This window comes from Homarus americanus, unplaced genomic scaffold, assembly GCF_018991925.1.
Source record: "Homarus americanus isolate GMGI-L3 unplaced genomic scaffold, GMGI_Hamer_2.0 scaffold38238, whole genome shotgun sequence".
Classification (NCBI taxonomy): Eukaryota; Metazoa; Arthropoda; class Malacostraca; order Decapoda; family Nephropidae; genus Homarus; species Homarus americanus.
In genome coordinates, this window is record NW_024734360.1 from 231,149 (window position 1) to 303,237 (window position 72,089).

General features: G+C 41.1%; 1 protein-coding gene across 1 annotated transcript; it reads right to left on the reverse strand.

Moving 5' to 3' along the window:
• Positions 1–19,223: 19,223 nt before the first annotated feature.
• Positions 19,224–46,337, reverse strand: LOC121870208. The gene is made up of 2 exons (XM_042371979.1): positions 45,635–46,337; positions 19,224–22,175 (listed from the first exon to the last, which is right to left on the reverse strand). The coding sequence occupies exons 1-2, from the start codon at positions 45,719–45,721 to the stop codon at positions 19,224–19,226; spliced, it is 3,039 nt and encodes a 1,012-aa protein (XP_042227913.1). The 5' UTR covers positions 45,722–46,337.
• Positions 46,338–72,089: the final 25,752 nt, after the last annotated feature.

Below are 72,089 nucleotides of genomic sequence, written 5' to 3' on the forward strand. Positions count from 1 at the left end.
GACATACGGATATATCCACACAGTAAGTATATACCTTAATAGTATATAAACCAAGATGAATATATCCTTACAGAGCTGACTTAAAACACGAACAATAAACCCTTAAAAAATCATCCTTAAAACACGAACAATAAACCCTTAAAAAAATCATACCTAAAACACGAACAATAAACCCTTAAAAAATCATCCTTAAAACACGAACAATAAACCCTTAAAAAAAATCATACCTAAAACACGAACAATATAAACTTTTAAAGGCATAATAAGGACTCGGACGGTATATACACTCACCAATGAAGCTCTGGTTATACCTTGTCTGTCAGCATATACACACAAACATACCTGGAACAGAGAAAATATATCCATTAGTATTATAGTGAGTTCTATCTGATTGGGGGAACACGTGCTCACTGCTATTCTCTACAACCAATCAAAAGACATCTCTAAATGAAAGTGTTTATTGAGCTGGTTTTGATTGGATGATGATGATGATGTTGTTTTTCTCTACCAAATAGAACCAATGAAAACACCCGTATTTTAGTGAACTGCTCTGATAGGATGATGAAGTGCCTTACCCACAAAGACAACCAATCAAAACGCTTTACCAAATTAATGATTAAGTGAACCAATGAAAGTGACAGAGAAATCTAGGGAAAAGTTTGTTGTTTTTTTCCCTAGAGAAAGAAAGAAAGAAAGAAAGAAAGAAAGAAAGAGAGCCTATTTTCAACCAAATGTAACCTATCAATCTTAATTTAATTTAAATTAGGTTTGCATTCTACGCACTGTTACCAACTCGACCCATTGCTTGCGTAGGTGTATAGTTGCGTCGATTCTTGGGTGCGTATATGCATGGGTGGTGTGTATGTACAGTCCGTAAGCATGTGCGTAAGTGAATAGGTGGGTGCATGGGTGCGTACGTCCATTAGTGCATAGGTGGAAGGATAGGTATAGATGCGTACATGCGTGGGGTTCATTGATGCGTAAGTGTGAGGGTGCGTAATAGAACAGCACCTCCAAGACAATATCGAGATGAACCAAACTGTGTTGCCACGCTTTTATTTTATGTCTCATTTTTCTTACTATTTCCTCTTAACTCTCTCGACTAACTTTCTCAATTTTCTTTATTTATATTCTGTATTATTTATTTTATTTCTATTAGTTTTCTTCATTGTACTTATTCTCGTTATCTTCTTTCATTATTGACATTCTTATTCATTTTCTTGTATCATTGTATTTCCTCTATAGCTACTGTATACTTTTCTTCATCTTTCATTTATTCATTATCAATTTATTATTTATCTTTACATTTTCTTACTTGTAGAATTCGTCCATCAGCATTTAAACCTCTCTCTCTCTCTCTCTCTCTCCTACGCCCGAGGAAGTAAGGTAATGCACCAATAACAAATTTTCACACGCTCATTATTTACTGTCATGGTCACAATCATCCCTCTCTTGCTCTCTTCCGTTTTCTGTAATTGTCCATAAACAAAAAAAAATATATCCATCGTTTATTAATTAATTACATCAATAAATAAACAGAACAGTATTATTCATTATTTTATTACTGCCATAATAAGTTTTTTCGACTAATAAAACGTTGATAATATAATAGAAGAAGAATTATGAGCATTTATTTTCACACAATATATTATCTTCGTTTTCTAATTAATTTAATAACGATGACCTAAAACAACTTTAAATATGTGACAAATTACCAGAAAGTTAATCTATTTGTAATTATTCATTATATTTTTGATGCGTTCGAATGCACTTCAACGTCATTATTTTCGCCCAACAATGAATGTTCATATTTCTAATTCTTAAGGGATTTCACGATCTAATTTTATTTTCCAAAACCTTGTGATATATTATCATTTATCTTATATTCTTCAAACTCTAAGGAATAGTTCACAAGAGGAAAAAAGACAACAAAATTAAACAGAAAATGAAATTGCCAAAAGGAGATATCTCATGAATTCCTGCGGTCAATTTCCCGTCAATATAAGTGGCCGAGTCAGCTGTTCCTTCCACAATGACTCTCCAGAGTAACAAATGTCATACAAGGAATCACAGTAACTTACACGAGATCAGTGAGATAGAACCATTATTTTACCCCTAAGATAAAACGTCCGTAGACACATACAATCCAGCTAACAAGTTAACGGGGAAATAATAACAACCAATATTTCCATATGTCCGTAGTCCCTCTGATCATGGCATGTCCCCCCCAAACCGAAAAATAAAATACTATCGCCTTTTATCGTTTCTCCCTCTCTACATCATCGCGTGGGTGTTATTTCTTATCATAAAGTTTCATCTGGATAACTATTGCGGACACTGACATTGAGAGAGTGAGAGATCCATAATGGGGTCGGCGGCCGTGGTGACAACAGCAACATAAACCAGTGCCCAAGGGGGGAGGGGGTGGGAGATCTGGGGGCGTGGATGATGGCTCTTATGATGCTTAGCGGCAGGAATTTGTTATGACGTATCTGGGACATGCTAAGGACTAATTTGAATTTACTATATCGTATTATTTTTTGTTATTTAATAATTTTGAACGTGCTATAAAATATTTTAAACGTGGCTATTGTAATTTAATTTATGCGCGCACACACACACACACACACAATTAACATCAGAGAACACTATCTAATGGTAAAAAAAAAAGAGCTTTCCCGTAACGAGTAGGTGTAAGGAAAAGTAAAAGTACTCCATGGGTAAACAAAAGTTCCCACGCCAAATCACAGTTACCCATCGTTATCACCAGACCCATTTTCTCTCATCGGGAAATCCACCGTTTTCTTTGATCGTGAGACAAACTGATTCTCTATTTACAAGTATCCAAGATTTAATCCCCCCTGTATAACCAATTAAACTACAACTTAACGACAGCACCCGATTAAATGACGTCGATATTACACTGAGACATTACATTACAGGCGAAAAATTACAGTTCCGACATGTTGTATTCCGTGACGCAGGTTGGGTCTTGTTTACAAATGTGAAGATAATTCGATCGGGTATAATTTACTGTTGTCGACTTAGGCACAGTGAGAAATTAACTATTAGCATCTAAGTAATTGACACATGTTTTAAGTAGAATATTAAGTGACTTATTTGTGGTTTATTGTTACTTATAAGAGAATGGGAAAGTTGTGTCAGCTGGCCAGACCAACTCATAGCTTCTCCACACCTCCCTCTTCCCTCACTCATCCTCTTCTTCCCCTCCACCTCGTTTCTCTTCCCCTTTACTTTATCTTCCGTCTCGTCTTCTCTCTCTTTTCCTCCTCCTCTTATTTTTCTCTCTTTTCCTCTTCCGTCTTTTCTTTCCCTCTTCTTCTTTTCCCCTCTTTCTTCCCCTTCCTTTTCTTCCCTCTCTCCCTGTTTTCTCTTCCTTCTTCTCTTATCCCCCCATTCTCCTTTCACTTCCTCCCTACTCCTCCTTCCACACCTGCCCCTCCCCTCTCCCCGTCAACGATTAGTGAAACGGGGACGGGGTGGGAGGGACGGGAGGGGGGGGTGTGACGGGGGGTTGAGCATGACAGAAGATAATATCAGTAAATATTCAATAAACTTAAATAAACTTACAATAAAGACACACAGTAGTCAAAGGAATGTTAAAAGATCCAATCGTTTCCTCTCAAGTCTCGGTGTAATTTCGTCGCCATCTTAAAATAACCAGTTTCTCACATTCACACATCTCCCTCTGAGGACTATGATTTAACCCTTTGATGTCATGGCTGGGTGTGGTTGTGGGTGGCTGGGTGTGGTTGTGGGTGGTTGGGTGGCGGTGAAAACAACCCTACATAAGGACCCTGACTCGACTGAACCCGTCTAGTAGAAGAGAGTTACCAGGAGAAACTCTCTGCTACCTACCACCTGTTACCTAATGCCTATTACTACCTTGCTGCCTACCACCTGCTACCTACTACCTATAGCTACCTACTACAAACTACCTATTGCTACCTACTACTACTAAGGTGCCATCTGCCAGTGTCCGTTTTCTATAGTTAAAATATATATATAGATAATAAATATGGCGGACGGACAAACTGGCGTAGAATCTGGCGTTGAGAGAGAGAGAGAGAGAGAGAGAGAGAGAGAGAGAGAGAGAGAGAGAGAGAGAGAGAGAGAGAGAGAGAGGTAACAAATACATGTTGGATCTCGGTACTAACCTCATTAATTCCGAGTCATATCGTTATCGCTCAAGGGGAAGGTCGAGAATGAGTTAGCGCTTAAGGAGAAGGTGATGGTGCATAAGAGCATTGTTCATTCATTCAGTGTTACATAGTAGTGTTGTTCATTCTTTCAGTGTTATAGTGTTGTTCACTCTTTCAGTGTTATATAGTAGTGGTGTTCATTCTTTCAGTGTTATATTATAGTGTTGCTCATTCTTTCAGTGTTATAGTGTTGTTCATTCTTTCAGTGTTATATAGTAGTGGTGTTCATTCTTTCAGTGTTATATTATAGTGTTGTTCATTCTTTCAGTGTTATATTATAGTGTTGTTCATTCTTTCAGTGTTATATTATAGTGGTGTTCATTCTTTCAGTGTTATATAGTAGTGTTGTTCATTATTTCAGTGTTATATAGTAGTGTTGTTCATTCTTTCAGTGTTATATAGTAGTGTTGTTCATTCTTCAGTGTTATATAGTAGTGTTGTTCATTCTTTCAGTGTTATATAGTAGTGTTGTTCATTATTTCAGTGTTATATAGTAGTGGTGTCTATTCTTTCAGTGTTATAGTGTTGTTCATTCTTTTTTTCAGTGTTATAGTATTGTAGTGTTGTTCATTCTTTTTTCAGTGTTATATGTAGTGTTGATTGTTCACTGTTATAATATAATATTATTGTTTGGTAAAATTCTCTTGCATCTGTACTTACATTTCGATGTCTACCTGTATTCTTACGTATGCATAGTACCTGAGTACACTCTTACCCGTTGGTACCTGAAGTGAACTGCTACTACTGAATTGATCAAATAAGTCATTAGGGTCGTTAAGTCCACGGTAAAAAAATGGACACTGACCTTATTGCACCAATTCTCAGTGTAAGAGGATAATAGATAGTACTATTCTCTCTCTCTGCCATTCATGGGAACGTAATGTACTCATGAATGCAATCGTGGTTTTGACTTGCATACACACACACACACACACACACACACACACACACACACACACACACACACACACACACACACACACACACACACACACACACTGGTTCAAGTATACATCTGACTGACACTTAAGTACATAACTAGTACACACTGTCATGTACACACTTTACTGTACATAACCAAGTATAGACTTACATGAAAAATTTAAAATGTACATAAACAAAGCTCAATGACGCCATGTACACTCTTGGAAATAGTACACATAAGGAGTAAACTCGAACGTTAACGCCCTCGCGTACACAGGTAGCACATACACTGATGTACTACCCTGAGAAGTACACGACGGAAGTACAAATTATATATAATGGCCACCAGAAGTCACAGACTGGCTAGGGTAAAAAGTCCATCAAGCCAGAATTCTTCCCCCACCGACTTTCACCCACGTAGGTGGATGGTGGTGAGGAATTTGGGGGAAAAACTACGGTGGAGGGGAATAAAAGGGGCTATAAATACTGTCAGGTACTGTTGTTATTACTGTAAGATGCTGTTAACCCCTTCACTACCGGGACGCCAAGGGGTTAACACTGTCACATGCCGGTGTCATCACTGTCACATATTATTAGTCAGGTATTGTCATCACTATCAGATGCTGCTATCTATCACATGTTGTTATCACTGCCAGATGCTGTTATCACTATCAGATGCTGCTATCTATCACATGTTGTTATCACTGCCAGATGCTGTTATCACTATCAGATGCTGCTATCTATCACATGTTGTTATCACTGCCAGATGCTGTTATCACTATCAGATGCTGCTATCTATCACATGTTGTTATCACTGCCAGATGCTGTTATCACTATCAGATGCTGCTATCTATCACATGTTGTTATCACTGCCAGATGCTGTCAGTACTATAAGTTACAAAAAGTTGCAGCAGACACGAGTCACTGTCAGACTGGTTTAAGTGTGTCGGGGGAGAGGGCGGGGGAGATCAACCTAGTTCAGCATGAGTATTTCTCAGTGTTGCTGTTAGCTGGACCGGTTCCTTCAGAGTCCTTGCCAGAGTACGAACTGATGTTGTTATTGCTGTTGTTGTTTTCGTTGTTATTATTTTTGCTGTTGTTTTTATTGTTATTATTGTTGTTGTTGTTATTTTTATTGTTGTTATTGTTAGTATTATCATTATTTTAACAGGCCAAACGCACATTAACAGCAAATAAAACAGATAAACTTCCTTTCACATATCTAATACTGCTTTTAGGGGGGAAATTGTTGGTAACTGTGAGAGGTGCTTTGATGTGTCCAGTGCTCACAACACTTGAAGGTCTTTCCTGTGTTATAACCTGACAACACCTGAATACTTGTTTCCTATGTTACAACTTCACAACCCAATATAACTCTTTTGCGTATTACAACCTCACAACACCTGAATACTTGCTTCCTATGTTACAACTTCACAACCCAATATAACTCTTTTGCGTATTACAACCTCACAACAGTATAAAATATGTTTCTTTTGTTACAACTTCAGTCTAACAGTAACTGTTTCTTATGTATAAACCTCACAACAGGAGCAAAATATGTTTCCTATGTTACAACTTCACAACCCAATATAACTCTTTTGCGTATTACAACCTCACAACACCTGAATACTTGCTTCCTATGTTACAACTTCACAACCCAATATAACTCTTTTGCGTATTACAACCTCACAACAGTATAAAATATGTTTGTTACAACCTCACAACACAAGACACCTTACCATCAACAACACTACAACTTAAAACACTAAATCTACAACCTTCCAATCACAAGACACAGCCCTTATTTTTTTCCTCAACAACTGAACACTTTTATAAAATGATTTCGTAACAATGGACGTGTGTGTGTGTGTGTGTGTGTGTGTGTGTGTGTGTCTCAGCACCACTCCAACACACTTCAGTAAAACGAATAAAAATACAGGAAAAAGTTTATGAAAGCTTAATAGTGGAATCTAACTCCTGGGGCCGAGTTATAGAAGGGGAACACCTACAGTAGAACACATCTGGATGATCACTGAGAGGGTGTGGATGACGGTGGATGATGGGAGAGTGTGTGTTTACGATTGGCTGCTGTGGCTATGTTATGGAAGCAGAATATCACAGCACAACACATTTATCACAGCAATGAGAGAGAGTGTTTACTATTGGCTGCTGTGGCTATGTTATGGAAGCAGAATATCACAGCACAACACATTTATCACAGCAATGAGAGAGAGTGTTTACTATTGGCTGCTGTGGCTATGTTATGGAAGCAGAATATCACAGCACAACACATTTTTCACAGCAGTCAAGAGAGAGAGAGAGAGTGTTTTACTATTGGCTGCTGTGGCTATGTTATGGAAGCAGAATATCACAGCACAACAACACATTTATCACAAACAATGAGAGGGAGGTTACTATTGGCTGCTGTGGCTGCAGTGTTATGTGCTAAGAATATCACAGCACAACACATTTATCTACAGCAATGAGAGAGTGGTTTACTATTATTGCTGTATATGTTATGGAAGCAGAATATCACAGCACAACACATTTATCACAGCAATGAGAAAGAGAGTGTTTACGATTGGCTGCTGTGGCTATGTTATGGAAGCAGAATATCACAGCACAACACATTTTTCACAGCAGTCAAGAGAGAGAGAGTGTTTACTATTGGCTGCTGTGGCTATGTTATGGAAGCAGAATATCACAGCACAACACATTTATCACAGCAATGAGAGAGAGTGTTTACTATTGGCTGCTGTGGCTATGTTATGGAAGCAGAATATCACAGCACAACACATTTTTCACAGCAGTCAAGAGAGAGAGAGAGAGTGTGTGTGTGGATGAAGGGAGAGTTTGTGTCTGATTTTGAGTCCAGTCGAGGTGCACCATGCGGGAATCAGCTCGCCTCCAGCCCAGAATTAATAATTTCTCTCATACTCTGCACAGGTTCCTCCCGCCCAGAGTAAGATCAGCTCAAGATATCTTCACCACCACAGGCACGACGTTTGCTCTTTTTTCTTCACTATGACACTAATTTTAGCCACTCCTCCTTCATCATTCTGAGACCACTTTCCATCCTTCCCAAGCACTTCTACTTCATCTTCCCCACATGTTCGCTACTACTACTACTACTACTACTACTACTACTACTACTACTACTACCCCCTGTACCGTTTGCTTTATAAATATGTGTAGGTCTCCACACTACTCCACCCGCCCCCTCTCACCTCTTTACCACGACACAACCACTACCCTCTCTTTACCGTTATCCCTTCCCCTCACCACCCCCTTCCGTCACCACTTCCTTCCCTCTTAGCACCACTTCCCATTCCTTCTTCTTCTTCCTCCTCCTTCTCTTCTATAAATACCTTCCACCTCCCCTAATCCTTCCCTCTTCCTTCCGTCACTAGCCAGATGAAGGAGAAAGTCTACCACTACCTGACCTAACTAGTTCTTCACCTTATTAGGCCCGCCGCGGTATGTCCAGACAGCCAGGGAAGGGCCAACACAGTGCTATACCCCACCTACACCCCCCCCCCCCGGGTTAGCTCCAACAATATGCTAAACCCACGAAGCAAAAGAGGCGAGAATCCCCTTAAAGACAGACTCACCAGACGACCATCTAGAGACTGTCCGTATACTATGCTAGCATGAGATGGTCGGGTATTGTTTTTTTTGTGTTTATTAATTTCGTTTTCATTTTTGCTCATAGGGGACGACGCCGAAGCTTTCTTTTGTGAAAGTTTTATGCAGGAGACGTAGGAGAGAGTGAGGGCTTCAGCTACTGTAGTCTTTATCGGAACTCTCCAATATCCTAAAGCCTAGGTCGTGATTTCCATTACCTTTGACAGGTAGGAACATGAACACTTTCTCTTGTGAAACATAGAAAGTCACAAGTTTCCAAAGATGAAATACTCTTAACACTAATACTACAACTACTACTGTTAAAAATACCTTCGTTAGTACTACGACTACTTCTACTAATAATAATAATTATAATATTAATAATATTAATAATAATAATGATAATAATTTTCATTCATTTACTTTTCCAAGGTATTTAGCCTTACGTAACGTGACCTATCCTAAACTGACTTATCCTAGTCTAACCTAACCTATCCTAACCTAAATTCCACATAGATCACCGTCGTCAATGATTCCCCCGCTTTGATAACCTCTCCGCACGTCTCAGCTGATCAAACAGCCGACGCTACCCGCGTGTTTACCCCAATCAGCTGATCCAGAAACAACAACAACACGCCTCTCGCAGTAATGTTGATATTTGGTTCTGTATTGATGGTTCACAAAAGGACTTGTGAAAGCTCTCCATCATTATTTTAAAGGTAAACAGAAGCTCTGGCAGTTGTTTACAAATAGTTCAAGATTGATCAAAAGCTCCGACAGGTAATTCAAGGGTAAACATGTGTTCTGCCAGGTGTTTACAGGTATTTTGGGTTTAAACAAAGGTCTTGGCCGGTATTTTACTGATCCACATCAAAAATCCTATCACAATTTTTTTTTTTTATTTAGGGGATAAATAGATGTTTTAACAGATATTTCAGAAAATAATATATGAAATAAATTTTATCGTCAGCAAACTCTGTTAGGTTAGGTTAGAGCCTCGTGGAATAGGTTATATAAGATTAAATTAAAGCCGATTGGGTTAAGTTAAACTGGACTGGGATCAATTATATTAGGTTACTTTAGGTTAGGTTAGGGCCTATTGGATTAACTTGTGTCAAATTAAGCTGGGGTCTATCAGGACTGGGGCCCGCCTGACCTACGATCGCTTTCTCTTTCAACACAGATCGAGGTAGACCGAGGGAGACCAGCACCAGATTAATGGTCTCGGGGTAGTGACCAGCTGTTTACGGTCTCTGTCGGCTGGTCAGGCCCACCCGACCCTTAAAGTCCTTTCTCTTTATTAGTATGCAGGAGTGAGCTGACCAGGGCGGGGGAAAAGCAAAAGTGTGTGTGTGTGTGTGTGAGAGAGAGAGAGAGAGAGAGAGAGAGAGAGAGAGAGAGAGAGAGAGAGAGCAGTTAACTCCTCAAAATTCCAAGAGTTGAACGGGAACTCATAATTCCTCACATCCCAGCGATCATATTCTTCAAAGTTCGTACAATGAACTAATTATTCCTCGTCACTATACATCTTACAAAACACAAACCCAAAAACCCAAACATCACCCAAATGGCACGATACTTACACAAAGACTCTACCTTAACTTACTTACACAAAGACTCTACCTTAACTTACTTATCACAAAGACTCTACCTTAACTTACTTATCACAAAGACTCTACCTTAACTTACTTACACAAAGACTCTACCTTAACTTACTTACACAAAGACTCTACCTTAACTTACTTATCACAAAGACTCTACCTTAACTTACTTATCACAAAGACTCTACCTTAACTTACTTACACAAAGACTCTACCTTAACTTACTTATCACAAAGACTCTACCTTAACTTACTTATCACAAAGACTCTACCTTAACTTATTTATCATTTAACACCAAACCTAAATTAACTTTGAGAATCTTTACTTAAAAAAAATTCTCAACCTTTTAATTTTGTCTCTTAAATGGTGATAAGTGAACGAATTTAGTAAAGTCTCGGTGTTGCATTTTTTCTAAGGTCTGATTGCTAGTATCTGATAAAGAAATAGAATATATAATTAACTAGTGAAGTGTAAACATTCTTTTTATTTATTTTAATTATCTGTCAAACTGGTGATGAAGGGGTTAAGGTGGGTACTCAAGAGGATCAGTCATGGTAATCAAGAGCTTAAGACATGTACTCGGGTGATTGACATTGTAATCAAGGGTTTAAGATATGGTACTCAAAAAGGTAATTCATTGTACTCAAGGGAATGTTTTCCACTTACCCACACAACCCAAACCATCTATCTATCCACACACCTCCTACCATCCATCTACCCACACACCTATTACCATCCACCTACCCACACACCTCCTACCATCCACCTACCCACACACCTCCTACCATCCACCTACCCACACACCTACTACCATCCACCTACCCACACATCTACTACCATCCACCCACCCACACACCTCCCCACCATCCACCACCCACCCACACACCACCACCATCCACCCACCCACACCCCACTATCCACCCACCCACACACCTCCCCACCATCCACCCACCCACACACCCCAACATCCACCTACCCACACACCTCCACCATCCACCTACACCACACCTCCTGCCATCCATCTATTTGCACACACCACAGGTCAATTTTTGCCTGTGGATTCCATTATTTTTTCATATTCCCGTAACACAACAAGTTTTCTCCCCCTCAAGTCCCCCCCCCTCGCCCACTCCCTCCGTCCCTTTTTCCCTCTGCCCTCCCTCTCAAACTTCACCTGGTCACCTTTTTTTTGTTGGTTTGGCCTGGATTCTTCTACCCCTTCTCTTTACTCTACTCTTCTTTTCTTCTTACTCCTCCTCCTCTTTCTTCTTCCTCCCTTCCTTCTCCTCTTCTTCTTCTTTTAACACCTCGTCCTCTTCTTTTTCTTCTTCTTCCCCCTCCTCTTCTTCTTCCTCCTCCTCCTTATACTTCTTCCCCCTCCTTCTCCTCTTTATTATTCTTATTCCTCCTCCTCCTCCTCCCTCAACCTACCGCACTAAAATTCCAAGGCTTTTCTTCAGCAGTAGACCATATCTGCGAAAATCTGCCTCAGCACCTCAAAAATCTAATGCACTCTGATTCCATTTACAGATAATGGCTCCAATTTTCTGATGCAGGAAAAAGTTTGAATTTTTTCATGGTGTGGAAACTGTTTCTCCTTAACACTTTATTAAGTTAACTAAATATTTCTTATTTTTTTTCACAACAATTTAACTTTCAACAACGACTTCTGCAGTTTCTTGACCACCTGACATGTCGGTTGGGTTGGGTTGGGTTGGGTTGGGTTGGGTTTTACAACTATCCCCGCCAGTCCTGACCTAACTAATGCTGTCTTTTCCTTCAGAGGTGTTGTTATTTTTGTTTTTCACCAAAGGCCAAATTATCTAGTCATACTTGTTCTAACACAATTTTTTTTCAACGATTGGTCGAATTTGTAGCGCGCGCGCGAGCGTGTGTAATAATAATAATAATAATAATAATAATAATAATAATAATAATAATAATAATAATAATAATAATAATAATAATAATAAGTTTATTGAAAAAGTTTTGCAGCCCGAAGGCTGTGTGTGTGTGTGTGTGTGTGTGTATGTGTGTGTGTGTGTGTGTGTGTGTGCATGAAGGCACTATAACGATATAACCATTTAACAAGTACCAGGTAGGTGCCAACAAGCCCTCGACCTGCCCATACACTTACACATCAACCCACGCCTCTACCCAGCCCACGTTCAAGTCCTCCCCGGGGGTCATAACGGAGGGACGGGTTCAACACAGATCAGTCGCCCACGTCCCTGGGAACAGTTCCTCTGGCCACACAGTGTACGGGAGGCGGCCGTGGTCACTACACTTACTGTATACTAATGACCATGTTACCTTTTAACTCCTCGAGTACGACTTCAATTCTTGAGTACGATGTATTAAGTCATCGTACTGAAGGGGTTAAGTCATCGTACTGAAGGGGTTAAGCCATAGTACTGAAGGGGTTATGTCAGTGTACTCAGCCAATAAAGTCGTTGTACTCAAGGTTTTATGTCTTCGTACTCAAGAGGTTAAGAGAAAGTAGAGTATGGTTGGATATGTGTACTTGAGGACACACACACACACACTACACCCTTGACCACCGCAGGGTCAAGACCTATTCAGGCGCTGCTCCAGCTACGCCAATGTCGGCCCATTCCCCAAGTCCCTCCCCCCGACCCATCCTCACCACCGGGAGATATGATAGAAGTATTTAAGTGGGTGAAAGGAATCAATAAAGGGGATATAGATAAAGTTCTTATAATATCCGAGCAGGATAGGACTCGTAGCAACGGATTTAAGTTGGATAAGTTTAGGTTTAGGAGGGAGATAGGAAGGAACTGGTTCACAAATAGGGTGGTGGACGAATGGAACAAGCTTAGCAACTTTGTAGTAAGTGCTGGAACGCTGGAAAGTTTTAAAAGGAGGCTAGATAGATTCATGGATGATAGAGAGTGGTAGTAACTCTCGACAGGAGCTGCCATGCACAGGCCAACCGGCCTATTGCAGACTCCTTATTTTCTTATGTTCTTATGTTCTTATATCTGCATTATCAAAAGTGACAATTTCGTTTCGGAAAGAAGTGGGATCAGTGTTGAACAGTGATGAACAGTGTTTAAGCCAGTGAATTCAGCACTAGACAGTACCAGTGAAAGCCGCGACCCACCAGTGAGATAAGCACCCCTGGGAACTAACCACCGTCTTCTGACAAGGTGCTAATCCGTCCACCCTGGTAACAACAGAGGGCCGGCCAGCTATGCACCTGACTACGGAATAACACAACATCACCGCGCAGTGAGGTACTGTGACACCACCCCACACCACACGGTGTCCCCATGACTATGTGAGGTCCTTCATATCAACACCCGAGAACGAGTCACCACACCACACCACCCAGTGACTATGACCACGTGAGGTCCTTCATATCAACGCCCGAGGATGAGTCACTGCACCACATGAACACCACACGGTGTCCCCATGACTATGTGAGGTCCTTCATATCAACACCCGAGAACGAGTCACTGCAACCACGTGAACACCTCACCACCTGGTGTCTCCATGACTAACCCACGCCCGGGCCATCATCTGTAAACTATAATAATTTGTATGTTCCTTCTTCTTTTTGTAATGAAAGCTTTTGTTAAACGACCCACCCACCCCATGTCTTTGTAAGTAATAAGTCATTTTTTCTGATATATATTTTCAGCCTTCGGGCTGCCGACTTTTTCAATAAACCGTTAATTATTATTATTATTATTCTATTACACACACGTCAGCAGTGCCCAGAGTTAACGTTCAACAGATGTCATTTATGAGACACACCCAATGACAGTTGACGGGGCGCGTACCTACCTGTGCCACTACCACTACTACCATTACTACAATTACCTTACTACTACCATCACCACTATTACTACCTATACCACCATTACTACTTCCATTACCACAATGACCTCACTACTACCATCACCACCGCTGAGTAAAAAGGAAGGGAATAATATAAGGTGATGGGGTAATGAGTAGGTGATGGGAAGGGGTCATGATGGGTGGGTGATGGGGGATGATAGGTGGGTGATGGGGAACGGTAAGTGGGTGATGAGGAATAATGGATGTAATAGAAAAGGGTAATGGTGGTGTAATTTAGAATCTTCTGAATGCTAGATTACGATATATTCCAGTGTGTGTGTGTGTGTGTTCCCTTAAAACCTTTCAAATACATTCTTCATCCTCACGGCCACATCAAAATATTCTTACCAACATCTAAAAAAAATTACCTATTTGACTATCACCATTAAAAATTATTACTATAGTGATATATATTGTTTTCCTCAGGTTGAAATAAATCTACAGTAGACTCATCAGTATTTCCGGTGTCATGGTGAATAAGCGACCACAACAATGACGTCATCAGGCACCTCCGTTCGTGTGGACATTAAACTCTCTCTTACCATAACATAACTTGCAAACTCGGGCGCTATAATAAATATATCATACCATTTGTAACAATATAACAACAATATTTTATTTTTTTTCATTACTGTGGTTTTAAACTATTGCAATTACGTGAGATTTTATAAACGAAAGTCCAGTCCTAATGGTGAGTTACTGAACCACGGAGCTACAGAAACTCCATAATCACAAACATTCTTAAGGTGTTGTTGTTCCCTTCTAAGTAAACAAGAGAACCTATTGTATCTCGTTATGGTAGAGTTACGACGCAATGTAACGACCATCACTTTTGTTATGTGCCATATCTCTTAAGTAAGATAATTGGAGCCGTTCACATAACTCTAATTAAGGGGGAAAGTTTACCTAACGATCCTTTGAAAATTCAGGGCCTAAGTGGTCGAAAATTAGGAACTTTCACTTTTATAAGACACAATAACAAAGGTAAGATGTTCCATTACCTCACCTGACCTTAATTCTCTCTCCTCTTTCCACCTACCTGTTCTATACATGACGATCTTACGGGGTTTTTTTGTTTACCGTTATACGAGGTTCTTACGAGAAACTTTCACCTTTATCTTCATTTCTTACGAGCAATTTTAAATTTTTTTTCCAAAATTCTTACATGAAAGCAAATTTTCCTCGGAAGAATTTAGGGAAAGGTGGGACTCACGTGAAAATTAGACACCCTAGCTTATTTCACCTGATAATTAAACACCCAAAACCTACCTGTGGGGTTAGGTTAGGTTAGGTTAGGTTAGGTTAGGTTAGGGTGTTTAATCATCAGGTGAAATAAGCTAGGGTGTCTAAACTTCACGTGATCCTGATAAAATTTTCACCTTTCCCCTCAGATCTTACGAGAAAATTTCACTTGTATAAGACATTCCCAAGAAAAATTTTCATTTTTCTGGTAATAACGTTACCTGGGGGCGGAGGGGAAAGGGGGTCGAGGTCTTCAATTATGATGAGCAGTTAGTAAATACTGCCACAGGTGTGCTTGACATGGGGTATACACTCTGATGTAAAAGGTTAGGGTGGATAAATTTGGCGTGGGGAGTGGGGAGGGAGGATAGGGGGTGCTTGTAGGAGGTAATTTCACTGTATGTTTGCCTGTCTACCCGGATATTGGCCTACCTAACTCTCTCCCTGTCTAACTCATTTCCACTCTGCATCATCCTCATCCCTTTATTCCTATCCCTCCCCCACTATCCTTTCCTTCCCCCCTTTCTTGCTTCCCTCCGTCTCTCCCTCACTCCCCTTCTCCTACCCTCTCTCCCTCCTCCCTCCCTGTGCTCCTGTAGCGACGTACACTTCCATCGGGGTGAGGAAGAGGAGGAGGAGGAGCTATAGAAGGAAGAGATGGAAGAGGAAGAGGAGCTGAAGGAGGAGGAAGATGAAGAGGAGGGGTGACACTGATGATGTTGTTGTTGTTGTTGTTGTTGTTTCCCACGCCAAAAGGAAACAAATGGGAGGGGAAAGTCGACAAGAAAAACAAATAATGGACTTGAGAAATTCTAACAGGAAAAAACGGCAATAAGGAGGAAGTGACAAAATGAAAGGAAGAAGAAGAAGAAGAAGAAGAAGAAGAAGAAGAAGAAGAAGAAGAAGAAGAAGAAGAAGAAGAAGAAGAAGAAGAAGAAGGAAGAAGAAGAAGAAGAAGAAGAAGAAGAAGGAAGAAGAAGAAGAAGAAGAAGAAGAAGAAGAAGAAGAAGAAGAAGAAGAAGAAGAAGAAGAAGAAGAAGAAGAAGAAGAAGAAGAAGAAGAAGAAGAAGAAGAAGAAGAAGAAGAAGAAGAAGAAGAAGAAGAAGAAGAAGAAGAAGAAGAAGAAGAAGAAGAAGAAGAAGAAGAAGGAACAAAATAAATAGTTGAAGAAGAAATAGCTAGCTGAAATAATAAATAATAAGAAGCTAAAGAAAATAGTCAGTTAAAGGAAGAAGAAATAGTTGTATTGAAGGTTGAAGAAGTTGAAGAAGAAGAAGAAGAAGAAGAAGAAGGAAGAAGAAGAAGAAGAAGAAGAAGAAGAAGAAGAAGAAGAAGTTAGTTAGAAGAAGTTGAAGAAGAAGAAGAAGAAGAAGAAGTTATTAAAGAAGAAGAAGAAGTTAAAAAGAAGAAGTTATTAAAGAAGAAGAAGGAAGAAGAAGAAGAAGAAGAAGAAGAAGAAGAAGAAGAAGAATAAATAGAAGAAGAAGAAGAAGAAGAAGAAGAAGAAGAAGAAGAAGAAGAAGAAGAAGAAGAAGAAGAAGAAGAAGAAGAAGAAGAAGAAGAAGAAGAAGAAGAAGAAGAAGAAGAAGAAGATTTGTTTTATTTCACTGATTTTTATCTTCTAACTGGATTACTTATGAGGTTTTGAGGGCTGTGCTTGGTAAGGTAAGGTAAGGTAAGGTAAGGTAAGGTAGTCATCGTGTCCCTGTTAATCTTCAAACACTATACAGCTCTCCAAGAAGGAACACAAAACCCCTAAAAATACACGAGGAAAAGTGACCAACCACACACACACACACACACACACACACACACACTACGGCCTTCACAATAAATCAACTCGTGACAGCAACATGGAAAACTACATATGGTAAATCATCGTGTGTGTGTGTGTGTGTGAGTGTGTGTGTGTGGTGTGTGTGTGTGTGTGTGTGTGTGTGTGTGTGTGTGTGTGTGTGTGTGTGTGTGTGTGTGTGTGTGTGTGTGTGTGTGTGTGGGTGGAGGGAACCAGACATATGGCGCGGGAGGTGTTCATGTCGTCCATCTTCAACTTTCCTTCTTCAGGTGGTGATGTTGTGGAGGTGTGGGTGGGGGAGGTGTGGGTGTGGGGGGGTGGTGGTGTGGGGAGGACGTGTGGTGTGGGGAGGAGGTGTGGTGTGGGGGGAGGTGTGGTGTTGGGGAGGGGTGGTGTGGGGAGGAGGTGTGGTGGGGAGGACGTGTGGTGTGGGGAGGTGTGGGTGTGGGGAGGGGGTGTGGTGGGGGAGGTGGGGTGTGGTGGGGGGGGTGTGGGGAGGGGGTGTGGGGGTGTGGTGGGGAGGGTGGGTGGGGGGGGTGGTGGGTGTGTGGTGTGGGGAGGAGGTGTGGTGTGGGGAGGTGTGGTGTGGGGAGGAGGTGTGGTGTTGGGAGGTGTGGGTGTGGTGTGGTGTGGGGGGGAGGTGTGGTGTTGGGAGGTGTGGGTTGGTGGTGGTGGTGGGGAGCGGTGGGTGTGGGAGGACGTGTGGTGTTGGGGAGGAGAGGTGTGGTGGAACGATGCGGATGGTGGGAGGAGAGAGGAGGGAGGAGGAGAGGAGTAGCCATCTTGAAAACCAACTGCATTCATCTCAAACTCATTGCACATCTTAATCACCAGGTCATCATAAAACACTAAGTTACTACACATAAATATAATGATTCCATATTATTTGTAACTATAAAGGACTAAATACACTGTGGAGATAAGAATGGATAGCTTTAATAACTTCGACGGAGGAGGAGTTAGATGGGTGTGTGTGTGTGTGTGTGTGTGTAGGTGTGTTTACGACATAACGCTGGATATAAAACAACTACTACCACTCCACTATCACCACCACTATCACCACCACACCACCTCCTACACCTCCACTACCACCACCTACCAACACCACTACCACCACACCACCAACACCACACCACCAACACCACTACCACACACCTACCACCACCAGACACCAACACCACTACCACCACCACCTACCACCACCACTATCACCACCACTACCACCACCACTACCACCACCACTTCCACCTCCATCATGATAGACAACAACAAGCTACGGCCTCACACACTTAACAATTACCACGTTCAGACTGTGGTGATATTTTTTCCCACCCTACTCACTCACTCGCAGACTCGCTTACTCACTCACTCATTCACTCACTCACTCACTATATAGCACACAATGACTTGGGCTAAAACAACCAGGTACACAAAATTACTCTGTGACTAACCGTGACAAACTGCTTTCTCGCATCCTAACACACACACAATAATATCATACACACACACACACACACACACACACACACACACACACACACACACACACACATACAGTCACACACACACACGTCTCAGGTGAGTGAGTGAGTGGGGAAGATTTAGCTGTCTATCTCTTCTGTCTATCTCAAGTAGGAGGTCCATCTCTACTTTATCTATCGTCTTATAGTGTAGTACCATCTAGCCCTCCACCATCTACGTAACACAGACTGGCCTCTCCCCTTACCTTCGTCCAGTTCAGTCTCTCCCTCTGTGGTCACGCTGGCCTCTGTTCTTCCTTCCTCGACCGACGCCTCGACTCCGCTTTCTTCCGCCTTCTCTTCCTTTGTTTCTTTCTTCTTCTCCCCGTCCTTCTCGGGGCTGAGAAGCATAGCTATAGCATTGTGAGCCAGATTGATCTCATTCTTCTCCCTCACCATCGCGTTCTTTCTCCCCCGCTCTCCTTCTTTCTTATCTCTCCTCCTGGGTGGTACCAGTAGGGGTAAAAGACTCCTCGCTGGGCTTTACAGGGGAGAGGACAGGTGTGGCGGCGGTGAAGACTGGTGTAGATTCCAGGGACATCACTAGGAAGTCTTCAGGTTTGGTACTGGTGACTGGAGGTGCTGGTGCTGCTGGACGCTTCACGGGGGAGTCGGCAAAAGACACAAGTTGGTCCACGACGGCGGAGTCCCCAGCAGGCTCTACTGCAGGGATGTCGTGGGTTACTTTGGCGTCTGTTTCAGGTTTGACGCTGTTGGTCATCTTCTTTGGGGAGCTCTGAGGGGAAACCTTGTGTTCCTCGATGTTTTGGGCCGTTTTGACAGGAGACGAGAAGAGAGCTGCCAGAATCTCGGTGTTCTTAGGCGAGATGACACTCTCCTCAGGGACGGTCTGGCTGTTGTCAATCTTCACGGGCGCTATGACGACTGGCTCTACCGTCATCTTGTTCTTGCGTGACGATTTTGGAGGAGGTACTGGCTCCACCTTACCAGGAGTCTTGGTACTCTTTGGTGACATGTTCTGTGAGGGTGAGGCTTCTAGGCTACTCTTTTGCAATTTCACAATTCCCGGTTCTGACTTCTTGGCAAATCCATTCACGGGTAAGTCAGAGATGTCCTGCCTGGTGACTGTCTCAGGCCTCTGGGGAGAGTTTTTCCTCCTGGCCCGTGAAGGAGCGACGGGAATGTTGTCTCCGTTACCGTGAGCGTGCATGTTGAAAGTCTTGATCCAAGTGTCCTTCCTCTTGGCTTTCACTGTCATCTGTTTAATCACAGACCTTCGCTGCTGCTCCAAGTCTCGAACTGTGTCACCGAACTCCAGGAGGGAATGTTCGGGGAGGTTCATACTGTCCTTCTTCTTCTGCAGGTCTTGTTCATAGCCCTCCATGATGGCAACTCCTAGATTCTTGTGTACCGGGGATCTGACTTCCATGTCCTCAGCTGGATTTGTCTGTGCACTGTCGGCAGCCTTCTCGTCCAGGTCCATCACGGCGGGATCTTGGAAGAAGGAAGGCGGCTCTTCAAGGATTGTTTCAGGTGCCGTCATAAATGATGGGGTTTCCGGCGAATTGACGTCTCCGGCGCCTAAGGAATCGGCGAAGGTGCTGGCAAGGGATGAAGGACCCGAGTGAGTGTTGATGACATTGGCGCAGTAAACACCGTCCATCCCGTCGTCAGTTTGGAACTCTGTGGGCGGGGCGGCGATGGCGACGGGGCTGAGGGGAGGCGCCATGATGGGGTTACCTGTGAAAGGATCAATATCCTGCTTGTTGTTGTGGTTGTTGGTCAGAGAGTCCATGCTCGAGAGTTTGGTCTCCCAGGAGCCGTCGTCAGATATTTCGATGAATTGCTTCTCTTTACTGGCACCGGAGTCCAGGAAAGTAAAACTCTGTTCCTCTCTCTTTGGTGATGTCACTCCGACAGAAACACTTTCACCATTTTCTGACTTCTTGAACTCACTGGTGATGCTCGGGAACACCTTACACAATGATTCCCGTCTGTTGACTTTATTGTAGCTGTTAGTCCGCCTCAGGACGCTCGTGTGTTTGACACTCTCACTGCGTTTAAGACTCTCCTTCCGTCTGATCTCTGAGGGCCTTAGGCTCTGTGGAACATTTGGACAAGAGTCCTTCAGTTCAATGATCACAGAGTGTCTGATGGCTGGTGTGTCGAACTCGTCGCTGTCGTCCTCATCAATCTGGATTATTTTGGGCTCCTTCTTGGGCTCTGGTTCTTGAGGCGGCGTCTGGGTGTCCGGTTTCGTGAATTTCTCCTCCAAAGAAGTGAGAGTTGTGTTGACGGCTTCAACTTGTTGTGCTTCGTCGAGGTCTTTGGTCTTAGCGCCGTATTCGCGTGCTATGGACTCTTTCTCTTTCTGAAGGGCAACTTTCCTTTCCTCCTGCTCTTCACGGAACACTTCTTCTTCAAGTTGCTGCAGAGCAAGTTCAGGTGGCGGAGGGGGGAGTGGGTCGTCCTGTACAGTAACCTCCTCCTCTCCTGGCGGGGGTGTGGGCGGTAGTGGCCAGTCCTCAACAGATCCTACGTCATATTCTCCTCCAGACGAACCCAAATCCGATGTCTCGGAGCCGTCGAGGATGAGCGTCTGTTCACTGGTCTCTGTGGGTTTGGTGTCCAAGAACGGGTTGGTAGTGGTGTTCTCGGCTTCCTTCTGGGGACTCACTTCAGAGTGCTCGTTGGTGAGGTGAGAGTCTGGCGACGAGAGGGACGAGGCAGTGCTCAGAGGGGGTGTTGGATCCCCTGTGTCGACGCTCAGGCTCACGAAGGGGTTCCAGGCACGTTTGACTGGTTCACTCTGCCTCGCTGCAAGCTGGGACAAGAAATCTGGCTTAGGCGGCAAGTCTGGCTTACGTCTTGGTAAGGTATCATACAGGTGCTCCTCCTCGTCTTCTTCTTCCTCTCCACCCGTTGAGTTATCTACGTTCTCGTATATGTGTTCGTCTTCTCGGCCAACTTGACCATTCTCATAGTGGTGATGCTGAGGCAGGTCTTGTTCACTGTAGGGCAGGAGACCAGAGGAACACTCACTTAGTGTAAGATACAGAGGATTGTCTACAGACGTCACCTCCACCTCCAACTCTGTCTGCTCGCACTTGTCTTCCTTGGAGATAACCTTAATCTTAGGTTTCTCTTCCTCAAACTCGTCTTCCTCCTCCTCCTCCTCCTCGCTCTTGGGCTTTATGTCGTCAGGATCAAGCTGGAACTTGACAGCAAGAAGCTTCTGATCCTTGGGTGTCTCCTCCTTGTAACCGAGATCTTTAACCTGAGAGATGTACTGGGAGACGGCTGAGTCGAGCTCGCCCTTGAAGGCAGTGAGGCTTGGGGGGCCGTCTGTGGTGTCCTCAGGTAGCGGGATGCAGGTGGCAAGGTTGACCTCTGTCTCCTCCCCGCCGGTGACACCAGACTGCTGAGGGAGAAGGAACATCACGTTAGTACGGGTGACAGGTGAGATAAATGATATTACTGTTATGCTGCTGTTAAGTAACTGACCATACATACATAATAATTAGTATCATAATGGGTGAGTAACTTACAAAATATAACATAATTGGACTCTTTAATGATCTCAACAACACGTTATGTAACTTGGCGTCAAGTTATAGGTAGAGACACGTGTCTTAAACAATGCCCAGGTTATATAATAAACATTTAATATCTATTTTTTTTCTCGACTGACCAGTGTGTGTGTGTGTGTGTGTGTGTGTGTGTGTGTGTGTGTGTGTGTGTGTGCGTGTAAAAGAGTAATTGAGGACGACAACAAACAGTATTTTGTTTACACTGGTGACCGTAAACATCTACCAAAATAAATATGTTGACAATTAAAGATTTTCCGTCAGCTACTAGAGAGGACAAAGTGGTCAGAAGACCGACCAGTGACGAGCACTTTCACTCAACACTGGAAAAAAAATCTTTCACTGGTGACCGCTTCCCTCCCTCCCTCCCTCCCTCTTGACCAACTCGACCACCACTACCATGACAGCTATTATAGATCACCTGGCTTCCATGACAACTACCATATTTCTTCCCGTTTTGTTCAGTTAGTTCCCTTCTTCCCTCCCACCATTTTCTATATTCTCTCCCTTTTGACATCCATCTCCTCCTCCTCCCCCTCCTTGTTACCTCTTCCTTCTTCCTCCTCCATCGTCTTCACCTCGTCTCTCATCTTTCTTCCTCCTTACTCCCTTCCTTCTCCTTTTCTTTATTTCGTCTGTCCACCTCTTCTTTCCTCCACCCTCCCCACCTTTCCTCAACCATCACTACTAACAACCCAATTATTCCAAGACATAATACAACCAGCATACCAAACACCCCCCAAAAAAAACAAACAAACAGACAATTAAACAAACAAACTGACAAACAAACAACTTTCACCCCCCCCCTAACGCTATAGACAGTCTTTCTCAAGTGACAGTCACACGGAAACAGTCATCATCGAATTAAACCAGTCATGACAGTCACCCACACCCATAAGGATAATTAGAAGGTATATGACAGATGTTAAGCACAGGTGTTTTACGCATTTGTTAAAACAGCTTTAATCACAGGTGTTAACTAGGTGCTGACAGGTGTTGAAATAGGTTAAGATTAGTTAAATGGGTGTTGACAGGTGTTCAAAAAGGTGTATCCTGTTTCAACATACACCTGCATTGATCACTCATATAAACGTGTGTAGGCACCATCAGACATCTGTAAACACCTGTACACATGAGGAGGCAACAAATAGATTTACTGATATTGCGTGGAGAGAGAGAGAGAGAGAGAGAGAGAGAGAGAGAGAGAGAGAGAGAGAGAGAGAGAGAGAGAGAGAGAGAAAGACTGGGCTTGGTGGACGAAGAAGGAAGGAAAGTGTGCTTGAAGGAGGGAGAAAATGGAAGGAGTTGGAGGAAGAGAGAGAAGGAGGGAGAGAAGGAAGCAATCATAGACTACACAACAGGTGTTAATCTGGGACATACTGTACATGACACACACACACACACACACACACACACACACACACACACACACACACACTCTTAAGGTTCAATTCGATGACCAAGAGGTTCAATATGACGTGGACATACAGGACTCAAGACTCAAACACCATCTTAACGAAGCAGGTTCAAATTTTACCAGGTTCAAAACGAGGCATTAAGGCTATTTTTACATTCCTGGTGCCGGGGAAAAGGTTCAAGTTGTAAGGGACGGAGGGAAAAGGTTTAATGTCAACGAGCAGGAGGTTCAAATCACCATACATAAGAGGTTCAAATTCCAGTAGGTGAGAAATGCGTCAAGTCTCAGTAAGAAAAGGTTTAAATTTGGGTTTTACTGAATAGCGAGAAGATTTAAACCACGATACAAATAAGGTTCAAATCGCAGTTTAAGGTTCAAATCATTATAAGAAAGGTTCAAATCACAGTATAGGGAAGGTTCAGAGTTTTCGGAGTCGGGAAATAAGGTTCACTAGACAGCAGGAAGTGGTTCAGTCAGTCGGCCGGCACTAAACAGTGTAGACCAGCCAATGACAACAATGATTTATGAAGATTCAAGTTTTATTATGTATTACTTTTATATCATCATCATCATCACCATCATCATCATCATCATCATCATCATCTTCATCGTCGTCATCATCATCATCATCATCATCATCATCATCATCATCACAAAACCATAAGCTCTTAACAATCTAAGATATTCGATATAAAAACCAGAACACTCTTACGGTTCTTGGTCTAAGCTTTAAGGCAGTCTAAAGAACTCGTCCCGTGTGCCGTCTCCATACCTGTTGCACTGTACTCGCTCACAACACCAGGTAACCAGGACATTTCTATAAGGCGGGAAGGTATGATCGAGTTAGGTGTTTATATTTGTGTGTGTGTAAAGCTTAGCTACATCCGAAGGTGTAGAGTTCTTCTTCTACCACTGCAAATTTCACCTCTTTATTAAAGACAAATATTTAATAATAATCAAATCTCCGTTATCATTTTAGCAAAACCAGCGTGATAGCCTTTTACTCCTGCCCCTCTGAGTAGTACATAATGTGAACTACTAGCAATGAGGGACGGCTGCTAGTGGTGTAGAAGTTAGGAGGTGGCCTGGGGGAGGTGGAGCTGAGAGAGAGAGAGGAGAGAGAGAGAGAGAGAGAGAGAGAGAGAGAGAGAGAGAGAGAGAGAGAGAGAGAGAGATTAATCACCTAAGTCTCCCTCACCTTCCCCCATTACTTTCCCTTAGACCTACAGACCCCCTCCCTTTCCCTTCCCTCCCCTCAGGACCCCCTAAATAGGTCTCTCACATCCCATTAACTCTCTCCTTTCTCTCATTTTCTCCAAGGGTCGAGCGAGAGAAGGTCCATATATCTCTAGGTAATAAAGACATCGTTATGTGTCAGGTTAATGAGATTTTGTACAGGTGGGAAATACACAGGTAAAAGCGATGACATGTATCTTAACACACACACACACACACACACACACACACACACACACACACACTCTCTCTCTCCCTCCCTACACTATCTCGTCCGTCACTCACCAGAAAGAGCCAGCCAGTTACTCACACACTTATCCGTGAAGACCAGTTACTTACGAGTTTGAGAGGGAAAACACCTCGAGTTACGGTAGAGTCTTAGTGCAGTTTTAACGCCATGTTTGTTGTTGGTGCTGAGACTCAAATGTGAGAATGGGTGATGCGTTCTCATATCTCCCAGCAGAAAGGAAAATAAAAGCATCGTATTATCGGTAGAGTCTCAGCGCAATTACGAAGCCATTTTAGTTACGCAATTAAAATGAGACACTTATGTTGTTTTCTTAGATATCTTGTTAAGTGAGAAGGATTTATGCAAGGGTGAGGTAAAGTGTGTGTGTGTGTGTGTGTGTGTGTGTGTGTGTGTGTGTGTGTGTGTGTGTGTGTGTGTGTGTGTGTGTGTGTGTGTGTGCAGATAAGTGGTGGTGGTGGTGGTGGTGGAAGTAGTGATAGTTATGGAGGTAGTGACAGTGATGGTAGTGGTAGTGATGGTGATGGTAGTGATGGCAGTGATAGTGGTAGTGATGGTGATGATAGTGGTAGTGATGGTGATGATAGTGGTAGTGATGGCAGTGATAGTGGTAGTGATGGTGATGGTAGTGGTAGTGATGGTGATGATAGTGGTAGTGATGGCAGTGATAGTGGTAGTGATGGTGATGGTAGTGGTAGTGATGGTGAGATGATATATAGTGATGGCAGTGATAGTGTGGTGATGGTAGATGATAGTGGTAGTGATGGCAGTGATAGTGGTAGTGATGGTGATGATAGTGGTAGTGATGGTGATGATAGTGGTAGTGATGGCAGTGATAGTGGTAGTGATGGTGATGGTAGTGGTAGTGATGGTGATGATAGTGGTAGTGATGGCAGTGATAGTGGTAGTGATGGTGATGGTAGTGGTAGTGATGGTGATGGTAGTGATGGTGATGGTAGTGGTAGTGATGGTGATGATAGTGGTAGATGGCAGTGATAGTGGTAGTGATGGTGATGGGTAGGTAGTGATGGTGATGGTGGTCAAATACCCAGCCCGGAAGACCATTTTTCCCATAAACGATTCACCAACAGGTAAGAATGTATCAACATCTCCCATAAGACATCAACAGGTAAGAATGTATCAATATTCCATAAGACATCAACAGGTAAGAATGTATCAACATCTCCCCATAAGACATCAACAGGTAAGAATGTATCAATATCTCCCATAAGACATCAACAGGTAAGAATGTATCAATATCTCCATAAGACATCAACAGGTAAGAATGTATCAACATCTCTATAAGGACATCAACAGGTAAGAATGTATCAACATCTCCCATAAGACATCAACAGGTAGAATGTATCAACATCTCCCATAAGACATCAACAGGTAAGAATGTATCAATATCTCCATAAGACATCAACAGGTAAGAATGTATCAATATCTCCATAAGACATCAACAGGTAAGAATGTATCAATATCTCCCATAAGACATCAACAGGTAAGAATGTATCAATATCATCCATAAGACATCAACAGGTAAGAATGTATCAACATCTCCATAAGACATCAACAGGTAAGAATGTATCATCTCCCATAAGACATCAACAGGTAAGAATGTATCAACATCTCATAAGACATCAACAGGTAGAATGTATCAACATCTCCCATAAGACATCAACAGGTAAGAATGTATCAATATCTCCCATAAGACATCAACAGGTAAGAATGTATCAATATCTCCATAAGACATCAACAGGTAAGAATGTATCAATATCTCCTATAAGACATCAACAGGTAAGAATGTATCATCTCCCATAAGACATCAACAGGTAAGAATGTATCAATATCACCCATAAGACATCAACAGGTAAGAATGTATCAACATCTCCCATAAGACATCAACAGGTAAGAATGTATCAACATCTCATAAGACATCAACAGGTAAGAATGTATCAACATCTCCCATAAGACATCAACAGGTAAGAATGTATCAATATCTCCCATAAGACATCAACAGGTAAGAATGTATCAATATCACCCATAAGACATCAACAGGTAAGAATGTATCAACATCTCCCATAAGACATCAACAGGTAAGAATGTATCAATATCTCCATTAAGACATCAACAGGTAAGAATGTATCAACATCTCCCATTAGTCATCAACAGGTAAGAATGTATCAACATCTCCCATAAGACATCAACAGGTAAGAATGTATCAATATCTCCATTAAGACATCAACAGGTAAGAATGTATCAACATCTCCATAAGACATCAACAGGTAAGAATGTATCAATATCTCCATTAAGACATCAACAGGTAAGAATGTATCAATATCTCCATAAAGACATCAACAGGTAAGAAATGTATCAACATCTCCCATAAGACATCAACAGGTAAGAATGTATCAATATCTCCCATAAGACATCAACAGGAAGAATGTATCAATATCTCCATAAGACATCAACAGGTAAGAATGTATCAATATCCCATAAGACATCAACAGGTAAGAATGTATCAACATCTCCATAAGACATCAACAGGTAAGAATGTATCAATATCACCATAAGACATCAACAGGTAAGAAAAACATCTCCCATAAGACATCAACAGGTAAGAATGTATCAACATCTCCATAAGACATCAACAGGTAAGAATGTATCAACATCTCCATAAGACATCAACAGGTAAGAATGTATCAACATTCCCATAAGACATCAACAGTAAGAATGTATCAACATTCCCCATTAGTCATCAACAGGTAAGAATGTATCAACATCTCCCATAAGACATCAACAGGTAAGAATGTATCAATATCTCCATTAAGACATCAACAGGTAAGAATGTATCAACATCTCCCATAAGACATCAACAGGTAAGAATGTATCAATATCTCCATTAAGACATCAACAGGTAAGAATGTATCAATATTCCATTAAGACATCAACAGGTAAGAATGTATCAACATCTCCCATAAGACATCAACAGGTAAGAATGTATCAACATCTCCCATAAGACATCAACAGGTAAGAATGTATCAATATCTCCATTAAGACATCAACAGGTAAGAATGTATCAACATTCCCATAAGACATCAACAGGTAAGAATGTATCAATATCTCCATTAAGACATCAACAGGTAAGAATGTATCAACATCTCCATAAGACATCAACAGGTAAGAATGTATCAATATCTCCATTAAGACATCAACAGGTAAGAATGTATCAACATCTCCCATAAGACATCAACAGGTAAGAATGTATCAACATCTCCCATAAGACATCAACAGGTAAGAATGTATCAATATCTCCATTAAGACATCAACAGGTAAGAATGTATCAATATTCCATTAAGACATCAACAGGTAAGAATGTATCAACATCTCCCATAAGACATCAACAGGTAAGAATGTATCAACATCTCCTATAAGACATCAACAGGTAAGAATGTATCAATATTCCATTAAGACATCAACAGGTAAGAATGTATCAACATCTCCCATAAGACATCAACAGGTAAGAATGTATCAATATCTCCATTAAGACATCAACAGGTAAGAATGTATCAACATCTCCCATAAGACATCAACAGGTAAGAATGTATCAATATCTCCATTAAGACATCAACAGGTAAGAATGTATCAACATCTCCATAAGACATCAACAGGTAAGAATGTATCAACATCTCCCATAAGACATCAACAGGTAAGAATGTATCACATCTCCATAAGACATCAACAGGTAAGAATGTATCAATATCTCCATTAAGACATCAACAGGTAAGAATGTATCAACATCTCCCATAAGACATCAACAGGTAAGAATGTATCAATATCTCCCATAAGACATCAACAGGTAAGAATGTATCAATATCTCCATAAGACATCAACAGGTAAGAATGTATCAATATTCCATTAAGACATCAACAGGTAAGAATGTATCAATATCTCCCATAAGACATCAACAGGTAAGAATGTATCAACATCTCCCATAAGACATCAACAGGTAAGAATGTATCAATATCTCCCATAAGGCATCAACAGGTAAGAATGTCTGCTCTATTCCTCTCGAGACGCGATGTTAACACAACACTTTTACCAGGTACAGATGTCTTCAAGAATCAGACATCCACTAAGAGACTTCCCCCAGATTATAGTGATTTTTCCATGTCTTCAGCAAGTACAAATGTCTTTCCCAGTTAGACATATTTACCTCAGTGGTCCAGGAGACATACCAGCAGGGAGAAAACTTTGTGGCTGCTGCTGTTTGATTAATTGTAAACAGGTTCAGCTCCTCAGACGAACCTCCTCTCGGGTCTTCAAGAGGTGAAAAAAACACATACAAAAGGAACAAAACGCTTGCAACATTGCATACATCAGTGTTGCAATGGAAGAATATCAACCCAGTTCCTTTAAGTAGTTGAGGAGCGTATCGTGAGGCTCTCTCTCGTGTGGTAAGATCTTGCGTCAAATAATCAAGCAAAGATCACGTAAGGTAGACATCCGCCTGATACAATGTTTACAGTAGCTTAGTAGGGGAGGACTCCAGATTAAGTTAGGTTAGGTTAGGTTAGGTTAGGTTAGGTTAGGTTAGGTTAGATTAAGTTAGGTTAGGTTACATATGGCCAAGGGGAGAAGTGTGGCTGTTGTTTACAGTAGGTGACCGACGGCGAGCAGGTCCCGAAGCCCCGAGGTCTTCAGTAGACGACACCGGGTCTGACATATCTGAGTGGCTAGAGAGAGAGAGAGAGAGAGAGAGAGAGAGAGAGAGAGAGAGAGAGAGAGAGAGAGAGAGAGAGAGAGAGAGAGAGAGAGAGAGAGAGAGAGAGTCAATTTACTCTTCACCAATGAAAAGCTCTGTCAACCAAGCCGTCATAACGGGTGATCAGTGACAGTGTGGGGGGGGGGGGAGCATCATGGCTAAACAGGTTAAGCCAGTAGCACACACAGGTTAAGCCAGTAGCACACACACCTTCCCAAACCACAGTTAGAAAGGATAACGAGAGGTGGATAAGTGGATAACCAATACCTATCCACCAGGACCACCATTGAAGCACTTTCCAAATCTATCCATCACACCATGTGGTTTGGCAACAGTTGTGGTGGTTGTTGGTGGCTAATCAGGTGGTAATGTGGATATACCTTCCCTATCCACAAAAGGAATAAGATGAAGAATAGTTGGATCATTGTACCGCTCATCATTCTATCCACCAGACTAGATGGATAGGGAAAGTCATATAGCTGCCCCTGATGGCTAGTTAAATGTTCTATGCCTTATCCAACCACGTAGAAAAAGGATAGTGAGTTGGACCATCTATCCCACACAACAGATAGACGGGCGCCTCAGGGACACAGTGTGGCAACTCCCCAAGTCACCTACGTCCCACACACCTCCCAGATCCACAGGTAAATCAGGTGAACGAAGTGTTTAATTACACCTGTACCCATCCATACCCTAAGGCCTTTCAAGATAACAGAACAAAATTATACTCCTTATGTGACATTTTGGTATTTGGTTATTTTCTTAACTTTAGTAATAACGTTATCAATATGTTTACCCCCTGTGCTATTCTATACATACAGGGTCATCAAAAACGAATACACACACTTTAAATGTTTACTAATAAAATATGAGCGTTTTTCTTCGATATATTCTGGCTAAACCATCACTGATTTTTACACTTATACAAATTAATGACTGAAAATTGGATATTTATTTAGAACAATATATCGAGTGTTTTGTCTTTCTAGTTTGTATTGAAATTATAAACTAGGAGATGAATATTTGTTTTGTATTTTGTTTTGGGTATTTTATTTTACAAGTTTGTTTTAGAATTATAAGTTGGTGGATAGTGACGTAAGATAACAACAACAGTCTTCAACCATTAACTCTTAATTACTCCTACTTTCTAGTCACTGTAACAGGTTGTTTGAGGAGGTTGTAGTTAAATGTAAACAAACAGACTTACAACACACATGATGGTGAATCTCCCTAATTTCCTGGATTTAACATGAATTAAACATGAACTAAGAATTAACAGGAATTAAACCGGAATTAAAAAGAGGCTTTATTATGAACACAGAAGTTTGATAAATGAAAATGAGCTGAAGTAAATTGATAAACATGAATTGACATGATTTTTAAAGTGAATATATAAACCGAACATAACGTGATATAAGTGAAGATAAATTAACATGATATCGAGTGATCATGACTCATATTAAGCCTTCGTATAGTGACTGCCGCCCGCCATCACCACACTCTATGGTTGGTATAGGTGAGGTGTGTGTGCTTTATATATTACAGTGTCTTCAGTGGCAGTCACTTATTACGAGTCTGGGGCGGGAGGTGACCACAACCACTCCTCCCATTCCTGCTCTCACGCACGCCCTGAAGTCCCACGCCTCTTCACACACACACACACACAGTCAAGGCAGCCTCGTACCGTCTCTACATGCTACGACGACTTAGGTCACTTGGGGCACCCACGCCAGAGCTGAGGACCATCTACAACGCCTTTATTCTCCCCAAACTAACGTATGCGTCACCAGCCTGGTCGTCTTCTCTCAACTCCACCCAACAACGTCAGCTAGAGAAGGTACAGAAAAGGGCCTGCAGAATCATGCTCGGAGCAGAATACTCCGGCTACACCAACGCTCTCTCCACCCTGGAAATGCCATCCCTCAGTGACCTCCACCACCAAGCACTGGAAAGGTTTGGCAGCCAATTAATGCACCACCCTCGTCATCGACACCTCCTGCCACCTGCAGCCCCCCACCCAACTCGCGCAGTCCGCCACTACAACAAAGTTCAGCCCATAAGAGCCCGCACCGATAGATATAAGAACAGCACCATCCCATCTATTGTTAAAATAATAAACAACTCCTGATTTATGTACTGTACAGCCCTGTAAATGTATTCAATGCATATTACATCATATGTCTAAATCAAATGTAAGTCTGTATATTTTCAGCCACCGGCTGCAACTCTATTAATAAACCGTTTATTATTATTATTATTATTATTATTATTATTATTATTATTATTATTATTATTATTACACACACACACATACTGAGGTGAACTGTGTACTACAAGCCGCAGCTCAGTGTGTGTGTCGCCAGGGCCTCAGGCTGTGGGCCATAGTGGGCGTGGGTTAGTAGTAGGTTGGAGGCGTGGGTGTGCTGTAGGGCGTGAGTTAGTGGTGGGTTGGAGGGCGTGGGTCTGGTGGTGGACGAGTGTGGTTAAAATAAAAATAATAATAATAATAATAATAATAATAATAATAATAATAATAATAATAATAATAATAATAATAATAAATAAATAAATAAATAAACAATTAAGTAATATTATTAATAATAATAATAATAATAATAATAATAATAATAATAACATGCAGCAACAAGAAGACAACAGTGTCAGGCAAAAGTCACTCTAAAACACCTTAGACAAATGACCTAAAATTTCTTAACACTACCCTCCATATACACCCTTTAAGTTAAGAGGTCACTTAAGAGCCAACGCTCATTATCGCCAAGTAGTTCAGAGAGATCAAGGCAATTAACTCCACTAACGACCCAATCAACAGCTAGTAGTTTACAAGGACTAAGTATGACTCGCTTCACTAACGACCCAACTAGCTGCTCATATTTAATCAAGGTTAACTCTACTAACTACCCAACTGGTGGTTAATAGTTTATCAAGGTTAACAGTTAGCTTCTCCACTAATAACCCAACTAGCGGCGGGGAGAAAACTACTAGCAGATGGCCATTCGAGACACAGAGGCTGGAGGTTCACCGCAGCAACCAATAATAGTGGTTAGGGGGGTAATTCACTTACTGTGCCGGGGTGAAGACGGGTAGGAGGGGGTGAAGAAGAGGAGAAGGGAGGGTAGGAGGGGGGAAGGAAAGAGTAGGAGGGTGAAGAGGAGGGTGGAGGGCGTGAAGAGGAGAGGGTAGGAGGGTGAAGAGGGAGGAGGGAGTGGGAGGGGGTGGGGAGAGGAGGGTGGGAGGGTGAAGGGAGGAGGGGTGGGAGGGGGTGAGAGGGAGGGAGGGGAGTGGGAGGGCGTGAGAGAGAGGAGAGGAGGGGGTGGGAGGGTGAGAGGGAGGGAGGGTGGGAGGTGAGGGAGAGGAGGGGTTAGGAGGGGGTGAAGAGGGAGAGAGGAGGTGGGAGGGGCGTGAAGGAGGGAGGGTAGGAGGGGGTGAAGAGGGAGAGGAGGGCGAGGGAATGTGAGAGTGAGGGGGGGGAGATTAAGGAATGAGGAAGAGAAGAGGGAGAGAGGGAATGAGAGTGAGAGAGAGGGAGAGAGGGAGAGAATAGGGAGTGCGGAGGAGGGAGTGAGGGAGTGAGAGAGGAGGAGGAGGAAGAGAGGAAGGAGTGAATGAGTGAGGAGAAACGCAAATAACAGTTCTTATTAACCAAACCATCTAATCACGCCATTCAGTGAACAGCCAATCCCTTAACTACGCGAGACGATTAACCAATAGTTTCCAAACCTCAACCACTAACTCAAGGAGACGCGACACTGTAATATAACCCGTAAATAACTCGTCTCTTATGACTGGGCAGACGGCCATAAGGGAATTTAGCTGCCTCAACCATCTGTCGACGCGGATATACAACACGGATTTAAAGATAGGTCATCAGTCTCTCTCTCTCTCTCTCTCTCTCTCTCTCTCTCTCTAATTATACAGTTATGTTATTTTTAGTTTCCTCTTTATTCTAGTGACTTTGCTGTTTATTAGGTACGAGTTGTTGTGTGTAGGAGGGGAGAGAGGATGTTGGGGGTGATGTTGGGGTGTTGGGGGTGATGTTGGGGGATGTTGGAGTGTTGGAGGTGTTGTTCGAGGGTGATGTTGGAGGGAGGGTTCATGGGAAGGTTAATAAGGTCCCTAGCCCGAGAATTGCTGTTCGACACCACAACCGCATCCAGCCCATACGTGCACGAACTGATCGCTGTAAGAACAGCCCAGTCCCATCCATTGTAAAAATTATCAATAACTTGTAATAAACCAGTGTATTCGCTCCCAGTAAATACTACTTCTTGCACTGTCACTATGTTGAAATGCCCTGTAGTTTGAGCTTTTCCCCATCTAGTTATTATATATCTTATTTATATCACTTATGTTATTTGTATATTATTTGTTATTCGAAACCCATTCCCCAATTATGTAACTGTATATTTTCAGCCTTCTGGCTGCCAAGCTCTTTCAATAAACCGTTAATTATTATTATTATGTTAATAGTATTATTAAATTTGGAGTTTCTATCCCTATCTATTTGTCTGTCTGTCACCGTTTATTCCTTGATCTTGTAAATATGGCACCTATAAACACTGGGGCCTATTAAGACTTATTATTGACTGAGGCACACGACCAGTCACTTCCGCGTCATGTCCCTACTGATGGTCGATATGACTGTCCACTTAACTCTGGACGTGTGAGGTGAGGGAGGAGGGGAGGGAGCCGGGGAGGGAGGGGAGGGAGATGGGGAGGGAGGGACGGACACTTTAAGTTGAGGAAGCAAGTCAAGACGTGATGTAACCTATGTGTGTTGTGATGTATTGTACCCTATGTGTTGTGATATATTGTACCCTATGTGTTGTGATATATTGTACCCTATGTGTTGTGATACATTGTACTCTATGTGCTGTGATATATTGTACCCTATGTGTTGTGATATATTGTACCCTATGTGTTGTGATATATTGTACCCTATGTGTTGTGATATATTGTACTCTATGTGTTGTGATATATTGTACCCTATGTGCTGTGATATATTGTACCCTATGTGTTGTGATATATTGTACCCTATGTGTTGTGATAACCTACATATTGTTAACTTATGATAAACCCTATGTGTTGATATTCTGTTATAATACCTGTGAGTTTGACATATCTTACTGTTATGTATCCTATGTGTTTTTCCATCTTGTTATGTATCATATGTGTTTTTCCATCTTGTTATGTATCATATGTGTTCGTCCATCATCCCAAGCCACATCATGTGTCATCATTATTTATGTGTGTCCTCTCCTCATTCTTATGTGTCTCTTATATGTCTAACCTGACGGAAGGAAAGTCAGCACACTGCACTGCAACATGTTTATGCACAATTGTTTCCTGGTGCTTCCTACATCTGTCTGTGGCTTTCTCACTGTGTGTTTGTGTGTGTGTGTATGTATGTATGTATGTATGTATGTACGTGTGTGTGTGTGTGTGTGTGGGTGTGTGGGTGTGTGTGTGTGTGTGTGTGGGTGTGTGGGTGTGTGTGTGTGTGTGTGTGGGTGTGTGTGTGTGTGTGTGTGTGTGTGGTGGTGTGTGTGGGTGGTGTGTGTGTGTGTGTGTGTGGTGTGTGTGTGTGTGTGGTGTGTGTGTGTGTGTGTGTGTGTGTGTGTGTGTGTGTGTGTGTGTGTGTGTGTGTGTGTGTGTGTGTGGTGTGTGTGTGTGTGGTGTGTGGTGGTGTGTGTGTGTGTGTGTTCACCGGCCGAAAACAAACTGGTGCGGTGTGTTTGTTAACAGTCGGTGTTGTTTTTGTTTGTGTATCTCCTACGGACCAAACAGTCTTGTGTTTTTGTGTTTTTAGGTAGTAAGTGTTTCTTTGTTTGGTTTGTATGATAATTCTATACTATATTACGTTCTAAAAATAAGGTGTTTGTAAGTATTAGTAGTTAGGTGTGTGTGTGGGTGTGTGTGTGTGTGTATGTGTGTGTGTGTGTGTGTGTGTGTGTGTGTGTGTGTGTGTGTGTGTCTGTGTGTGTGTGTGTGTGTGTGTGTGTCTTTGTTTTGTTTATCAACTTTCAGGCAATATATATATTTACTGTAATGCACAAGTATTTTTCTTGGTTTAATGTTCATCTACTGATATTTTTCCCCTGACATAAGTGAAAGTCACTTTAGTCTATTTTCCAACGAGTCTCTGAAACACTGAATCGAATCTCCGAAATACAGTCTCGAACAGCTGTGTAAAGTTTGGTTCATAATAATAATAATAATAATAATAATAATAATAATAATAATAATAATAATAATAATAATAATAATAATAATAATCTCTTTCTCACTATATATTTTGTAATCAATATTTTACTATAACATCGTCAACAAGGTATGGAGGCGATGGGGTGTTGGTTACACTTCCTCACTTGCCACAGTTCCAGGAGGGAGTGGACGACAGGTGGTGGAGAGGTAAACACAACCTACTACGACGTATCAATGATCCCCCAGCCCCAGTGTTGCCAGATCACCAGGGCCGCAGTGTACCTTACATCACCACCACCCTCTAATTCCTTGTTCGTCATAGCAATCGGTCATAATAGGAGTACTTTCAGTATTATATACGGGAGAATTTAGACCTATGGGTTACATAATAGATACTAGCGAATTGGTTATTATACTCGTAGTTTATATATTAGGCTTCAGTATAGGAGGAACGTATTATATAACTCGTTATGGGACACTAATTTCCTTATTTTCCGGCAGCGATTTTGAATGAGAGATTTTTTATGGCTACTAATCTATCTATCTATCTAACTTTCTATATATTTGTCTATCTATTACCAAGAGCTGGTCGTAGTGTTATGGTGTGGTAGCGTTTATTACCTAATGCGGAGGAAAAAGTATCTCAGCGGACTGGTCAGTTAGTGGTGGTATTCATAACGTTAGCTAATGTAGGACCTCCCCCCCCCCCCACCCCGGTCAATATAATCCTCGACTAAAAAACAGATTACCTTAACAATAGGTATCAAACAGAGGCCCACAACGGAACTCGCCCGTTTGATCTTCAATGTTTATCCATGCCATTAATACACACTTGCTTTTAACTACCCAACCTAACCTAACCATAAAGAAACTTAACACTAACCAAACTTTACTTTTACAGGCAATAACCCACCCGGGCACAGGTCATCAACCCACAACAGGGTCGGGGAGGCGAAACAATAAGAGTAAAAACTAAACATTAAAAGAGAAAGACTACATTAATCTACACCACGAAGAGGCCGGAAAACCAGCTTTTGAAAGTGAGACAGATTGTATGAGTATGGAAACACAGAAGGCAGAGCATTCCACAGTTTGGCTGTGTGTTGAAAGAAGGATGTACTATAACGGGTTATTCTAGTGTGACCGACATCTACACAGAAACGATGGGCACCGCGAGCAAGACGAGTGTTACGAGCCCACGGCCTTGCCGGCGGTACACAGGATACCAAATCCACCGAACATTGCCCGTTAAAGTACCTGTACAAGAGAGAGAGTGAAGCAACGTAACCTAAGCTTAACCCAACTTTAACCTAACTTCAAGTAAACCTAACTTAATCAAACTTAACCTAATTATAACCTAATCTAACCTAGCAGCCATAGGTGACTGAAGTTAAGGACACCTCTTTACCTAACTACTTATGAATGAACGTACGTACGTGTGTGTGTGTGTGTGTGTGTGTGTGTGTGTGTATTTTATGAATGGATACTCTCATCAACAGGTGAATGGAATGATGAATAAGAGATGAGCGTCATTCATACCTGTACCTACAAATATTTTCAAGTATAAATCATTCACACACGAGCTGCAACTTATCGAGACGTTCTATAATCTTTCACCATATACCAAGACGGTCTATAATTTTCACCATAATGGACAAATATACCATGACCTATAATCTGCACCAGGTAGGATACATGTACCAAGACCTTCTATATGTGCATTATGTAGAAGACCCGACAGCAGCACCCTTATCCACTACCTCCTAAGATGTCCCCACACACAACGCTTCCGTGACGCCTGCTGGACCACCACTCCACGACCCCCTGACGGAGACACGATGATCCTCCCCATACTGGCCAGATATTTTGTAAATAACATTGATTATGTGTTAATGGAATATCCTTCCTTCCTTAGGCTTTAGTAAGCCCCTTTATAATATTTATACTGTATATATTTGTGACACTTGCCAGATGCTTATGGTGTTATTGAAATTGAATTGACCTTCTATAATCTGCACCAGGTAGTAGGCAATATTCTATCATGGTCTCTGTGAATGTCAGCAGATTAGAAGAATGTTAACAATATCCTGCCTTGACGAGACTAAAAAAACAAACGTAAGAATTTGTTTTATCAACTTTTTTCTTCTTAATTTCATGACTTAATGATATATAATGAACTTTAAGGAATATCATCCTGTATAATATATTGTGTATCTCTTATATACAGAACGTTGGTATAACCTTCACATTTATGGTAAAAGAAGAAGTCAATGACAACAATAATACATATATGTCATTAAAATTCTCCAATCCAGTTTTTTTATTCTCGTGTGTGTGTGTGTGTGTGTGTGTGTGTGTGTGTGTGTGTGTGTGTGTGTGTGTGTGTGTGTGTGTGTGTGTGCCTAGACATTACACGAAGGACGTCTACATAATATTTCTGATCATGTAAAGAAAAAATATATAATCATACAATATAAAATAAACAGACAACCTCGCTCAGAAAATTTCCCTGCAAGAGACGCCATTGTGACCTTCCTTCTCCTCTACCTTGACCTTGATGACCTTGATCAGCGGCACAACACACACACACACACAAGGGAAGGGAGGGAGGGGAGGGGAAGGGAGGGGAGGGGATACTCTCATATTCTGCACCCCATCAACTCTTAAACCACATAGGATAAAAAAAACCATGAATTATAACATAAAACACACATTAATACAATTATAAACCACATATACAAATCCAGACTATAATTATTGATACAAGTTGATAAAAAAAGGACGAAAATTAAAAAAAAAATAAAAATAAATAAAATTAACCACAGGAATGTTCAGTAACCACGTGTGTATACTAGCCATCGCCCCAGGTGTGACACAGGTAAGTATATACGGAGTTACGGACGAGAGAAAATACCTCGTTAACACATTCGGTACAGTACTTACCTGGCGCGGTTAAAAACAGAAATTAATGCTTGCTTTGGAGGTAAAATTTATTATTATTATTATTATTATTATTATTATTATTATTATTATTATTATTATTATTATTATTCTCCCTTGTAAAGTTAATGTTGAATATGTTAACTGGTGTTTACCTGGGAGAGTGTGCTACCTTGAACCTTTTCAGAGCTATTTAGGACGATGTTATTGTTGAAATTTTTTACTAGGTTAATATTTCAATCTATTGAGATGTTAATAATTCAATCTTATACGAATGATGTTAATATTCAGATCCATCCCGGACAATGTTAATATTTAAACATTATATGAACAATATTAGCATCGTTTCCTCATAATCATTAACATAAACATTAAACTACCAAGACGATGTAAAAATTTTCAATTATGTACACGAGAAAGTTACCAGCTTACCCTGAGGTCTTATAAACTTACTAAACAATAAGACTACATTATTTTACCATCTTAAAATAATTAACCTCTTATTAACCACGTAGCATTATACAGTACAACAATATTAAACCAGTACACCATAAGGAATACCAAACCCAGAGTCTATTAAACCACAAAGTATTATATGTCAGACCTTAATAATTACTTGATATAATACTTCACATATAACCTACTAACACATCAATAATCTCAAAGTTAAAACAACCTACAGAAAAACCCTACACAGCTCTATAAAGGTTAATGTGTTATGAAGTAGGACAGTTAACACGTCGTACAGTATTGGCCTATAGAGATGCTATTTAATGACCTTTTAATATATTGTAAGTGTTTAAGGTCAATGGAGTTTTGATTTTTTAAGTAGGATGTAGTGTGTTGATGATGATGATGATGATGATGATGATGATGATGATGATGATGATGATGACAAGAAATAATAATAATAATAATAATAATAATAATGTCACTCCCAATAAAACACAATGAAACAGGAGAGAGAGAGAGAGAGAGAGAGAGAGAGAGAGAGAGAGAGAGAGAGAGAGAGAGAGAGAGAGAGAGAGAGAGAGAGAGAGAGAGAGAGAGAGAGAGCTATGCCTCATACAACCAAGCCAGGTATACACACACCATGGCACTAGCACCTGGCCAAGCATCTCTTGACCTCCTCCCCCAGCATTGCCACCTGGGACTACACCCACACGGCCTCCCCCCATTAATAACACACTGACCACATTCCACGCTCCCCCTCCCCCCACATACCGACTTTGCACCCACGCTCCTAGCTCCCTCCTCTGTACACCCGAGCTATTCCACTCGTCACAGAAACAGCTGATGGCCAAGACTTATTTACCTTTGATTTTAACACGAGAGGGTAATCAGCTGATCTTTGTTGTTGTTGTTGTTGTTGTTGTTGAGGTTGTTGTTAATGTTGTGATTGTTATTAAATACTTGTTATTGCGGGTCGAAAGTTTATATATGTTGCTTTCTTTTAATATAAAGTACGATAAAACACAGGAATTTAATAGAAAACTGTGTGTGTGTGTGTGTGTGTGTGTGTGTGTGTGTGTGTGTCACTCGGCCAAACTAGTCCCCATAATCCATTAGGAAGGCGTCACCCCTCGACCACCACCTCGCCTACACACACACACACACAACGCACACACACACACACACGCACACACACACACACACACCTAAACAATTGAAACAAAAATTGATAGTTTGGAGTAGGAGTGGTTGAGAAGTGGAAGAAGAGGAAATGAGACAAGTTAGGAGGGAAGAAAGTGGAGGGAAAGAGAGACTTACATGTGATGAAGGAAGGAAGAGCAGGAAGGGACGAAGACAAGGAGAGGAGCAGGAGAGGAGGAGGAGGGAGCAGGAAGATTTGGTAGAAGAGGAGGAGAGGAGGAGGAGGAGGAGCAGGAAGACGAAGACACAAGGAGAGGAGGAGGAGGAGGAGGAGGAGCAGGAAGACGAAGTGGACAAGGAGGAGGAGGAGGAGGAGGAGGAGGAGGAGAGGAGAGGAGGAGAGAGAGGAAGAGCAGGAAGACGAAGACAAGGAGGAGGCAGAAGGAGGAGAAGGAGGAAGTGAGACCTGCTATAACTCGAAGAAGAAGAAAGCTTGTTTAAAGGAGACAGAGAAGGAAGAGGTGAGGGAAGCTAGGATGATGGAGGAGAAGGATGAAGGTGATCCAGTATAGCTCACCTCCTCCTGCACCTTCAGGTACCAGGCGCACCCCACCACACTCTACCACACTCCACCCCACCACACTCCACTTTCACTCCCACTCCCCACTCCACTCACACCACACCCCACTCATTCCCCACCCCACACCACACACCCCATCTTCCTGCCCACACCACACCGTAGTTATGTGTGTGTGTGTGTGTGTGTGTGTGTGAAGGAAGGCAATATATCAGAGGTCTGCTTAAATACACACACACACACACACACACACACACACACACACACACACACACACACACACACACACACGTAACGCGGTAAACGGTAGAAGACCCACGAGTAACGAGGCGAGTTACTGAGTCGTATACGCTAACAGTGAGTGACGGAGTGACCCATAGTTGACGACGCCACCACCACGGTAACTCCTACGGCAACCTCACACAATACACAATGCTGAATACTGTTGTTGATAATGCCTCCCTCATTAGGTTAGCTTAGGTTAGGTTAGGTTAGGTTAGGTTAGGTTAGGTTAGGTTAGGTTAGGTTAGGATAGCTTAGGTTAGGTTTGAACTGATTTCAATTAACTTATACTAGATTAGATTAGAATAGAGTAGAGAGATATATAATTAGTTTAAATTAAAATAATACCATTATTTTTCTCTTCCCACGACAAAATATCTGATTAAAGGTATAAGATAGACTCACTTCTGTGGGCGCACACACACACACACACACACACACACACAGAACTTTTTCAATAAAACGTTAATTATTATTATTATTATTATTATTATTATTATTATTATTATTATGGTAACGCGAGCTTCCGGTGATTCTCTTATTCTCTCGAACCAATTATGAGACGTGACGGGGACATGACCACTGATGCGATGCGCCTGAGTGAGTCTATGCGATGCACTTCTCGTGGCTAGATCGTGAAAGTGTCGGTATAGCGCCAGCGATGTAGTTAATTGAGTTACAGCGACCTGGTGCCCCAAGATGCGATGGCGATGCAGTTCTAGATATTAGTACAGCACCCCAAGGATGCAGTACCTAACCTAACCCAACCTAACCCCAGCGATCAACTTCACAATACCTTAACCAATACAGTTAGGGGGGGACTTCAGTAGACAGCAGCGTCCACACACCACTAGAGGGAGACAGTTCACGTGGCTAGATAGTATACTGTACTGGGCACCAGGTGTAACAGCTCGGTGACAGAGGACTTGAAACAGCTGTTGTTATAGACGTGTGTTGTGTTGTGTCTGTACTGAGTGTCTGTCGTGTGTGTATGTGCGTCTGTGTTGTTCTGCGACACCAGCCAGCGATGCCTCAGGCGGAAGTGTTATTGTTATTGGCCACGATAATGTTCGTTACCAGACGTGATCATTTGCTGTCTTTCTGCCCGCCTGGTGACCGAGGAGGAAAAGGAGGAAAAGGAGGAAAATCAGGATGAAACGAAGGAGGGAGAGAGAGAGAGAGAGAGAGAGAGAGAGAGAGAGAAGAAGTTAAGATTGAGAAAATGAAGACAAGAACGATGGGTAACAGAGAAAGTAAGATAACCAGATAAAGAGGAGAGACAGAGAGAGAGATAAAATAAGATGAAAAATATGGAGAGGTAAAGGTTAAGAGAGTGAGAAAATAAAATTAGACATTTATAAAGGCGAGAAACGAGACAAAAGTGATAAAACAAGACTGGCGGATTAGAGAAAGAGAGAGAGAAAGAGAGAGAGAGAGAGAGAGAGAGAGAGAGAGAGAGAGAGAGAGAGAGGGGGGTGGAGGGTTAAAGGAAGGAACATATTTCTCGGGAAGCAACAACACAGCTACTTCCAGAAAGTGGACACCTGACAATGATGTCCATTCACGTCTCCCTTCACCCCCCATCATATTTCGTTGTTGAATGGAGGACCCCCCCTGCCAAGTACTCCCTACCACCCAGACACCCCTACAGTACCCTACCACCAAGACACCCCCTCCTCCACAACCCCCACTACACCCTCCTCCCTCAAAACCACTATCATATCCCCTGCCCCACACTACCATTCTACCCTGCGTACGCTCTCTCTCTCCCTCCCCACCCGTTGAGAAATCTGTGTGACATACCTACCATCTGTTACAACCCAACACCTGAGTTTCTATAGTCAACACCTGCTTTAGTCAGCATAGATAGAGTTAACATTTAGTATAGTTAAAAAATTTCATATACTGATCCATTTCCTATAAGAATCTTTAGTATATCCAATTGCTTTTATATCTACGGTAACAACTTCGTACATTGAGTCAATACCTGCTATATTTAACGACTGATGCTGTATAGACAACCACTTTCTCTATAGCAATCCTTATCTGAGTCTAACATCTGCTTCATAAACACCTGCCACACTACTACCTACAGAACCTGTGTATTTAACCCACTAAAGACATACCCAACACCTACAAACACCTGTATATTTAACCCACTAAACACATACCCAACACCTGCTACACTATCACCCACAAACACCTGTGTATTTAACCCACTAAACACATACCCAACACCTGCTACACTATCACCCACAAACACCTGTATATTTAACCCACTAAACACATACCCAACACCTGCATACACCACCACCTACACACACCTGTATACTTAACCCCCAAAACACACCCCATTTCCCACAGGTGTAATCCATGACTCATTATTTCCAACAGCGAGGACACCTCAGGTATGACTCGACAGGTAACTTGAGCTTCACATGACGCTCGTGGTTCATTAAAAAAAAACCCAATCCTTTCTAAATTACATAAGATTCTTTTCTTCTTTTTTTTTAGGCTTTTCTTGATATTTGAGGTTAATACGAAATAGGTAATAAATTTGCATCCTTAATAGGTGAGTGATGATCCGAAGGTGTTGTAAAAGGTGATTATTGCCTAAGTATGAAACAGGTATATGTTGGTGTATTTCCACAGGTGTTCGTTTAATTTTACCTGTTCATCCACCAAAGCTTACAACATACCATTATGAAATGTTACAATATAACTCATACATCTTCCTAAGGTTGAAATTATTACATCAATCATTTTAATTATGAGATATATTCGTTTTACAATTGTAATACTTGAACACTTTTCATCAATATTAATCTTCAAATGTCAAGATAAATGACACCTGTGTAACCCCACAATATAGGTGATGAATGACACTAATAACACCTGTTCCTATACACCAACATAATTACTTAATATACACAACACCTATTTTAGTATCTTAATTAGTTGCAGTTGTCAGGTGAAAATTCTTTAATCGTATTGATGCAATGAGCCAGTTATAATGTGTAAACAACAGCTGCGTAAACCTCCACAAAAACAGATAATCTATAAGATATTTAAATGCAGGTTTTTGCATATCCACACACGCTTGACTTGGTGTGTTTGTGTGTGTGCGTACATTCACCTCTCACATCAGCATTTCATATTCCCTCCCCCAAATTAAACACACACACACACACACACACACACACACACATACATACATACATACATACATACATACATACATACATACATACATACATACATACATACACAGTACCACATAATAATTACCTTACTACACATATATCCAACGTGGTCGGGGAAGTAGGTTAGGTTAGGTTATATCACGTATAGGTGTCGTGTGTGACAGTGTGGACCAATTTACTCCTTAAATGGTGTGAAAATAAGGAGCCTCGTCCACACACCTGCCAAGGAATGACGTAGGCCAGAAGTGGATTTTTTCCCATAGCAATTTAGGCCAGAGTTCATGAGGCCACCTGGTTTTGATAATTTGATAAAAAGATAAATAAAGTAATTATAGCGATAAAACTATTCAATAAAAACGGTATTGAGTGAATGATAATGTTGTTTCCATGTGTTTTAAGCAGATTATTTAAAAACAATAACAACTATAAACCCGTGTTTCAAAGGTACAAGAATTACTCAAATAAAAATAACATGACAATGAATAAATAAATGTAACAAATTTCATGTAATAGATAAGAACAGAGGAAAGGTCACAACATTTCTCTCGATAAAAACAAATAAACTAATAAGAATAAAGACGATGGTTGTTCTTAGTTCCAACGAGTCAGACAACGTACCCCACTACCCTCACCCCCACACGGCACCACACCACCTGCAGGTCATAAGGGTGCCTCAGTTCTAACAGGTCCTGATATAATTTAAACTATTCTTTTGGACTCTAATCCTCGTTTGATTAGGTTAGGTTAGGACTGAGGCACCATTTACAGGAGGCACTAACACGTCACAACACCACAGTACAGTACTCACTATCTTGGCCTTCTTGTTAATCTTGAGGTAGCCCAGCTTCCAGAAGAAGGGCTTCTTGAAGTACTGCAGGGTACTGGAGGGGTTCATCTTGCTGGCGTCACTACCACCTTCACCATGAGGGCCGGGAGGGAGGGGGGCACAAGGCCAGACGGGTCAGGTCACCAGCGGGGGCACGGGCATGACATTTGGTGCGTGGTTGCGTGTTGTCGTAGTACGGGCGGCCCCTTTGGATTACTTTCTACGCGACCGTCGAAATCACCAACACGACTCTTGTAGGGTAAAATCTTCGCTATTTGTACTATCCACTCTGATCACACTTATTCACTACCTTTAGGTCATTTTCACCCACTTTTTCCTCACCAATTATCAATATATTCTCAAATATTGTATAATGACAGATTCCACAACACTGAGTCTGTTAACCACCCGTAAAGAACGACTGAGGTCACTGAGGTAGGCAGGCGAGAAGATCTGTACCACAAACACAAACTTTTAACACCCAATTAGAATGTCTCTATTCAAACTTCTTCCTGGCGATCCACTACACCCACTTATAAAACAGTTACGTCAGACGAACGATCGCCCACCTCCTGGAAGCCTGTAGTGGCGAGAGGTTCATTAAGTTATGATAATCAGAATCGAAGCGATCCAGTTATTGGCGGGGAGAGAGAGAGCAGCGCGGGGTGTGCTCCTCCCTGGACTAGCTGACACACACTGAGACGCACCGCTACTTCGACTCTCCAAGACCCGCCGGACACCACCACCACCACCACCACCACCACCACCACCGCCGCCAGCTGAACGACCAGCCAGCCACTTCTATTGAAACTTTCTCTTAATTTCGGGTTTCCTTTCTCGCTACTACTTCTTGTCGTTACCTTCCTGGTGGGGGGATGTGGCTGACGAAGGCCTGGCCCTCGGGAATGATGACAAGGTGATGATGATAGGCATTTCCGGCTAATTTACTTGACCTGACGTGACCTCCAAATTACCCACATTATACATATTTTCACGATCTATCACTTTCTGTATTTACATCCTACGCCCGAGAGAGAAAACGAGTAACTTCCTTTCATGGTCACTACTATAGCGAATAATTTTACTTACCATAGAGAGTTATTTCAGATATCAGTTGTAGAGACTAATTGAGCCAGTCATTATTCGGACAAATTACAGTAATTATTAGGTCACGTAATGGATATAATGTTATAAGTATTAGGTGTTAAATTCTCTTTCTTTATACTTTCATTATTTGATATTATTATTATTATTATTATTATTATTATTATTATTATTATTATTATCATTATTATTTAGTATTACTGAAATTATCATCACTGTTATCTTCATATTTATATCACCTTTTCCATTATAATCATTATCACCATATCACTCTATCACCACTATCATCAGCATATAATTTCACCATCACCATCATCCCCACCATCCCCGTCATCATCATCATCATCATCATCATATTCCCGTCATCATCATCACCAGCATATCATCAGCATCACCAACCCCATCATCATTATCATCACTAGCATATCACTATCACCATCCCCAACACCACCATCAACATCATCCCCATCATCATCACCAGCATATCACCACAACCATCATCATCATCACCATCATCATTATTGACACTACAAACTAGCACAATAACAATTGAAGAGGTATATTGCCATTATCATGTTTGGTCATATTAACAGTGGTAGTAGGTAGTCGTGATAGACGAGTAATTGTGGTAGATAGTGGTAGTAGGTAGTAGTGATATGAGTAATGGTGGTAAGTAGTGGTAGTAGGTAGTCGTGATAAACGAGTAATTGTGGTAGGTAGTGGTAGTAGGTAGTCGTGATATGAGTAATGGTGGTAAGTAGTGGTAGTAGGTAGTCGTGATAGACGAGTAATTGTGGTAGGTAGTGGTAGTAGGTAGTCGTGATATGAGTAATGGTGGTAAGTAGTGGTAGTAGGTAGTCGTGATAGACGAGTAATTGTGGTAGATAGTGGTAGTAGGTAGTCGTGATATGAGTAATGGTGGTAAGTAGTGGTAGTAGGTAGTCGTGATAGACGAGTAATTGTGGTAGGTAGTGGTAGTAGGTAGTCGTGATGGGTGAGCAGTGGTGGTAGGTAGTGGTAGTGGGTAAGTAGGCCTAGTGGTTGTGGTAGATGAATAAGCCTAATGGTGGTTGATCGTGGTAGCTGGAGACTGGTAGTTGAATAGTCAATAAGGGGTATCGTAGTGGTAGGTAGGTGTAACAGTTAAGGGGGTTAATAGATACAGGTGGTAGTAGTAGTGGTTGTTGGGTGTGGTGAGGTGATAGCGATGATTGTGGTAGATGGATGGGGCTTGTGGAGATGGTGGTTATTGGGCGTAGTGATTGGGTGGGGTGGGGTTGCGGGTGGTAGTTGAGATAGTGGTTGTTAGGTGGGGCGTGGTTGGTGGTAGGGAGACAACACGAGGTAAAAATAAAAGAAAATTGAAGAAAAGTTTGACCACAATTACAGCAACATCTGGACGTTTCTCACCAACCATATTACCATAGTCAATCTCTCCTGCCTCATCTCACACTACCATAGTCGCGTTACCATACATTACACGACCAATGATACTTTCACTATCATTCTACCATATTCGTGTTACCATACTCTTTACACTACCATAAATTCCAAACATTGATTAACTTCACTACAATTTTACCATAGTCCGATTACCATACTCTCTGCGCTACCAAAGATTTTTTTTGGGGGGAGGATTAGCCCACCCGGGCACAGGTCACTGACCCACATCGGGGCCTGGGGGGCGAAAATTTAATAATAATAATAATAATAATAATAATAATAATAATAATAATAATAATAATAATAATAATAATTCATAGTAAATCAAATTTATAATAAAAACACAAAACTAAAAATTAAATAATAATGATAACAATAATAATAATAATAACATTGTAATAATAATAATAAAGTACAATAAAGAAATAAAAAAAAATAAGAAAAAATCAATAGTGAGAAACGATATATGTATGTTGTGTTGTCAAAGGTAAGAGAAACAACTGAGACCCTGCAATTATGTGTAAATGAGGCAGAAAGTCAGACCAGCAACCTGGGACTTGGTCACAATTTTCGTGGTGCCATAAGGCAGTAGGGTCTACCATTAGACAATGGTGTACATTAGATTACTAACACTCCTACCATAATTCCTCCACTACCATGAAAGCCATCCAAAAACGCCCAACAACTACACAAGGTAGAAGTAATTCACCTTTAACATTTTTCTGAAGAGTTAAATACAATAACAAACTCATCAGAAAACATCCCTGGTATTCATGTGTAAATGTCACTGGACGGTGAACAAAAACTTGACGATCTAAGCCCGTGTGGTCATCCTGCCTACGCTTAAGCTGGCCAAAGATGTAACTGTTAAAGAGATGATGACAAGGATGTGTGGAGATGCAGAGAACAAAGATGAATTGGTGGATAAAAGATGATCATAAAGAAAAGGCGAAAGATAACAGAAAGAATAGTATTGGTCGTGTATTCGTAAACATTTGAATTATCCCTCATAAAAAAGGTTTTCTTTCTCTGATACAATTCCCTCTTTCTATTACAGCTCCTATGGATTATAAAATTGTTCTCATATTTTTTAACGCGTCTTGCACGGTTCACACAGAATTATTATTTACTTATCAATCCCAAAAGACAGAAAGTATGTTTATTTGTTTACATTTCACAGCAGATGAGTAAATAGTTGTTTGTTAATGTATGTCGATTAGCGTTTGTTTATAGCGGCTGACGTGTTTATTTACAAATATCAGCTGACACGTTACGAAGTATTTCTCATCCCAGCTGATTCATGGGCATTTAACCACGCCCCAGTATCACCCTTTAAAAGACATACAGTAAACGCGTAGTGGGTTCGTATTATCTAGCAAACATAAATAAAAAATCAGAATATAATATCTAATAGTTGTTGTAGAGTAAATATACAATAATAGGTGTGGCGCCCTCTGACACTCAACATAGTGTCCTTCAAGGCTTTAGTAAATACATTATAACAGAATAAGAAGGTTGGGTAATTTGTTGTGTTGTTACGTCTCTCTCTCTCTCTCTCTCTCTCTCTCTCTCTCACACAAAATATCTTTCTTTTCACCCTCCTGTTTGACCTAAAACCACCCCTATAGAAAAATATCGTCCAAAGTCACGTACACACACTCTCTTACACCAAGCTACACACACACGCACACGCACGCACGCACACACACACACACACACACACACACACACACACACACATACTTAATTTATCACCATGTCAACCAACCACACAGCTGATCTTCGTCTCACACAACAACCTCATGATCCGCTCCAGCGAGAACTCTAAGACACCCGGGACCTACTGAGAAGGGTAAACATTGGTCAGCTGAGGAAGGTAAACATTGGTCAGCTGAGGAAGGTAAACATTGGTCAGCTGAGGAAGGTAAACATTGGTCAGCTGAGGAAGGTAAACATTGGTCAGCTGAGGAAAGTAAACATTGGTCAGCTGAGGAAGGTAAACATTGGTCAGCTGAGGAAAGTAAACATTGGTCAGCTGAGGAAGGTAAACAGTGGTCAGCTGAGGAAGGTAAACATTGGTCAGCTGAGGAAGGTAAACAGTGGTCAGCTGAGAAGGTAAACAGTAGTCAGCTGAGGAAAGTAAACATTGGTCAGCTGAGGAAGGTAAACATTGGTCAGCTGAGGAAAGTAAACATTGGTCAGCTGAGGAAGGTAAACAGTGGTCAGCTGAGGAAGGTAAACATTGGTCAGCTGAGGAAGGTAAACAGTGGTCAGCTGATGCGTAGTGTTTATTGTTGAAGTTTGGAAAAGAGAGAGAGAGAGAGAGAGAGAGAGAGAGAGAGAGAGAGAGAGAGAGAGAGAGAGACTGACCTCCCACCCATTCACTCAGGATAACTCTCCATCCATTAAAACCAATTCATCTCCCCCCTCCCCCCTCCCCAATCATCACCTACCAATCATTGAGGACACTTAACCCATTACCCAATCCTTCTCATCGGGGCAGCGAGTCAAGACAGACCACTGATTGATGACGGTATGGGGGGAGTGAGGGGGTGGTTCACGCCTCTATCAGTAGTGAAATGTAGGGTGGTGGGTGGTGAGGCTGTGTTATCTACTGGGTGAGGAAGGAAGGAAGGAAGGAAGGAAGGAAGGAAGGAAGGAAGGAAGGGTAGTAAAGAAGGAAGAGGGAGAGAGGGCAAGAAGGGAGGAAGAAATAAAAATGTGTAAGGATATAATAAAGAAGGAGATGAAAGTGAAAAGAGAGAAGGACGGAGAGAGGAAGCTGTAGTAGAGTAAAAAGTAACAAGAGAATTAAAAGGAAGAGAAACGAAGGAAGGAAGGGATGGAGGGAGGAAGGAAGGGATGGAGGGAGAGAGGACCTTTCCCTGTATGTGTGTGTGTGTTCCTTCCCTCTCCTCCGTCACCAGCTCCTCCTGCAGAAAACATCCTCACTATCCCACGTTTTTGTGTCCCAGAGATTTGTTCCATCAGTATACACGGGTCACCCCCACCAACAGTGACCTCAACACCACTCCCCAACACCCCCTCTTCCCCAACACCTCCTCACTCCTCCCCAGCATCCCCCTACAATATCACCCCCAACACCCCCTCTTCCCCAACTCCTCCCTCACTCCCTCCCCTTGTGCAGCATCCCCCTATAACACCCCCCTCTTCCCCAACCTCCTCACCTCCCCCACATCCCCCTACAACCACCCCCCAACACCCCCTCCTTCCCAACTCCTCCTCACCTCCCCAGCATCCCCACAACACCCCCCTCTTCCCAACTCCTTCTCACTCCTCCCCCACATCCCCTACAACACCACTCCCCAACACCTCTTCCCCTAACCTCTCCTCACTCTCCCCAGTGTCCCCTACACACCCCCCCTTCCCCCAACACCACCTCACTCCCTCACCCACATCCTCTACAACACCACCCCCAACACCCCTCTTCCAACTCCTCCTCACCTCCCCACATCCCCCCACAACACCACTCCCCCAACATTCTCCTACCCCCCTCCAGCACCCCCCTGGTCAAGAAGATTAAACAAGAAAAGTAAACATCCTCAACTTAGCGGCCACAGAGGTACCTTCTCTCCCTTGTTTTTCTTCTCCTTGTTTCTCCATACTTCTTTCTGCATTCCATCTAGAGCTTCTGTGGTTCCGTGAGTATGAATGGGAAGTATGTTTGTGTGTGTGTGTGTGTGTGTGTGTGTGTGTGTGTGTGTGGAGAGAGAGAGAGAGAGAGAGAGAGAGAGAGAGAGAGAGAGAGAGAGAGAGAGAGAGAGAGAGAGAGAGAGAGAGAGAGAGAGAGAGAGGAGAGAGAGAGAGAGAGAGAGACTGAACTTAATTGTGGATTCAAACTCGGGTGCACCATCTCAACACCTCTCCCCCCCTCTCCGCTCTTGAACGCGTGTGAGGAGACAAGCGCACGCAAAAAACTACAGACCTGACCTACACACAATGACCAGACTTCACCCTTACGCGTCCTGGCGGTGTTACACTATCGCTCTGTAACCTAATAGGTCACATTATTTTATTTTAGTTTTATTTTCTTTACTAAAAAAAAGGAAAATACAGTATATCGATTTTATTTTGTGGGTTTGGATGGGAAGAAGAACTATAGATTTTATTTTTCTTGTCTAAAACGACAGAAAACAAATTGTAGACTTTTGTGGGCGTGAAGGTAAAGATTTTTTCTTTTGCTTCGAACAAATACAGGCTTTATTTGTTTTTATTTTATTTTGGTTACAACAACAATGAATTAATTTTGTGTTGTACCAGTAAAAGGGAAGATATGTTATGTTTTTTTTTCTTTGCTTATAAATACTAAAATCATTTTCCTTGTTTTCGACAAGACAGCGTAAAGAAACTCTAACAACGTCTGTCTCCTTAGTACATAAACAAAGTGACAAGACTCTGATATATAAATTACGTCAATTAAAAAATATTCACCATCTTGGCATAAAACAAAATAAAAATCCAGAAGTTTTGTTTCATTGGCAAAAATTGGAAGATATATTGGTTTGTCTTTAATAATAATAAACATAGTAAAACTGTCCTTTTCAACTTACATCACAATAAACTTTCCAAAACGTTGTCATTTAAACAAAAATATCTCTAAAAGAATTTGAATACACACAAGTACAATCGGAATCAGAAGCCAGCACAGTACACCTAGCTGTATCTCAACAAAGGTTACATTGCTCTTAAACTTATAAACTGGTATTTAACGCAACAAAAACATTAACGCCACTTCATAAACTTAAAAATAAACATTTATTAAAAACACAAGCAACATTTCACAAAAGAGTAAGAATTTACATAACTACAAAGAAAATAAATACTCGTGAGAAACAAAGAGCGTCGCCCCCGTGGATCCTCTTGAGTACCGTGGTCGCCGCTGACGAGTTACTCATGTCAACAAAAACACTGTTATATCTAGTGAGCTTCGAGTCATGACGTTACCTCACTGACTAATAACGTATAAAAAAAACCGGGATCCACAAAACAATGAGAATTTAAAATGCCAAAAACACGACGAAAACAAACAAAAACCAGCCTGGGCCTCGGTATGGGTGTACCCTTTAGTGCATATTCTTGCACTTGAGGTCGACGCTGCCGGGTTCATCACGAAACATTCTTATGTAAAACAAAGAGTGAACTGTATACCATTAACGGGACTCCAACGATATATAAAAGTCATCAGAACTTAACTAAACACTGTAAATTTACATAATTGCAACACATAATACTCACAAACGTCGAAAACAAAAACACATCAACCTCCTTACGTATTATTTTCATGAGGATCTTCAACTAATACTGTAAGCAGACTTATATTAAAGACCCAAATTCTTAAAGGTTCCTAAGTTACATTTTCCTTCTAAAACTTAAAGAAATGTGAAAATACATCCAACTGTGATAGAGTCATATTGTTATATTGCCTGGTCAAAATGGCGTCGAAGTTACACTGAGACTCTACCGTAACTACAAAGAGATCTATTACCATACGTCGGTTTGGGAATCATGGCCAAGGTTCACAGTGTTTTGTCTTAGGTGGTGTGTTGGAAGGTATTGTGTTAGGTAATTACCATGGGAGTAACGGTTATGGTGGGTGGGTGTGTGGGTGTGTGTGTGTGTGGGTGTGTGTGTGTGTGTGTGTGTGTGTGATCGTAATACACACCACACCATATTCATATCCATATTACCACATATATAATGCAGTAAACACAAACCAACACACAACTTACCTAACGTTAATGTTCATATCTATCTATCTATCTATTTATTTATCTATCTATCATTTCCTATTATTATTTATCTGTTATCCACAATCCATCATCCATCTACCTCATTATCTTCCCCCATCTTTTGTACTGGGAGAATCAAAGAACAAAGAAAACTAAAAACACACAAAAAAGTAGAAGAATAACAGGAAGAAGCAAATAAGAAAATACTAAAAAGAATGACAAGAAAATGATATGATGACAATAACCAGAAAATAACAAAAAAAAAATTGAATTAAACAAAACAAGAACACAAAGAATCGTCATGTACAATAAAAAAAAAATATCTCTACAAAATGGTGTTGAGACAATATGCCACAACTGACGAAGGCTTTTTCACCACCCTACCGAGACAACGGGAGTCACAGTGTTCATTCTCAAATAGGTTATTTTGAGGGGGTGTGACTATAGGTTATATAAGTATCTATGTTACTTTTGCCATCATGCAATTTTTAACCTTTGAATTTATGAACGACGTAAGTGCGCAGTTTTAAGGGTAGTGAAGGTGGTATATTGTATCACTGCGCTTAACTATGGCCTTAAAATGCGCAGTTTTAGGTTAGTGAGTAAAGAGGAAGATGGCGAGAGAAAGAAGATCAAGAGATAAAACGAATGACGAAAGAGGACGAAGAGGAAAGGAGGAAAGTACGATAGACAAGAAAGGGAAGACGATGAGGTAGGACAGGGAGAGAAGAACAAGGATACAAAAAGAGGGGGATAAAAGGAACAAGAGGAAGGCAACAATAAAGAAGAAGAAGAAGAAGAAGAAGAAGAAGAAGAAGAAGAAGAAGAAGAAGAAAAAGAAGAAGAAAAAAAGAAGAAAAAGAAGAAAAAAGAAGAAGAAGAAGATAAAACGAGCAGAAAGAGGAGGCGAAAAAGACGCAGAATAAAAAGAGGAACAAACAAGCAAAGATAAGAAGAGCAGAATGACGAAGAGGAAGAAGAGGAGGAACCCCCCCAAAAATAAAAGGGAGAAAAGCAGGTGAGGGGGGGGAGGGGGGTGATGGGGGTGAGGGAGGGGGTGGTGGGGGGTGGGGGGGGGCTAGACGTATCACCATACCACCAGGAGGCCAAAGGATATATGGTACTCGCCAGGGAAAGTTACCTGACGAGGCCTCCTTCTTCCTCCCCTCCCTCAGGTGTGCAGGAGAAAGTCACCCCCCCCATCCCTCCATCTCCCTCCCACCTCCCCCCCACCCCCCCGGGCCGAGAGTAGCCTACCTGTGCACACCTGGTGATTAACGGAGCTACCGCTTAATGACTTGTTTCCTGCCGTTTTCACCAGGTGTCACTTTTCTATGATGTTGATGATGATGATGATGATGATGATGATGATGATGATTGGTAATGATGATGGTGATGGTGATGGTGGTGATGATGGTTGTGTATTAATTTTAGTCTTTTCCGACTTATTATCTAAAAAGGATCTCGCATCCCCTCTCTCCTCCCTTCTCTTTCACCCTCACTTATTCCCATCGTCACTCTCACTCTCACTCATCTCCCTTCCTCACCCTCCCTCATCTCCTCTTTCTCCCCTTTCCTCACCTCTCACTCGCTTCCCCTTCCTTCTTCTTCACCCTCTTTCTCCCTTCCCCTTCCCTCTTCTTCACCCTCTTTCTCCCTTCCCCTTCCCTTTTCTTCACCCTCTTCCTCCCTTCCTCTTCCTTCTTCTTCACCCTCTTCCTCCCTCAACCTCGCCTTTCAAAACAACACAATTAACATAAACTAAACACAGAAAAACACTTCCTAAAAATGTCCTCAAAATAGTGTCCCTAATATTGTATCCCTAAAATAAAATGTCCCTTAAATAAATGCCCTTAAAATCAGATGTCCCAAAAATCAAATGTCCCTAAAAATCAAATGTCCCTAAAAATCAAATGTCCCCAAAAATCTAATGTCCCCAAAAATCAAATGTCCCTAAAAATCAAATGTCCCTAAAAATAAATGACCCTAAAGTTAAATATACTTAAAATTGTATCCCAAAAATCAAGTGTACCTCATAAGTAGAAAGTAGAAAGTAGAGAGTAGAGAGTAGAAAGATATACTATTACTTTACACTTGTTATTGGTACAGATAGAAAATAAAGTGTTACTGAAAATTAAAATAGGTCATCACTTTAACACTTTACGGAAGAGGAAAGCCATTGTAAGTGTCCCCGAAATATTTTGTGTTAATTACTTTATACTTTTCATGATGAAGACAAAGTTATAAAGTGTTCCCAAATTAGATTAAGTGTTTTAATCAACTTTGTAAATAAGTGGCAGAGAAAGAACCATATTTAAGTGGCCCAAAAGTATCAAAAATATGTTATAATTTTACACTTATAATACGAGGAAGACACTGTTTTAAGTAGCTATCAACTACTTAAAAAACTCACTTTATACAATCAATGGAAAAGCGCAAACAATTTAAGTAACAATAAAGTAGCAAAATACTTCTGTCACTTTACAACTTTAAAAATTACTGAAGGAACAAAACAGGAATACAAAAAAATACACAAATTTTATTACCCACCCGAGTTGGATATCACTTCAGAGTTACAGTGTGTGTGTGTGTGTGTGTGTGTGTGTGTGTGTGTGTGTGTGTGTGTGTGAGTGTGTGTGTGTGTGTGTGTGTGTGTCCAACTGTTGTTTCATCCTGTTTTTGTCATCATTTTCATCAATATATTTCCCTCGACTCAACCAATACAAAAATTTAAACGGGAATAAACATAAAATAAACCAGACACAGACACACACACACACACAAACACACACACACACACAAACACACACACACACACACACACACACACACACTAACAAATCCAATAGCATGATAATTTTCAGTAAAGAGGAAGGTAATCACCCCAGCTAACACTATACCTCTTCTGGTCCAGGTCGTTTCCGCCAATGACAAAACATACTGCACCTTATTTACCAGCCATACCTTAGCATCAGCCTTCAAGGAGTTCAACACAACAAAATACGGGTCCTATATAAATGAAGAACACTCGTTTATTTCACACGATGATTAAAACACCCTAATTGTAACCTAAACTAACGTAACCTAGCCTAACCTCTAAACTAATCTAACTTAACCTAACCTAACTCACCAGGTAGCGTAAGAGTGTTTATTCATCATGTAAAAGTAAGCTAGTATGTCTAATCTTCATAAGGTTCTACAATAAGATTAAAACTTCACATCTCAAATTTACCCAAAAAAATTTCCGAGTACTGAATATATATGAGAGAGAGGGTGAGACGGACCAGCTTGAGTACACTGATTCCTGGACTTCGTGTTGAGGAAAATTTAACAAGTTTTAAAACAGGTCTGTCACACTGACCCACTGACGAACCTGACCAGCTGAGTGGCATCACGCACCTCTTGTAAGATCTAAATTATAACCTGCGTCATCACCTTACTAAGTCTGGTTTAGAAATGTTTGGCCTCTAAAGTACCTCTGTCTGGTTCTTTGGTTCACCTGAAGATCAGGCACCCCAGCTTATTTAACTTGATTAAACTACCCTAACGGTAACCTAACTCAACTTAGTTTAACCTTAGTTACAACCTAAACGCCCTAGTTAGCGTTAGGGTGGTTAATCTTAGGGTGAATTAAACTGGTGTGTCTAATCTTCAGGTGATCCCGGTCTTCTATTAGTATGGATAAAGAGTAAAATTCTGGAATCATTTCAGCAAATTTGGTTCAGGTGCCAAGTCTTGTGTGACGGCCGAATCCAATTTAAAAATGCGAATTCATAAACTAATAGAAGTAGCAGTCATAAGTGAACAATTTAATACAGATATTATATGATAGTTGCCTCTCATTGTTCGAGGATGGCCGGCACTATGGCAACCCAGGCGTGAATTTGTTAAAGTCGCCAACACAACAACCACACCCTATGATAACGAGCTGTGTGACCCAAGTGTCAAGTAATAATCCAAAAGGACCGGACAACTCGCTACTAGCTATCTGCACTGGGTAACCATTAGCCAGGAACACGATCTGCACAACGATTAACATCAGGTCTTCAATGTCGTGAAGTAACTTGCCCTGAGATTGAACCCGGGTCCACCAACAAGTAAGCTTTTCCTTATTGATGTGTCTCTATTATCGACCAGTTTTTCAGGAGATAAATAATATAATTTTCAAGCACCACCGGGCCTTTTCTCTCACTGACCAAGGTAAAGAGAGACGTGGTTGAGACAAAACATCCGGGTGAGAGTGTAGGGGCCTGACGACCTAAGAACATGGCGGTGACAGATACGAGAAGCTCTGACTCCTTACCCCCTGGCAGTGGCTGAAGCTGTAGAAGTATCACAGCCAACGGATCACCTAGACACTGCAGTGTATTTCAACTAACCTCCCACCTAACCAAACCTAACGTAATCTAACGTAACGTAACCAAACCTAACCTAATGTAACCTAACCGATCCACTATTTATCATCTTAAACTCAAAAGTAAAAGAAGTGTTCGACCAGACTAACATCCGCAGAAGAGTTAGATTTATGCGAATGAGCCATTAAAAAGATCCCGTTTTCTATACTCTCCCTAACTCAGCCACCAACACCGAGTACTCAACAAGTTAGTATTTTTAATTTCTCCCACAACTGGTAAGGAGAGAACCTGTTAGTTTTTTACTCAATTGGCAAAGTGAAAACGTGTCTAGTTGGTTCTCTCTTAACTAACTAGCACGTAAATCTGATGGCCAAATTGCTTTCGCCATGGCGTTCTTTTCTCAACATTTCAGTAGATAAATAGATGTTAAATATATTAATCAAAGTGGATAATGTTACGATATAGGAAGGTTAGCGGCTTGATGGTTAAAGGCAAGTTAGTTCTGGGTATTATCAAAGTGGATAATGTTCCCATATATATATTAAAACATTGAAGAATAATGACTCTTAGTTATTTATACATTACGTCTCTCTCTCTCTCTCTCTCTCTCTCTCTCTCTCTCTCTCTCAGTAGGTTATTCTTTATTTTTATTTTTATTTATTGGTACTTATTCTAAAGTGTATTATACAAACAATAAGAAAACCACCTGAAAATTACCCACCCCATCTTATTTAACCATAAGCATTAACCACCCTAATGCTAACCTAACCTAACCCCTCAGGTATCGTTTGGGTGTTCAATCAACAGGTGAAATACGCTAGGGGGGGGGGGAGAGGGAGTGAGAAGAAAAGTTCAGGTGATCTCAGTTTGAATGAGAAAATAATGAGAAGTTTTATTCACTCTTAAGCCAACAATATCGGTCAACCAAACTAAATTTACACCAGCAACATATTTTGAACTGATTGAGATGGAAGAAATACCAAGAAATACAGAGGAATATTAAGAAAAGTTTGTGAAAAATAAGAAATAAGAAAATCTATAAAATATATAATACAAAATAAAATAAAAATGTCATAAAAAGTTAAACAAAAATAGAAGAGAAAATAAATGAATCAATTAAAATAAAATGTCCCCGAAATACAAGGTGGGGGGAAAAAGATCAAATACACACCAGGAAGCGTCATCCCTGCTCCACCACTAACCACCTCTAACCTCCAACGACCACCCCCATCAGCCCTAACAAGCGCACACAGTAGAAAGTCGAAGGCGTGGTCGGGGCCAATCGGTAGGCTTTCGGATGCCGCGTCCTTTAGGTTCAAGGGTCAAAATGTCGCACTTTTCCTCCTTTTCGGTGAAATCGGAAACGTTTAATTTCGCATCGTCGTCATTCGTTGTTTATTTTCTCTTTCCTTGGTCGTGCTGTGAGAGGGTAAACTTACCTCAGCGGCCGGAAGTGTCATTGTGTACGTAAAGTGATATTTACACCGGTGAGCGCTTGGGGGAAATGATGTTCCTTGCTCACACTTGTGTATACATGAGTTAGTGCCTAAAAGGTGAACACAGAAAACGGGTAGACTCGACAGAAAAAGTGGGAAACTAAACCAGAAAAAATAAGATGAAAATAACTATTTCTACTCAGGTATTAATTGACTTTCAGTGGAAAAAAATATACATATTCTCCTATTAAAATTTAAGTGACTGTGATTGAGAAACTAAAATATAAAATACTCACTTTAAAACAAATCACATTAAGAAATATTTTTAAAACCTAAGATCACCAACTTTAAAATTTTTAAATCGGTTGTAAAAAATAAAAAAATAATAATAATATCTTACGAGGGAAGATTTGAACACCCATAGAGTTCGATCTCACATATTTTTTACATGATGGACTAAGGTAATTATTGACCTAGTTACAACGTGTTAAGACCTTAGTTGTTGAAGCACAGTGATAACATTATAAGCCAACGAACGTTCAATTCACTACACCTCTCAAGCTACACGTCCAACACATCAACATTAGTTATACTAGGACTGGACCCTCATGCTCGTGGCTACCTTCATTAGAACCCATTAGAACTAAGGTCCAGAACTAGTGCCCATTAGAACTGGGAACCATTACGCCTATGACCTGTTAGAACTAGGAACCATTAGGACTAAGACCCATTACAAATGGCCCCATTAGGATTAGGAACCAATAGGATAAATACCTATTAGCAATGGGACCGAGAAACCATTAGAACTAGGACCCATTAGCACGAGGACCCATTAAATCTTAAAAAAAGGCTAACACCTAAAATCCACCAATATTTGACCAACATATACTGTACACTCTATGTAGTAATAACGACGACCTTACAACTCTTACCTTTACACAGTAAGTATTATGAACACATCAGGTAGAGATAACACACGCACCTGTCCAGAGAAAACACAATTAGTAATAATAATAATAATAATAATAATAATAATAATAATAATAATAATAATAATAATATACAAAATTAAAAAGTATATACAGGAATATGTAATCGAATATAAACAAAACAATTAAATTAATAATAATAATAATAATAATAATGATAATAATAATAATAATAATAATAATAATAATAACAACTATGCCTTCAGTCTCATAATCTTTAATGGTTGTTGGAATTAGTGTATTATTAACCTTGTTACTCGCTTAATAACCTTAAAACAACAACTTATATTTTTATCTTGATGTTTCTCTCATAAATAATTCCCTTTACCAGCAACAAATTTGTTTATCATTGATATATTTATTCTCTTATGAATTGTACAAGCCCAGTCTAAGGGGTAACTGTTATCCATCTTAGTTTGTTGTTGTTGTTGTTGATCAATACACTAGAAACAAGTAAACCAAAATTTTCAAACGTACTGTAGTGTGTGTGTGTGTGTGTGTGTGTGTGTGTGTGTGTGTGTGTGTGTGTGTGTGTGTTTGTGTGTGTGTGTGTGTTTGTGTGTGTGTTTTAATCTCTCCATAACTTTTATCACAAACATTCACACACACAACCAATTAAAAACACACATACACAGGCCTATACATACATACGCGGGTCTACATACTTACAAACATACATACACATTTATGGATTTGCATACAAACGTATATTGGTGAAAAATTTATACGTAACCATACAAAGTATACTACAAACATACACATACAGATGAACACTCACAAATGACAATAGCTAAGATGTTTGGCATGTCGAGACGATAAATATATTTTCGACTGTAAGCTAAACAGAATTTCTCGTAACTCACAACACTGGAGTAATTCAATGCCATTTCTCAGAATTTATCTCACCATCACAACGCTGAAGGGAATTTAAATGAGGTAAGGTCTTAGAATTTGCCTAACATAAATTTTCAACACTTACAGGAATTTGAACGTCATATGCTTAGAATATATCTTAAGTTCTCAACACTGTAGAGGATTCAGATGTCAGATGTTTAAAATTTATCGTAAACTCACAACACCAATAGAATCCCAAGTAACACAAGATCAAAAGTTGCTCGTATCTTAACACCCACAACACAGTAGTGAACTCCAGATGCTAAAAAACCGGGAGGTAAAAATTTCTCGTAACTTTACAGACTCCATACTGTGATCAATCTTAAAACTCCAGTACCTAAACAGATCACAACTAGAGGGAGGAGCCTGTTGTTAACCTGCCACCGTCTACCACCTGCAGGAGAGAAGCGATCACTGGCAGATGATACCCGCGGGGGAGTCAGATACAATAATTACACTCCACGTCTATTTTTTTTCCTTATCGACTCAACTGATTAGATTTCCTCCAAATTTTCCAGTGGGAAATATTTGCTCCAGAAAACGACGTCGGTCATTAAACGGAGAGAAAGTCGAACAGGTGTTTGGTGTCCGGCAGTACGTCATACCGCCTCCTTGTTTAGTGTGGGAAATGTTATTCCCGGTGCGCTAAGATAGGATTTTGTTCGTTCTGGCGCCAAATGTCATCATCCAGCACGTGCTTATTCACCGCGCTGTTCACTCGGTCGTTCCCACACAGTCTAGAGAAAACAATTATGACTTTATGAAAGTCTGTCAGGCTTAATGTAACCTAAGATGATCAATGAGACGATAAAAACCAACTCTATTAATCCACTTCACTCAGGAGAGAAGTTGTCAATAATCCACCATATAAACCCTGGTACTGTACATACATTGTCTCTTGTACTTCTCATAAAGTCAAATACATCAATAAAACAATACGTATAACATGAATATAAACAAAAGCCTAAAAGAATGATAGTTACACATTTATTGACAATACGACCTGGTAAATATATGATTTCACTCCGCCTCGACTTTCATTGTTAATTTTTGTTTACTTTTCTGGTGTAATTTTATCTACTTTAAAATTTTCTGGCCTTAATTTATTATGTAAATACTTAAAAGGTTAAACTAACTTTAAATATCTTACCGTCTATTAACTGTGCCGCTTACCTGTACACATAAGGATAGTTACACTGGCCACACAGTTTTTCTAAGAATGTCATGTTTAACAAAATGATTTAGTGTCATTGTTCGAGCTGTGTATTTATGAAAAAGAATATTGACGCTTGCCACACATTATACAAGTTCAGGAAAGCTGGAGGCAACTGAGGCAGAAAAGATGAGAATACAGCAGCTGATTGGCTCAAATATCTAAATTTCTGAACCTCATCGACGTTTATTGGTTAATGTAATGTCTATCGGGCCCGGGAAAAATAGTCCAGGATTACTCAAATACAAATGCTCGTCAGTATTAGTTAATATTTATTTGCACAAACTTTCCTATATATTATGTTCATGCATGGTGTTTTCCCCTGAGTATTTCTACAAAAACATTTTTCTTCAATTCTGTGAGGCGAGTTTATATCATATATTAACCGAAGGCTAATTCAAGACTGCAATAGGTCTACTGTAGGCATTGATTTTATTGGGAAAAAATTCATACAGAACATGCATTCGTATATAAATACTTACCGAGGATAACAATAGGCATTAGTCACTAGTATTTTCAATGTGGTTTCTTCTCTTCAGCTCCCGATGTGACACAAGACACGCCCCCGCCCCCTACCTGAGTCTCATTAACACCTGAACGCAAACCTGGCAGGTGTGGCCAGAAGCAACAACTGAAGCACCTTGACATTGATCACTCACCAACTTTCTAGGTCACGTAAACACAGTCTGCAGACGCCGCCACCACCACTTACTGATACTTTCCAACATTCCACTGACAGGTATCGAAAATCCTCACTAATTCACCTTCTTTTCCTCACTCACCGCCTCTGTCATTTCCTCAACATATCATAACACTTTGCACTCTTCTTTCTGTAGTTATTGGTACGTAATCTTGAAATATAGATGTATACTGCACCTGAAGTCGATGCAAAGACATGATAAGGGATATTTATTCGCGAGACAGTATTTATTAAAGAGATTTTGATATATTCAACAGAAATCGCTGGGAGCGTAATTGTTGGAAGATACCATAAAAGATATTGATTTTTTCATATATTTAAATATGATATCAATTTGAACGCTTATGAAATTATTAATTTTTTATGAATGATTTTACCACTGCAGTGTTCCTAGTACACAGGAGGGCCATAACGCTCGGTGACAGAAAATGGTCACGAACTTTTATTAAGGAAAACGTAGCTTCCGTGTTCAAAAACTACAGGGGTAACCAACCTATTGAGCCCTGTCGCTTCCATTTTTTTTTTACGGGGAATAAGCCTACCCGATCACAGGTCACCGATCCACAACGGGACCTCGGGGGCGAAGAAATAAGTTTAAAAGAAAATTAAAAACAAAATAAAAAGGTTACATTCATCTACACCACGAGCAGGACAGAAAACCAGCTTTTTGAGGTGAGACAGATGATATGACTATGGAAACACAGAAGAAGGCAGAGCATTCCACAATTTGGCTGTGTGAGGAAAGAAGGATATACTATAATGGGTTATTCTAGACATCCACAGAGAAACGGTGAGCACCGCGGGCAGGACGAGTGTTACGAGAGCACTGCCTTGCACGGCGGTACACAGGATGCCAAAGCCACCGAACATTGCCCGTTAAAGTACCTGTAAAAGAGAGAGAGTGAAGCAACATTGCGGCGAAGAGAAAGGGAAGAAAGATTATCAACTAAAGGAGGAGAGTTAATAAGACGAAATGCCTTTGATTACACCCTGTCTAACAGTTGGACAGAAGTAGAGCCATCCCAGAAATGAGAGCAACTGCTCAGGAGTGAAGTAGGTACGGCATCTGTACAGCATTCCCAGCTTTCGGGAGGCAGCTTTAGCAATGTTATGGATGTGTGGCTTCTATGATATAGAGGAAATGATGAGACCTAGCATATCTATTTTAGAATTTGGCAGAATGATTGCGTCCTGAAATGTGATTGGTGGGAGATCATCTAATTTGGAAAGTGTAATTGGTAAATACCGTGTTTTATTAATATTGAATATAACCAAGCTTCTACCTCTGCTACACCTCGCGTTACTTGAGAGGTTAGTTGGTGCGATGGGATAGCAGAACTGTACATGATGAAGCGAATTGTGATTTTTGAAAATTTATTATTACAGGTGCTCGTAAATTCAAAATAACCCATTTATTACTGTCATCACTGTTCACCAGGAAGATACAAAATCATGAATAAAGATCAAACCAAAACAAACAAGGCGTCTCAGAAAAATAATGCCACAAGAAAGTAAAATTTTAGTGTTGTAACACATTCACGCGATCTCCACGAAAGTTTCTAAGACTGTCAATTCGTGCATACATACTCCTGAACATTTCTGTGTATGCAATTATATACGCCACAAACTTGTAACCCATCCCCGGATTTCTTTCTTCGTCTATAGATGTTTGGATTCATACTATTGTTGTTATAATATGCACGTGTAGATAGTTCAATAGGGACTTTCAACGGCAGAGACATTTTAATAATAAGAGAACACAAAGTCAATTTCTACATAAAACAACAACCTTTACAGACCTAGAAATCGTCCATACACTTTCCTCTACACTGACTCACTGTTGTTGTCTCTCTTATTAGTCATCAACGTCATTGGCTGAGGTCTTTGAACACCTAACACAAGGCTAGTTTCTCTACCCCAGTCCTATATATATATACACAGAATTAAGAAAAATATACTTAAAATAATGTGTTTGATTAAGGATTACAAGAAGATTAGGCACCCCAGTTTACTTCACCTTAAGATTAACCACCCTAATCCTAACCTAACCTACCCCCCTCCCAGAGAGCGTTAGTACTATTCTGTTTAATCAAGTAAAATAAGCTAAGGGGGCCTAATCTTCACGTTATCCTTGATGAAGTCTTTGTTTTTAGTGAAAGACCCGACAGAACCACACCAGATCTGTATCAATAACTTGCAGTGTATTACAGCTTAACACCAAACACTTTACAACACAAACTATCCGTAATTTTGGCTTTTATTTTTTATCATAAAGTTACTGGAGTGAATGTACTGTACGTGTGACTGATAATGACAGTGACAGTCTCAAAATACCAGAGAGACAGAGAGATAGACACAGATCCACATAAGAGATATACAGACACACAACACATCCATCACTAGAGCCATCAGCCAATGGACTGGGATACTAAAGTGCTATTTACGTCCAGAGAAAACGAGTCAAAGAAGGCAGACGAGAGGGGGAGACTCAACTAATACACACACACACATACATCCATCGCTGTTCATCTCTCACTTTCCCTGCAGCTTTCATGTGTGACCAAGCTAAGTGTCTCTCTCAAATGTTCACTGTTCAATGGACCGTATAACACCAGAATTTAATGTTCAATTGTAATGGTCACGTTGACTGCTGATCTATTTAACTAATGATTCTTATTAAACTCCACGACCGCAAGACATGAGTGAGTTAGCGACCCCTGAGAAGACGTGTTTTTTCCCCATAGACGCTACACTTGTGTTTCCCTCCTAGTTTGCCCCGCCTTTGTGAAGACAGTTATCAATGCGTTGTTATTCCACTTTCTCCTGGGAAGCTCAATCTTGAATTAGTCTGTGTAATCAACTCAAGTAATTCGCCAGACCTTTGTCAGCTGAGGGTCATCTTTGAATGAGTAACAGTTAGTTTGTTTGTAATTGTTGTCATTGCGTGAGTAGCGATCGCTGGCAACTCGGGGGTATTTATACCCGTGCATCGCCAGGGAAAGCGTTCCTTGACGCTGCTCCAATGTTTCTCCAGGTATGTTTATGTGTAGCCATTCAGTTAATTCAGTCAATTGTAGTGAATATCAGTGTTCACCAGTGTTCATGATTTAACAGTTGAATTGTCATTCACCCAGTGTAAGAAGTAATATAACGTAAATACGTCTGTCGTCTAGACAAGAGAGTTGTTTGTGTTGTTATGCTTCCCAGTCCGTTCCTTGACGCTGCTCCAATGTTTCTCCAGATCCCATTGTGATTCTTGCATCGTTCAACAACGGCCCCGGATGTAGTAGATACCCAGCAGGGACCATATATGAAACGATGGCACCGATGCGGCCTGATTAAGGTGCTTCACTGCCTCGTTGGGCCAGACCCCAGACTCACCATGTGTCTGGCTACTACCGACCACACAATAACAACGGTCGTGACTCACGACCCAGGGTAGAGCACTAGGGCTCACGACTCGTGAGCCCCAGTGCTCTACCCTGGGTTACTCCTTGGAAGTGTATGTCCACAGAGAGGGTTGTAACATGTATGTTAGGGATAATTAGTTGGAAATAATTATCCCATGTTGGGTAGTGGACCCCTGTATATGCTAGTGTCATTATTAACGAGTATGTTGAGTAAAGTAATCTACAATGAGTGCCAGGTAATGTAACACCAGTAATGTTGTGTGCAGTAAGAATGTAAGATCTGAGTAATTACTGTTGAGTGTAAATAAGAAAATAAGTAAAGAAGAAAGTACTGAGTCTGCAATAAGCCCAGGAGTTGAGCCTGGTAGTTATATGATTAATACTATATCTTTTCCCCTTTGATTTCATATTAATAAATTTGTTCTTAGAGTACTTTAGGTGTATTCATTTCTCCCACAGTATTTTACCTTTATTTCCGTCCAAGTGACTTGATACCAGAATTACCATACCCATGTGCCTAGACCCTCGACCACGCTACCAAAAGAGTAAGAGTAAGAACTAAGAGAAGTAAGTAAAATGAGGGTGGTGTAGATACAGTGCAAACACGCGCCTTCACACAATGATTAATATGATGTCTTATGGTTCGTTTCAGACACGTACAGTACGCCACGATTAATATAAATGGTTGTCGTTCTGAAATAAATTGATGACAAGTTAAACCAAGTACCATCATTTCTGACACATTAATCACTTTGGCTGTCAACGGAATCGGATATATAACTTAATCAAGCCACAATAGTCGTGTGTACTCCAAGACGTTACAAGCACAGGCATACTTTATCATAGCATCCACAATTAGTTTTCTTATACACTCTATTCCATTACTTGATCAAACAGGTGACACAAACAAATCACTGACTATTTTCTATAATTACTCAATACACGAGAGAGAGAGAGAGAGAGAGAGAGGACGGCCCTGCCCTTGAACGTATGGGAACAAGGTGAGTCATTGATTGCATGAACTGGTTTCCGCGTCCCAGTAGTTCAACCAATCACACGCTGGCGTTACAGTATTCCAACAAGTGAATCATCCAATCACACGCCGTTTGTTATTCCATCTAGCTAATCAACCAATCAAAGGACGTCGATATTTCAATCCATACCACAGGGGTACCAATTATCGTCGATAAACTCTGATTCTTAAAAGATATATATAGATTTTTTTTACTTCTCTTAACGGGTGGTTGACTTTAAACTACGACACAAAGATGACTGCTGAAAAAAAATGGAGTCGTAATTAATCTGAGACTCTACCGTAACTACACGTGTAAGATTAAGACTATAGCGACGAAGGTTTCGACTTACGTCAACAGTGTTAATTCAGCTGAAGTTACCTCAGGTTCAGACGTAGAGAATAATAAGTAAAAAATTCTTATAATCCAGCCCAGTGTTATCATGAACCACTCCCATCACCTCTATTAAACTTTACTTTCTTTCTTTCTTACTTTCTTTCTTTCTTTCGCTTTTTATAATTATGCAAATTTCTCATAAAATAATAAGTTGAGGTCCATAGTTTTTGTTTTTCATTGAAATTCAGATAGTTTTATTCGAGTAAAAAGCAGTCATGGAGCTGTATGACGCAGCTTTCAAACTACGCTGTAACATGACAATACTGAAAGTAGAGGAGCATGCAAGGATCTGTGTGTGTGTGTGTGTGTGTGTGTGTGTAACCGTGCGCAAGGTAAGATAGTGAATACTGTTCGTTACTCACACACACACACACACAGCCTCTGAATCACACTACTGTCCATTTCTCCGTCTAGCTCAAGGCAGCATGACCATCGTGAAGCCGAGACGGGAAAGTTTTTAAAGAGCCGACCAGGTGACAACTGGACTGTGTGTGTGAACGTGACTCCTCACCTGTGTTTATTTCTCTCTCTTTCTCATATTTATGTGTATGTTTACATATGTCTCTTTCACACACACACACACACACACACACACACACACACACTAAAAGATACGCCTTCACAAACAAATACATACACAGACACACATCCTCAGAAATATCACTTCAAAACACCCCCCCCCCACCACCCACACAACCAATCACACCCCTTCACAAACACTCTAACCCCCACAAATTCGGACTGTACACCACCACAAACACACACACACACACACACATCATCCCTCGCCGGACGAACCACGGCAGTTTGCCCTAACGTCCCTACCGTCACCTCGCCCAGTCCTGCGCCCGAACCCAGGCCCGCTTCCCGCACAGGCCCGACTGGCCCGATCCTCAGAGCCAATCCTTTCAGTCACTCACCTGTGGCGTCCCCCAAGGCACCAAGATGGGACCACTCTGCTTCCTTATGCTCATCAATGATGCCCTAAGAGAAACCCCTGCTCGCTGGAAATATGTCGACGACTCCACCATTGGGATCAGCGTCAACAATTCTGCTCCCAACTATACCGCCCTTCAGGATTTATTGAACAGTCTCCAAAACTGGGCCACCAACAACCATGTCACCATCAACCATACCAAGACAATGGTTATGCACATCAACCTCTCCTCCGACATTGTCCCACCTCCTTCCATTACCCTAGGTCCGAACACACTCCAGGTTGTAGATTCCACGAAGCTCCTCGGCGTCACCATAGACAACAAACTAAATTGGAAACCACACGTCAGTGAAGTTGTCAAATCCTCCAGTTTCCGTCTCCACCTCCTCCGCCGACTCAAGTCCCTCGGAGTTCCTGCACACGAGCTCCTCAGTGTATACACAACATTCATACTTCCCAAGCTCACCTATGCCTCCCCCACCTGGTCTTCCTCCCTAAATGCCACACAACGTAAACACCTAGAAAAAGTGCAAAAGAGGGCATGCAAGATTATTCTCTCCCCTTCCTACTCCACATATCAAGAAGCGCTCAACACACTGACCCTTTTCTCACTGACCATCACCACGGCCTCATCTGCAAATTTGGTAAGAAGCTTCTACACCATCCCCGACACCGGCCCCTACTACCACCTGAGATCCCCTGTCCGAGAATTGCTGTTCGACACCACAACCGCATCCAGCCCATACGTGCACGAACTGATCGCTATAAGAACAGCCCAGTCCCAACCATTGTAAAAATTATCAATAACATGTAATAAATCAGTGTATGCACTCCCAGTAAACACTGCTCCCTACGCTGTCACTATGTTGAAATGAACTGTATTTTGAGCTGATCCCCATCTAAGTTACTATATGTCTTATTTGTGTCACTTATGTCACTTGTATATTATTTGTAATTCGTAACCCATTCCCCAAATATGTAACTGTATATTTTCAGCCTTCTGGCTGCCAAGCTCTTTCAATAAACCGTTAATTATTATTATTACACACATTCCCCCACCCTCAAGCATAGTCTCTCTCCTCGCCCCACCACCCACAGTCACAGGCCCCCAAAAAACACAATCCTACTCCCACTCGCCACCCTACTCACCCACCCACCCCCCCCTCGCTCCACCCCCCCCCCTTCACACACAAACCCCCCACAATATAACATCATTATCCCACAATTGGCTAAACACAGGAAATTGTTATGGCATCTATAATAACAGTAAGAGGAAAACAAATGGCAAGAACAGCCTCCACTCGTGACCTTGAAATGACATTGGAGGTCAGAGGTCACGATGGGTTGACCTGGAACTATTAAATGACCTTTTGATCCAACGCTTGAAGGATGATTGAATGTTGATTTTACACTTTTGGCAAGCAGACGTTCTGAACTCTCTCTCTCTCTCTCTCTCTCTCTCACACACACACACATACACACAATAACCGCACACAACCCCTCACACACCAAAAGAACAGACAGACTAACATAACATAAAATTCAATAGACCCAAGACTCACCTGACACACACATACACACACACACACACACACACACACAAACACACACGTCCATACTGACCAAGACGCTAATGACTAAAAGAACCATCCAGACACCCTTCTCTGTAACCCGGAAGCGACCTAGCGTTACCCGGAATTACCAACACGGGGGCTCGACACTAATACCCGGAAGTCGACCTCTATTCGTCACACGTGACTCGTCCGCCCGTCTTAATACAGCCTTACCACTTAACAGCTCAATTATCAACAACTAACAGCTCAATTAACAACCAACTAACGAGCCAATCACCCAGCAAATGCAAGGCAATTGATGGTAAATACAAGGCATTGTGTACCTATTATTACCATTAGGAAACGTGACCTGAGACCTCCAGTAACACAGTTCAAGGTGACAACAGTTATGTCCTTTGTATCAAGTGGGTGTGTTGACCCAATAAGTAATTGAACCAATGTGGATTTTGAACCATTGTGGATTTTTTAACCAATGTGGATTTTAAGCCGATGGATCTCTGGAACTTAAGGTCATTAGAACCGCTGAGACATTAAATCAGTTAAGATTTTGACACATTGAAGGATTTGAAGCTATATTTGAATCATTAAAATCTTTGAACCTGCAGTGAAGCTTTTAAGTCTAGTTACAAATCACTGATTTTATTTAACTAAGATTCGAACAACTGATCTTCTGAATCAATGAACCATTAGAACGAAAATTTGAAACACTAAGAAATTTTCCAATCGCGATATGAGCCATATACTCGAACCCAGATTTGAACCAGTAAAGCAAATCAACACAACATATCAACCAAGACTTCTGAAGCAATGAATCAACAAAATACAGAATCGATTTATTTTGGTCTTTAAAAACATATTGACAAATTTATACAATAGTTAAGATACAGAATTAAAGCCGTCGTCTTCGCCTACAGTAACATACAATAAACTACAGTAAACTACAGTAACATACAATAGCTCGTAGTGTTAGAAATTATACATTACAGAAAATATTGTTCACATAATTTTTAAAAACTTCACCAACTGTTATTAAAATTACAATGACGTCTAACTAAATATACCTGAATAACACACACACACACACACACACACACACACGTTTTCAGTATATATTTTGTCTGTATGTCTGTCTGTCTGTCAATAATAATCCATTCCAAAGTATATGGACTGGCACGGTCACAGCATTAGCGCCTGCTTCTCTATCTGTCTATCTATCTTTCTGT

Coding starts and splice junctions, on each gene's coding strand:
- LOC121870208 (XM_042371979.1), bottom strand. CDS start 45,721: ATGAACCCCTCCAGTACCCTGCAGTACTTCAAGAAGCCCTTCTTCTGG. Junction 22,176..45,634: donor TTAACAAGAAGGCCAAGATA/GTGAGTACTGTA, acceptor CTTCTCCCTCAG/CAGTCTGGTGTCACCGGCGG.